We start from the raw sequence: 72,089 nt of genomic DNA, 5'->3' as shown, positions 1-72,089 counted from the left end.
GTGACTAAGCCACAACTTTCTACGTTTGCATACGTACGCACAATATACGGTGTTTCGGAAACCAAGGAAAGTGCCCCGGTCTTCGTTTTGTATGGCTCGAGAATGAGTGCATTGTATGTTCGTGAAAAGTCAGATAATCGAAAACGCAAGCAGCGCGTTCCGTCGCGGTGTGATAGCATGCGATGAAGCTGCGCAGTCGAAACCGAAACTGAGTGGCCAACTAGTTCCCAAAGTGCACCGCGTGGTATTTCGCCGCGATGGGGCGCGTCGGTTTTGGAAGAAGTCCATTGAGGTGATATGTCGTTGAAACGAAGACGTTTAATGTTAGTGGTGGCACCGTCAGTGCTGCTGGCGAAGCTAGCAGACAGCGACAACACCAGCAGCTCGGACGACGACGACGAGGGCCGTGTTTACGAAGCGATGTTTGCCGAGTTCTGTGACGCACCTTGTACGGTGCCCAAGGTCAAGGCCTATGTTTCTATAGTGCGAACCTACTCGGGCAAAGCGGTAAGAACAGAAGTACGAGAGTTTTCAAGCTGTAATGTTGTCTTTTTATAGAGTTTCGTAGGAACTTCCACTTGGCACGGCTGGCTTGCGATGACCCTTTCAGCGTACGCGTTGACGGTTGCCATTTTTCAAGGATTTACTGATGGATGGATGACTGAATACTGCTGAGCCCTTTGAACCTGAGAAGCAAAAGTTCCGCTAGTGGCGCAGGCCACCCTCTATCCGCTCGGCTTGCCGCTCTGAAAAGTTGATGAGCGTTCGGCCGGGCGCGCCGATTCTCTCGCTCCGATGCGGAGGCGATCCGGGATCTGGTAGCTCCGACTCTGATGATTGGAGCGCTCGAAAGTGACCACCCGAATATAGACCTTTCCAGCGGCAGTCTCGAACCAAGCGATTTACACCGCGCGTCCCTGGTTTTGAGAGTGTACGTCAGTGTTGCCCGACTGCGCTGAGCTGTGGAGTTTCTCGTCAGTGGGCTGTGGCAGCCTGCGTAGGCGCAATTTCGGACTCTGGTAGCGGCTGAATTGCCACGTTTTATTTTTTATTTTGTGTTCTGTGCCGAACATGATTTATAGAGGTCTTTAAAGGGACACTGACACCCCCCAAAAAATATTTTTCATTTTTTGCCAGGCGCTTCATTATGGTGTCGGAGGACTACCCAATTAATATTTTGCAACAGAGTAGCGTATTTTTTTAATAAAGCCAAAAGACGCAACTGCTCGAAACCGAAACCGAAACCCGACGGAGGTCGGAGAAGTGGAGAGAAGAGAGCGGAGTGGCGGAAGTCACGTGGCTACACCCGACCGCGTTTTTTTTTTTTTTTTTTTTTTTTTTGTCTTTTTTTTTTGTAGCAGACGACATGCGGCGTACGGGAACTGTTCGCCATGGGATTCTTTTGCAGTTATGTATGTTCCGCTCGTTGTTCTGTACTCCAAGATGAGTTGTTTTGTACATTGAGGAGTTGGAGATGAGTAATGAGTGCCCGTGGTGAATTTTGATCGGCTCCGAAAAGAATACACCCAGGATGTTGCGTGAAGAGCTGGCTCACATGTCCTGCGTCCGAAACAGAAGTGGCATTGTGCGACAGAGTTTCCGAAAGATCAACGGGATCGGGACCAATGGCTGGCTGCATTTCCTGTAGACCATTTACGGGCACCTCGGAAAGCGGACGCTAGCTGATTTATATGCTCCTTGCATTTTGTGGAAAGTGATTACATTGAGTTCGCAGGTGTCAAAAAGGAAATCCCATACCATTTAATTCAGCGACGTGTCGTCCACTACATTTGTTTTTTTTTTTTTTTTGTTCCTTCAGTAATAATTGTAAAAAAAAAAAAAAAAAAAAAAAATGTAAACATCAGAAAATATCATAAAAAAAAAAAAGATTCACGGGGGATCGAACCCGGTCCTACCGCGTGTGAAGCGGACGTTTTACCCACTGAGCTACTGGGGCATGTCGATACTGGGGGATCTGTTTCCTTAGTAACAATTCAGCCGATAAACTGTAAGTTGGAAAGTTTGCTGCCGATTTTTCTCTAGCAAAAGCACTCCAGGGTCGAAGTCGGGAAGCACCACGCTTTGGGGACATTCGCACCTAGTAAAGAAATCGTACGCGTGCATATTCAACTCGAAGTAGACACGTCGCGCTTGACGTTTGCGAGAGCGATGTCTTCAGCCACAAGAAGGGAGTGACGGCTCGGCGACGTCTTCGTGCAAATCGGCTTGGTGGTCGGGCGTGTCGTACGGCATGAATACCAATTCTTTTGAACAGTCCCAAATTTCTCTTTTAAGGGCGGACAAAATTCGCCGGTACCGCGAACGACAGTTCTGAAATAGAGGTCCCACGCCCGTCGTCCGCTGCCATCGCCGTCCCCGCGAGTCCCACGATACGCGAAACGACGCACGCACAGAATGCTTCCGGTTGTCTGTGGAACTTTTTTTTCAATCAACGTATTTGCAGGTTTTTAGAAGCCACAAAAAATGGGTTTCATATTTTTTTCTATTTTTAATATTGAGTGTGTCCCTTCAGTGACCCACGACTTTGATTAAATTTGGTGGTCGCATCGATACCTTAGAAAACGGCCCGTGACCGCGGAAAAGAGGGTGAGCGAGACTCGAACCGGCCAGTTCTTGATCGGCGGTTTTCGGGCGGAAAGAAACCGAATTTCGAGCCGCAAATTCTGTTCTGGGTAGTTGAGCTCTCATATGTCACGTACAACTAAAAACCTCGGCGAGCATAAATACCCTGTCAGTGTCCCTTTAAGGAAGCAGTGCTCTATTTTTGGGAACAAAAACAAAGAAATGAAAGCTGTTTTGGTGAGTCCGTGCGCGACAGAACAAATGCAACTGGAATGTTTGTTTCATTTTATGTTCATCGTTTTACGGCACCGTACGCTCAGCCGTGTCAATCTATATTTGACCACACAAGATATCCGCACTGCATGGATATTCCCCGCCCACAACACGAAATTCAATGAGTCTCATCAATCGAACAACATATATTGTACGTACCCCACAGTGCCGCGTTATCCGAACATGATTTGAGAAAGGTCTCAAATAACACAGCACATTCAATATACAGTGTCGACGATAGTCACTTCACGACAATCGGACGGAATCCGGCGTGTTTTGGGGAACACGTAGAAGAGAGCAGCTTTTTTGAACAGCTTCAAAGCAGATGAATGAACGTGTCTATTCTGTCCCCACACCCGACCCTATCAGCTATTTTTCGCGAAGACCCGGAACACAGCCGGGAAGGCTTTTTGGAGATTATCTGAACGGAAATAATACTCCAAGAACGTCGAACTGCCTGCGTCGCGGGCTGCTTGACGTTCGCTCTCTTCGTTCGTTTCCTGCGAAGGCCGAGCAGGCTGCGAGCCCTGGTATTTTCTGGTTCTCACAGTGGAAGATAACATACGAAGGGTAAGCATCCTAAACAGGCGAATAAAATAAAAACTTCAAAGAAAAGCCGCCGAACTCCGAATGCAAAATGCAGGTGGGGAGTCACGCTGACCGGGTTTCCACAGCTCAGGCGGGTGCCCGAAATTTCTGGCCGATAGGGGTCGCTCGATTCGCAAAATGGTGGCGGCCAGAGCGCTCTTTTTGCAAAGGTCTATACCATGAAACAAAAGCCCGCCAAGCGGGGCGCGCCAGCACTGTAGAGTGTAGGCTCGGGTGGGGCGTACTAGAAGTGGGAGGTGTGCCGACCGCGGAGACCTTTCCGTAGAAGCGGGATGTCATGTGGTGCAAATCTGTCGTAGATGCCTGGGGCGGCGCTGCTAGTCACAGCGGGACCAGGAGGCCGGTCAGGCAGCGTTTAGCGAGGATGGCTTAGGACATGTTGCTGGGACTACTTCTGTGGCTTTTTCGTCGTGTGTGACGCGATACGATATTTCGTGGCTGCTAGCTGTGCCATGGGACTCGCGACGATGTCAAATGCGGCGAATAAAAAGACGGAGCGGCGGTGTCTTCGCAGGGGTGCAACGAAACACTCCTTGTTTCCGACCCCATCGACACGTCTCTGTTCGCAGAATGCGACCGTCTGACTTTAAAGGGGCACTGACACCCCAAAGGTCGTATTTATTTTTATTGTCTAAAACGATGTAAGTTGCAGTCATAGACACGCAAAAAAAAACCGCACCGCGAAAAAAAATTTTCCCGGGCCCGCGCGCGCCTTTTTATTTTTGGCGTTTGATTTTCCCGCCTCTCGCCTCCTCGCTTCTTTTGATCGGTGACGTCAAGAATCAGGAAATTTAGAAGCTTTGTAGGCGACATCTCTATAACATTTAATTACGGCAATCCTAAAACATGTTTTTTAACGCAATTGCGAACGCACTACGGCCCTTCTTTTTGAAATACCAAAAATCGGGAGGTCGTTGTGGTGCCGTCTCCTGGATTGGTATCCTCCAACGGAAAACAGGCGACACCGCTCAAAACCGGTCCGCCGCAACGAGCCGGCGCTCGCTCCTTTCCTCCTCGCTTTGGGTCGCCATGGCAACAGCAGGGAGTGGAGAAAAAAAAGTGGACTCTCAGGTCTCACCAATTTTTGACGTCAAGGCACCGGCGCCGATCGCGCGGGAACTTCGAATTCGGCATTTGGAAATTGTTTTTTTACTTCACGAATACTGAATTCCCAAATTTAAAATTTTGAGGGTAATGTCCCGGCATCGTTTTCGATCGTTTCGGATAATAAAAAAAAATATGATTTTGATGCGTCAGTGCCCCTTTAATAAAGAAAAGGGAAACGGATGCGTAGAAAAAAAAAGAAAAAAAAAGAAGTGTAAGAAGATTGCGTGACCTATGTGACGCGTCGCAAAAAAAAAAAAAACATTTCTCCAAGTGTGAAGGCTCTGCAATAAAAACAGCCTTTGAAATTGTTCCATTTATTTTGCCAGTCTTGGTGTTTATTTTTGTTTGATGTATGCTAATTGGATAGCATCATTTCAGCCATTTTCTTATTCATAAGCATTAGCTGACAATGTGAGAGCAAAAAAAAAAAATCTCGATTTTATTATTCATAATCAACAAAAAAGATTTATTAACACCAGAACAAAACCAAAATGCTCAAAGGTGTCCCCCCCCCAAAAAAAAAAACAGCTGCCTAACGTAACATTTAAAAGATTTGTGTCACTAAAGTGGAGAGTAAAGCATCGCATATCACATAACACTCCACTTCACCTCCTTACTGGTAATATGTGAGGTGACAAACCAAGAAAAAAATCAAACAATCGAAATTGCGTAAGTAACTGGCCAAACGGCATTTTCGTTTTGAGTATAAGCTGCTGCCGCTCCTACAAGTCACGCTTTTTAGCACAAGTGTGAAAGAGGTCGACACTTACAATTTCTCACTCCCGATCACACAAAAAACTAACGAAAGATACGACAATTTCCGTGCCGAAGGAAGCATCTCAGCCGCGACCGCCAGGCTGTCCAGGCAATACCACACAGAAGACAAGGCCTGCGCATTGCGTCATTTTAAGTAGATGCCCGTCCAGCCCCAAGCGGCAAACAGGCTGAAGCTTGGCGAGAGTAGGGGCCACCTCACAACCGCGTCACATTCGCTGGCGGCCAGAGCTGTGCGCGCGACTGCTGAGCGCCAGCCGATAGGGAGCTTCCTGTTCATTTGCAACGTGCGTGCGAACATTCCCTCGGCCAGGAGCGCGAGCGAGCGCGCGCTCGTTCTGCGGAAGGACGCTTCAAAGCAGTGGCCTCGAGCTCTTGTGATGCCACCTGCATAGCTGGCGAAACGTCTGTACCCTTTGTTATTAATTTTTTATGTTAAGTCGGAGTAAAGCCTGGTTCAGACAGTTGCGTTTGACTGCGTTGCAGCAGCGAGAAACCAGGACATCTCTGCTACTTATATTGCGTGCTAAGATGATTCTTTGAATTGGATTGCACGCTTCATACGAAGCACAGCTGTGCCGGTGACTCGTTTTCGGTTCTCGACGCAACGCAGTCAAACGCACTCAAACGCAGGTGTCTGAACCGGCCTTGAACCTTTTCAATCATGAATTCACCCGTCTTTTGGAACATTTCTGCATCTTGTGTTAGTGGCGTTGACTGCGTCCCCCCCCCCCCCCCCCCCCCCCCCCCCAGGCGATTCCTTATGGTGTCGGAATACTACCCAAGTAATATTTTGCTACAGAGTCAGGTATTTTTTTTAATAAAGCCAAAAAACAAACAGAACGCAACTGCTCGGAACTGAAACCGAAACCCACGCTCCGCACGGAGAAGTGGAGAGGAGAGAGCGAGTGGCGGAAGTCACGGGGCTACACCGGACAGTGCGATCTTTTTTTTTTTTTTTTTTTTCCTTCCCGGTGCAGCAGACGAAATCCGTTCGGGATCCGTTCGCCGTGCGATTACTTTGCAGTTATGTTTGTTCCGCTCGCTGTTCTCTACTTCCAGATGAGTTGTTTTGTACATTTAAGGGTTGGCAATTAGTAGTGAGTGCCCGCGGTGAATTCCCGTGATCGGCTCCGGAAAGAATACTCTCAAGATGTTGCGTGAAGAGCTGCCTCACATCTGAAAGTGGCTTTGTGCGGCAGACGTGTCAAAAATGGAATCCCATACCATTTGGTTCAGCGACGTATTGTCTACAACAATATTTTTTATTGATAATTGTAAAAAAAAAGAGGAAAGAAATGTAAACATCGAAACATGTTTGAAAAAAAAAAAAATGGTGCGCTTACACTAGGGATCGAACCCGTGCCCGCTGTGAGTGAAGCGAACGTCTTTCCATTAAGCTTTGTTTTTTTGCCTTTTTATTGAGCTATTGAAGGAACTCTTCCGTTCGCAGTAATGCATCTGGTCGACTGTATGTCGGAAAGTTTGCTGCCGATTTACCCCCAGTATATGCACTCCCGGCTTGTAGTCGGGCAGCACCCCGCATTGGCCACATTCGCACCTCGGAAAGAAACCGTACGCGTGCGTATTCAACTCGAAGTACGCACTTCGTGCTTGACGTTTGAGCGAGCGATGTCTTCAGCCACGAGAAGGGACGACGGCTCGGCGACGTCCTCGTGCAATCGGCTTGCTGGTCGGGCGTGTCGTACGGGATGAGTATCAGTTCTTTTGATCAGTCCGAAATTTTTCTTTCGAAGGAAGACAGAATTCGCCGGTACCGTGAACAACAGTTCTGAAGTTGAGGTTCCACGCCCGTCGTCCGCTGCCACCTCGCGAGTCCCACGAAACGCGAAACGACGCCATGTTGAGAATTATGCAGTGAACGTACAGAATGCTTCCGGTTGTCAGTGCAACCTTTTCTTTTAAATCAACATATTTGCAGCTTTTTGGAAGCCACAAAAAAAATTGGTCCATACTTTTCTCTGTTTTAGTATTGACTGTGTGCCTTCAATGACCGACGACTTTGATTAAATTTGGTGGTCGTGTCAAAAGCTTAGAAAACGGTCCGTGACCACGGAAAAGGGAGCGAGCGCGGCTCCAACCGGCCAGTTTTCGATCGGCGGTTTTCGGGCGGAAAGAAACCGAATTTCGAGCCGCAAATTCTGTTCTGGGTAGTTGGGCTCTCATATGTCACGTATAACTAAAAACCTCGGCGAACATAAATACCCTGTCAGTGTCTCTGTAAGAGTGTACGGAGTATAAACAGCGCCCTCAAAAATGACGTCCAGTGTCAGCGCCCAGCGAAGGGCTTTACAGCCCTTCCCACGGCAGAGAGGCATTTTCACTCATCCATTTGACGTCCCACGTGAACGTCTAACTTCATCGTACGCCACTTGGTGTGAGCGGAGACAAACTCTCCCAATATACGCTTCTGCCGCGCTTTGACCCACAGCGCCCTCACCGGCGTGCTTGCACATCGCGAAACCACCAAGCCCTCCGGGCTGCACACCTCCCCATTCTAGTACACCCTAAGTTCCCTAACTCGGGTTCAGAAGCCACACCACTGGTGCCTTAGCCTTGGCAGATCTTTTTGTTTTTTTATTCCGCTTTGTGCCGTGTGCACAAACTTTTCTTTTGTAATGTTGGTGCGGCCGGTACTCGCCCCACCTTGCGGAGCTCTGGAGAAACTGTGATATACGCTCCTTTTGCTGGGCAGCCGATCGTTTGGCAGGGCCGGGGCGGAGCCGTTTATGTTAAGAGTTTGGCCTTATAGTATTTTGATAGCCTGGCAACCACAGCAGCGTAGTCTGACAACCGGGGGAGGAAGTCTTCCGTCCGCCATTTTGGGGCTTTGACTCATAGGAACTCTATGTGATTTCACAGGAATAAAGAAGACAAAGAAGTAACGCCGTTTTGTGTTATCGCGAAATCTGCTGGTTCTAGCGGGCAACAAGCTCCGCACATTGGCCAACCTCTCCCAGTATAAACGGCTCTAGGCCGGGGAAGAGCTTTGCACGCCAAAAAACTCAGAGGCCATGCTTGAGCTTACACTCTGGTTGCGACCGATTTAACCTCCCTTCAGGCTTTGCGATATTTTCGGCTTACCGTGCAACGAGCTAAGTAGGTTGCTTCGAAATATTTATTTTAAATGCGACTTTTCATTTTCCGAATAGTAATTCCAACTCTTCGGTGATGTGTGGTGCTGACGAAGGAACTGTGGCTCCCTGAATAGGAAAGCGAAGACGTAAAGTGCGTGAATTGACTGCACATCGATTGACTCCGTCTAACATCGCAGTGTCGACGACGAAAGAACTGATTCACTGCGCCGAAAAGCAAGTTGCCTTATCTGCGCGGGTAGGCGGCTTCGACCATCGATACAGGTCGTGAAAATCTCATGTCACGTCCTATGTGCTGCTCCTGTTGCCTCCCGAAGGCAGTGATCCGACCATCATATCGGCACTAGCGTGTGCTACTTCTGAGCTTTGTACTAGATATCCACAAACTACTATTCAGGTGTCGAAAAAACCTCCGAGAAAGAGGCTTTTCTATCGGGCTGTACCTGTCCTCTCCTCGGACCTTATTGAGTAAACCCCTACCCGTTAGACACTGAGGAAAACTGATACAGTTGCATGCGGAAGAAAGTGCGTGTCCGTTGTGTCTGCTGTTTACCGATTGATGCGGCCCGTTGTTAAGGAAATTAGAAACACCCTTCACGGTTTGTTGATGTCCAAACGATGTCATAGCGTGACAATATTGCGGCGATATCGTTCGGGCTTTCCCATGTCATTTTTTGCAGAACCTCCGTTGTCGCGATTCTAGAGTGTGTCCCAATCTTTCGTTATATCTTAACTATATGCTTGTTCGGAAGGCGAGTGTATACTTTAAATTGTGATTCCTCTTCAATGTTTTTTGTCCCGGTTCGTTTATGCAGAATGTTTCAGTCGGTATCAGATTCGATAGGGAGGTGTCCACACATGCGAATCAGTCAATAATGTGCTAGATATATATATAAAAAAGGTATTAACGGCGCGTTTTTTCTCCCTTCTAGTGGTGCCTCCCCCCCCCCCCCCCCCCCCCCCCGGCTTTTCCAAGTGAACACGAGAAGAAAGGAACGCGACCTTTTTCTTCTCCTTCCCGCAGGTGGGAGGAAAGTTCCGCCCTCCCCCTCAATATTTTTAGAGCGCAGCTCTTAGGCACCCGTTTCCGGCTTGAGCGGCGTCGCCGTCGGCGTAACCGGGGTGACCTTTCGGCACGGTGACGCTTCGGAACCATGCCAAAACTTCACGAGTGACGTCACCGGTGATTTTGGTGACGTCGCGAGGGTCGTCACCAGGGTCACGGGCGGCGTCACGAGGGCGACGTTTTGGCATCATGGGAAACGTCCCATAATGCACCGCGGCGACGTTTCGGCACGGTGACGTTTCGGTACCATGCCGAAAAGTCGGGAGAGGACGAGGGGGAGGGGACGAGGAGGGGAGAGGGAGGAGGGGGAGGGGAAGGGGAGGAGGTGGGAGGGGACGAGGATGGGAGGAGGGGGGGAGGAGGGGAGTGGAAGGGGGAGAAGGAAGGAGAGGAGGGCGAAGGGGGAGGAGGGGGAAGAGAAGGGAAGGGAGGGGGAGCGATGAGGAGGAGGAGAGAGCGGGAGGAGAGAGGATGAGAGGAGGGGAGGAGCTATATGAGAGTAGGGGAGGAGCCAGTAGTGCCGTTGATCCTTATAGTCGGTTACAAGTCAAGAAGGTAGGAGAAGCTCCTCCCACAAGCGTGATGCGCCCGTTTCAAATCTCTCCGCAGTCGAAAGAAGAGTTCACTAGAAACGCTCCTTGTTCCGCTTCAATGGATTACCAACTTGTCTCCGATCCCACTTTTTAAGAAAGCGACCTTTGTATTCATCGGAGAGGGAACCGAGCCCCTGAAAGCAGCCTTTGTATCCATCGGAGGGGGAAGCTAATCCCCGAAAGTCGTATTTGTTTCCATCGGAGGGGCAAAACTCTAATCTCCCTCTCGTGGCTTCCACAATGCTAAGTCAAAGTCGAAAGATAAAGCAAATATGTACAGAAAGGCAAGACCCTCCTCGCGCGTTGGCCGCGACGTCACGGAAACAATGGGACGCTATTGGATGCGAAGGTGGCGGAGGGATATATGATTCCCTTTGAGGGGCATTTGCCGCTACCTTCTTGACTTGTACCCGACTATAGTGAAAAACCGTCTGTGGGGTCCACTCAGATTTCTGAAATGTTTTCAAGTAAACTTTCAAAATGTTTGGGGGTTTGAGATGTTCGTGAAAGGTTTTTAAGGGGCCTGGCGTACCCGTCAAGAATTTCTAAAGGGTGTAAGAGAACCGCCATAGTTTTTTGGAGAATTCTGGGGCCTGTCCCAATCCTTTCCGCGAAAGCACAGCACCCATCAAGATCATTTTAACGGGTCTGTGGGAGAGCTCACGTGACCCATCAGGATATAAACATCGGGGAATCCGCTTAACCGTTTGTATCGGGCGACCTCAATGAGTGTCGGAAATGGAGGAGGCGTTGCCCCGTCCCTATCCTGCCGTGGACGTGGCAAATGGCCGACGACCAGACTTGAGATTCTGCAAGGCAGAAGATCCTTCACACCATGGGGGCGAAGGAAACAGGCAGCGTAGACAAGGTAGAAGGGGAGAGGAGGAAGCCAGGGAAAAGTGGAAAGCGCGAACTGGTCGTCGGTCTTTAACGCGGCCCCATTGCTCTGTGTGTGTGTCCTGCGTACGTTTCAAGGGCTGGACAAGGGACTACTAAGGACGCCAAGTCCTCGCGCAGGGGGAGAGAGGGTGCGTGGGAAAAATGGATAGGGACTTTTTGCTCTTTGTTTGAATGTAACCTGTTTTTAATCAGAAGAAATACAGCCTTCGTCAGTTGCTGGTCGCCCCGTTTTTTTCCGTCAGCGAGCGAATACTAAATTCGGAACAACTAGCAGACGTTCAGTGTTGGTTTCCCGTCCCATGCGTGGGACCTATCTTCCAGAGCAACTCGGTGTACGGATCAAGAAGGCCTCTCGGTGCCCTGTTTTTAGAGTGCAGCTCTTATGCGCCCGTTCCCGGGTTTCGCGGCGTCGGCGTCGCCGTCAGCGTAACCGTGCTTGATTTAGCGGAAAAATTGACGTCACGTGATCTGGACACCGTTTCATTTTCCCCGCTAAATTTAGCGGGAAAAATTAACTCACATGACTTGTCGTCACGTCATCAATGAACAAATTCAGTTCCTCCGCTAGATTTAGCGGGAAAATTGACATCATGTGACCTCAACAGCAATTCCATTCCCCGCTAAATTTAGCGGGAAACATGACATCACCTGACTTGGTGCCACGTCAGGTATGAACAAATTCAGTTTCTCCGCCAAGTTTGGCGGAAAATTGACGTCATGTAACCTCAGCAGCAGTTCAATTCCCTGCTAAATTTAGCGGGAAAATTGACGTCACGCGACCTCGACATCAATTGTTTCCCCTCTAAATTTAGCAGGGAAAATGACGTCACATGACTTTGTGTCACGTCACCTATGAACAAATTCAATTTATTTGCTAGATTCAGCGGGTAAATTGGCATCACGGGACCTCGACAGCAATTCCATTCCCCGGTAAATTTAGCGGGGAATGGAATTGCTGTTGAGGTGACGTCAATTTTTCAGCTAAATATAGCGGGGAAACTGTGAAAGGAAGGGAGGCTATGGAGGAGGAGGAAGAGAGGGGATGGGCAAATGGAGGAGGAGAGAAAGGAGAAAGAGGGGGAGGGGAGGAGAAGGAGTAGGTGAAAGGAGGAGGGGAGAGGAGAGGAAGGGTACACTCTTAGGGAAAAAGGGTATGGAGAGTCCTCCCTTGGGGGAGGAACGGTCTTGTAACCTATGTTCCTTTAGAAAGGGAGAAACTTTCGTCTCTGAAGCAGGGGAGCAAAGTTCCTCCGTCGCTTGCATCTCAATATGGCGGCCCCGAATCGAGCAAATCGAGCCCAATAAGGCTTGACGGGGACGCTCCGTCTCTTGTACGGGACGAGAGGAGCAGCAAATAAAAGCGTAACACGAGCTTTCGGCGAACTGTGTTTATTTCCGAAGCCAGATTCCCCCCGCAGGTACAGAAACTTGCGTTTCGAAAGCAGTTACTCAGTCTTCTCGTCGACAGCACTGCGATGTTAAACGGAGACAACCGATACCCAGTTACTTCGCGCACTTTGCGTCTTACCTTTGCTGTTCCTCGAGTCACAATTCCTTCGTCAACCACACATCACGGAGAAGGGCAAACTCAATCCGCGAAACCAAAAGCCGCTCTCGAAAGAGCAAACTTGAAGCCGCTGTGGCCGCTGTTTATCGCGTAGCGCGAAAGGTTACGTCGCTAGCCATCAGATGGCGGGGTCAAGCAGAGTAAATGCAAGTAGCTAGGCTAGGTGGCGCTAGGTACCGCCCGAATTCATGTTCTACAAAAAATAATTTGATTTTTTCAGGCCATTATTGCGCTTGGAGATCCTCTACGATACACACATTACGCTTATTACAAGCATCAGGTGAACATACACTGAGCACATACACTGCAAACATATATCAATACAACGGAACACCACACTAACCCGAACACTACACCCGTGCTCTGAGTTTGCGACTTTTATACTGGTCATTTTGAACGGACGGAATTTTTCTGTGACTGAATAAGCAATAAAATATATTCCCAGCATGTTGATTTTTTTCCAGCAATGTCATACCTCTGAGAGTATTTTGAATGGCTCAGGGGATGAATCTTTTATTAAAAAGCAAACGCTCGATCATGCCGTAATTATTTGAAAGCCAATAAATCAAGCCGCTCCAATGCGGTTCGAAGCCACGATTTTGTTTCCCCGCACGGCACGTCGTAGCCTGTATTTCTATTGTCGTGTTTGTTTTTCTATTTGTGCTGTTCGCGCAAAGCTGCAATTGCCGTCTTGAGTTACTCTCTGTAGGGCGGATATTCACTCAGTTGGAATTGATGCTTCACGGGGTGAGAAACCGCTTTTCGATCAACTTGAATGCAGTCAAAGCCGCGACCTGCGGCAGGTGTTAAGTGTACGGAGCTACGCCGTGGCGAGCCTCAAAAACTTCAAGCGCTCATCCCAGCGCGCCACTTTGAGAGCAGTTTCTCCAGGAACCGTAGTATATTTAAACTGCAAAATAAAGGGTAGCTTTTTTTTTCCTCTATTTTACCTACTATTATTTTTTAATGCTAAAATTCCACACTGTAAATATACGTACTTCCCGTTGCGATTTCGTACCGTTGTCCTTGCCCCAGAGCGCAATCGCTTTTGGGGACGAGACAACCGACAGTCACATTGGCCACTGTACGATAGGAGCTCATATACTGTTCAGACCAGCGTTCCAACATGACTATCCGCACATTGATCGATTGCACGTAACCCCTCAAGTGGTATTAAACTTTTTAATGTAAAGCGATATGTCAACCTGCGACACCCCGCCCCCTCCGATCACGGCCCTACCAGCGGCATCAATGCCCAACAGTTTACGCCATCTCATCTTGTTGTTACACCACTGACACGCGAACACACGGTCACATCGGCGATAATTCGTCTTCTGTTCACAACCCACAACACTGCCATCACGATGTTGCAGCTATGTTGCTGACACGCACAAATACAGAACCACGTTGAACGCCGGTTGCACTCGGCATCGGAAAACAGAACCGAACTCAGCACGGAAGGCACCCACGCAGCCGGCAGCAAAGCCTGCCTGTCTTGGACGCAGATCCTGCGATTTCCATAACGTCGAAAACGTCGACACAGTTCCGCGTGGTTTCGCTACTGTAGTTCCGTGCCGCGTGAGTCCCGCAATCCGGAGACGGACTTCCTACCCAGTGTACGCGGCGCAGCGCTACTGGCACTGCTCCGGAACTTCGCTGTTTCTAGCGGTTTCGTTTGCTCGTTTGATGAAATTAGGGATAAAAACGCCAATGCAACCGAAATGTTCTGCACGTTTAGACTAGAAGACGGAATTACAGGCGGCCTTCGCTGCCGCTGAAGCTCAATCAACTCCACAGCTATTTATTAAACAACGTGGGCGACCAGCTCGAAAAACGAAACCGAAAGAAGATGAGTCGGGAAGGCGAAAGCTCTCTCCGGTCTGCCTGGAGAAGGAGAAAAACGTTTCGTTCTCCCCCTTTTCTCGTGTCCGCTTGGGGGCGCGTCAGTAGAAGGGAGGAAGACGCGCCGTTGCTACTTTTTTTCCTCCATTTTTTCTTAGAGTGTAGAGGAGGAGGAAATGAAGGGAGGACGAAAAGGAGAGGAGAGGGTACCAAGGAGCAGGAAGGGCATACCCTCCTCTCCGTACCCTCCCCTCCTTCTCCTCAAGAGCTGCGCTCTAATTTCTCGTTACAGAGATTTCTAAACGTCTTTCATTTTTTTATGGGGAGTGTTAGTCGACCATTTCGATACCTTCGCTGACACTATATCTGGTACTCCGCTGGCGTATTTGCGCGTGCATAATATCGTTATCGAAAAAAAGAAAACGATCAACTAAAGCTCACTAATAGGACATCTTGGGAGATTGTATACTCTCCTCCGCTTTCCTTGCCAGCAAAGTTCCGGATCTTCTAGCGGGCTCCAAAGAGTGTTGCGACACGGCAGAAACGGTCTACGAAAACTTTATAGCTTTATAACTTTATAACCTCATTAAATACACTCGAAACTTCGCCGGCGCCTTTGCGCACACACCGTGTTGCTATTGGGTATGATTGTTGGAAAGAGCGAAACCGTTTACTGAAATTCGATATTTACGTTGGCGAAATGAAACGCCTGGAAAGGGAAGCTTACCGATTTATTTTCAGTCGCTATCGATCCTTTTATCCATAAGTACCAGAACGGCGTTCACTGACATTCAATTATTTTTAGGTTGCTACATGGTCCTTACTTTAATGATATTCCCGTATTCAAACTGTAATAACACAGCTAGAACGAAACACGACAAATTCATTATGCTCATATCGCCTTATTAAATGTACCGAAAAATGAAACTGTCCATCGACGAATGCTGGGAATAGTGCAAACGTTGTGTTTTTCTCGGTAATGTTTTTTAATACTTAAATGCGCTTTTACTTTTAACATACCGACCTACCTTGGCCATATGGCTGGACGTATGTTCAAAATAAAGCAGAATACGTAAAGAAAAACAACAACCAACAATTATTTTTATTCCACTCAGTGACCCAGAACAAAAGTGAGTGCCGTCCAAAACATTTCACCGAAACGCATTTCAGTTCGTTCGTGATAACTCGCCAACCAATCACAAACAGCCAGCGGCCCTTCATTCATAGCAGACGGCAAGCTCGTAAAAGACGCTTTTCAGAAGTAGTAGGCTCTACCTAGTTGCTGCTACGCGAATGATCGAAATCTGGCATTGTTTGGGCACGTATACTGGACGCGAGAGCTGACGTCAGCGTTCGGCGAGGACTCGGATCCAATCGCACGCTTCGTACCCCAATGGATGGATGGATCGATGTTCATGGCTATACCCTTTGTAACGGGCGGTAGCTTGCGCCACCTAGCCCAAGTCTAAAAAGACAACCATATGCTTCCTCCCGCCCTTCTAACCCAATTTTCTCCCCCAAGCAATGGCGACCCCCAATGTTGCTCGATGAGGCCTTCGAAAAAACGAACGTGTGGTAACGGCAGATCGGAAAGGGACTTCGCGCTTCTCTCGTTTACGAAACGGGAACGAGGAGAAAAGACGCATCTGTTATCCACGAAAGCCCGAGGATCCATTGAAACTTCCACGGCGGACAATATAATCGTTTAAGCCGAGAAATTAACTATGTAAAACAATCGCCTAGGCGAATTCGCTTTCATTATAGAGCCCTTTCTTCTTGTACTCCGTTTCATTTTATAGGATGAACCGCAGTGGACGCTACGACAACATCCAAGCCAATCCAGCGAGGTGACACGTCTCACGTGACTCCAGCTCCTCGCTCGCTGGTTTGTTCGCTGCGCTCCTACCGAGGGTCACGTGACAACCAAGCGCCTTGTGATTGGCTGTGACGGCTCGTGGCGTCCACTCTATAGTTCAACGTCCAGTCAGTCAGAGTATACAGCGGCTTTGAGCAAACGTCAGCTTAGAAAGAATATTATCCCGAACAATATAAGCTGCAACGGCCTATCATCACCCTTTGTCACACCTGCTGCAGTTTCTAAAAAGGGAAAAAAGAAGCTTTTGTGAGGACTTTGTGGAGAAACAGGTAATGTGTGTGACTTTCTTCGAACTCTATGGCAAATCGATAGACAATGGAAATATGTGGGAATCGCAGAAGCAGGAGAAGGTACGATTGGGTGTTGCAGCTCTCATTGTCCATGGAGGGGGGGGGGGGGGGGGGGGGGGGTTGCGTGAAAGGGAGAACAAACGGACTTGGCTTCCGGAGATTCAGTCGCAATTTGAAGCGAATCATCATACCACGCGCACCTCCACATCCTAAGATGATACCTATGGTCTTTATTACAATGGCGACGTACTTCAGCTCACTTGGAATCAGTGTCCCGTGGATTATGGGTTCTGCAAGCAAAGGGAAATCGAGCTCGATAAACTGCAACCTGTGTACGTACCAAAGAAATTTATCGTGCATAGCTCAGGTCCGTGTGCTAGGCGGAGATAAACCCCGGAAACTGACCGTCTAGCCGTTCTTATCACATTACATAACTTATCACAGTATCACATTACATTACATAAGCTTGATTATGCTCGCGAGGAGCCGGGAGTATATTGGGCGCATACCACACACATGATATGTGTGGTTTACATTAGGCCCGTTTCGGTTATATCTGCTTTAGTCGCCAACCACACTCGAAAAGTGCAGGTGGTGATTTACGAAGGTAGATTTCGTGAGTGTAACGAAGGTTTATATGTATATACAGGATGTTACGAAAAAAAATTTACAGGATTCTTTTTTACCGCAAAAACAAACTAGGCCTCGCCGAACGCTTATTCTCCGGCCAAAGGTAGCGCTAAAGGGCACAACCAGATGCCAAAGTTTCAGCCCGATCCGATAACTTTATCAAAAGTTATAAGTGATTATCTGAAACTTTCAATGGGAATATGGAGTCTATTTTTGCCAGTTTTCGGTTTCTGGGCCCCCATTGAGCCCCATGTATTCGAAAACTCCGTCGGCCGCCATTTTCCCATCGAAATTCCCAGAAAATCACCTTTAACTTTCGAATAAGTTATCAAACCGGGCTGAAACTTTGGCATCTGGTTGTGACTTCTAGCGCTACCTTAGGGCGGAGAATAAGCGTTCGGCGATGCCTAATTTATTTTTGCGATAAAAAAAGGGCAATTTTTTTTTACACTTTGTATATATACAAGGTGTCCCAAAAAGCGGTGAGGCTCTTTAAATCGACCGCAAAATTCTGTTTCTTAACGTAGCGCGCTACGATTTTGTGCAGCGTTGCCCACAGATGGTGCATCTGCTTTTGTAAAATTTTGAAAAAGCGAATATTTACCCGAGAAAAAAGTAAAAAAAGAAAGAAAAAGGCTTAACTCTTATGGAAATGCAGCGAAGCCGCCGGTCTTCAAACAATAGGGCTTTTTATTGTTTGAAGGCCGGTGGCTTCGCTGCGTTTCCATAGGAGTGAAGCTTTTCCTTTTTTTTACTTTTTCCACAGATAAGTTCGCTCTTTGCAAATTTTACAAAAAAAAGAAAAAAGAAACTATTTGTGGGCAACGCTGCCCACCGATACATATACAGGGTGTTTCAGAGAACGCAGGCCAAATCGCTCCTGCGAAAACTACTCATCGCAACGAAAAAAGGCTTGTGGCGTTTTGGTCCTGGGCCAAGGGCCCTATTAAGAAGATTATTAAAGTCCGGGATAATTAACTTTTAATTATAATGCAATTAAATGCAAAGGTGCAAGCGAGCTGGACAAGAATGACGAAAGTGATCCCTGGAGAAGGGGAACAAGAGGGACAAAGGACAAACAAATCTCCGAACACAGCTAGGTCACTGGTGAGCGACCGAAAAAATCCGCCTGGTCCGGGTATCGAACCCGGGACCTCTCCATTACAGGTGGAGCGCTCTACCAACTGAGCTAATCAGGGGTTAGACGTCAGTAAAGCAAACGAGTTTTATCAGCTGCCACCAGTCGAACACCAACAAGGGTGAAGCTTGCAATTCAAGGTTATAATTATAATGCAATTAAATGCAAAGGTGCAAGCGAGCTGGACAAGAATGACGAAAGTAATCCCTGGAGAAGGGGAACAAGAGGGATAAAGGACAAACAAATCTCCGAACACAGCTAGGTGACTGGTGAGCGACCGAAAAAATCCGCCTGGTCCGGGTATCAAACCCGGGACCTCTCCATTACAAGTGGAGCGCTCTACCAACTGAGCTAACCAGGGGTTAGACGTCAGTAGAGCAAACGGGTTTTATCAGCTCACCAGTCACCTAGCTGTGTTCGGAGATTCGTTTGTCCTTTGTCCCTCTTGTTCCCCGTCTCCAGGGATTACTTTCGTCATTCTTGTCCAGCTCGCTTGCACCTTTGCATTTAATTGCATTATAATTATAACCTTAAATTGCAAGCTTCACCCTTGTTGGTGTTCGACTGGTGGCAGCTGATAAAACCCGTTTGCTCTACTGACGTCTAACCCCTGGTTAGCTCAGTTGGTAGAGCGCTCCGCTTGGTAGAGCGCTCCACTTGTAATGGAGAGGTCCCGGGTTCGATACCCGGACCAGGCGGATCTTTTCGGTCGCTCACCAGTCACCTAGCTGTGTTCGGAGATTTGTTTTTCCTTTGTCCCTCTTGTTCCCCTTCTCCAGGGATTACTTTCGTCATAATTAACTTGTTAATTATTTTTGCCTAATTAACTTTTTTAATATTGTGTTTAAGGGCATGGTTTAAATGAGAAAATTGCACAGTATCATCGAAAACCACTAAACCAACAAATTGCAAAACGATACAAGGCACGCGAAGCATTTTACGACCTTCTGAAAAACCGCACAAATTCGACGGGTTTTTAATTTTCGGTTTGTTATCGGAGCGCATCTCGGCCCCGGCAGCACCGCGCCGCGTGGAGAGATAGTGCAACCAGACTCTGCTGCGTCGCGCGATGACAGCGCAGCAAAGGTTGGTTGCACTATCTCTTCGCGGGGCGCGGTGCCGTCGGGGCGGAGATGCGCTCCGATAACAAACCGAAACTTAAAAACCCGTCGAATTTGTGCGGTTTTTCAGAAAGCCGTAAAAAGCTTCGCGTGCATTTTTCTGATTTAAACCATGCCCTTAAACACAACATTAAAAAAGTTAATTACGCAAAAATAATTAGCAAGTTAATTATCCGGAACTTTAATAATTTTCTTAAATGGGCCCCTGGCCGAGGACCAAAACGCCACAAGCCTTTTTTTGTTGTGATAAGTAGTTTTTGCAGGAGCGATTTGGGGGGGGTGGGGGGTCTGCGTTTTCTGAAACACCCTGTATATATATTGGGACAGCATAGATGTTGTCTTTCCATCGCCACTCTATCGCGCCGTCTATAGAGATCGATGACGATTCTACGGTTTTCAAATACCCCCGCACGTATACCGTTCGGAAAAACGCGACGGAGCTTTCAATTTGTTTTCATACCGAGGTATTGCCAGCGAAGACATGGTAGGTAAAAAAAGGGTTTTTTGTTGCGTGGAATTTTTACTTTGCTCTCTGGCCAACGCCAAAAGCCCTCGAACATGTTTTTCTTTTTTTTTTTCTTTGTCCGAACGTAGAACGGCTTTGGGCGGAATCACGCTGCAAACTTTACATAGAATTATGCATTGACTGGTGTAGCGTGAAGATTCTCTGGTTCGGCAAAGGCCCAGAGATTAAATTCCGTGGAGTACTTGCACGGATTCGACTGCATGCAAAGCTGAAGTCCCGAACTGATCACCTCCTGATTCTCGAAAAAAGCTAACAAGCTTTGCGTCATTCTAAAAAGAAAAAAAAGAAAAAAAAAATCACAATTACGTGCAGTTTTATTGCTGCGACAGAACATCTGGATTTTGCGGAGTGGTCTGATTTGGCTACATGATTTAAAGCCCCTACAACGCCTCGGAATCGGACGAGATGAGCACGAGAATTACGAATAGGCCGATTTCACTAAGCGTTCGACGCACGCGTGACGCCGCTATAACTTTAGTTCACAGGAGGCAGACGGCCGTGCCTGCGAGTGCACGTCCCGTCTTGTTGTCCCCTCGTGCAGAGCTCCAGCGGGATTGTCGCACGTGCAGAAAGACTAAACTTCCCTCGATGCATTGCGGCAGCGGTGGCGTAGTCAAACTGGCTGGTGAGATCGGTCTATTCACGAAGCAGCGCTTAGCGTGCCGAAATGACACTTGCGTCACACAAGTGTCATTTCGGCACGCTAAGCGCTGCTCGTGTCCCAGCGTGTTTTAATTATGTAGAAAATACTTGTTTTCAGTAATTAAGAAAAAAAGAAAAAAAAAAGAAGCTAGACTGGCAGCAGAAACTCGCAGGGGCTCAGTTGGTATGGTATCCGTCAGACATGCACTAGGTCGCCGGTTCGATTCCCGTCGGCAATGTCCTTGTTACGTTCGTTTTAAACCAACTTTGCTTTAAGCGAATATGTAACCTCACACTTCGGGGAACGCTCAAAAGTGCCGATTCGAATCGGTCGCCGCAATCTAACAGTGTTTTGCATGGAATTCAACCGATGACGCACGTTCTGTGTGAAAGGCCGAAAAGCAGCAAGAGAAAAGAAAAAGCTCGATTAATTCGTTCTTTCTATTCAAGAAAGAGGGACCCTTCTTCTTAAGGGGAGTAACTCAAAGCAAAGCTCAGAGACACTCTCATATGGAGAGAAGAGGAGAGAGGAGTGCGAGAGGGAATAGAGAGAAGGAAACTGGGGGGGGGGGGGGGGGGTCTGGTTCTTTGCCCGACAGAAGACGATCCTTCAGGTCGGCCTTTCGACCTGATAAACGCCTTAATTGTAGTTAAAGCAAGTAGACACGCGAGCCGGTTAAGGATAGACATGCTAACCCTCGGGCGAGGGGACCCCAGGTTAGCAGCCGTACTGCACTGGCAAAATTGCCCATTTACAGTGTAAACCAATGTCGCCCCATCATGGCAGACCGGCCTTACGCTGTATAAACGCTGAACGTCCAATTTGACTTTAATTTTGGGGCGAGGGGGCAAAGGAAACCCTCTCGTCATTGCCTTCTCCATAAAATGTATTACCACTGTCCAGAACTAAAGAACGCTTTGCTCTCACCCCCCGATAAAATATCATCCCGCCTGAATAACTCTCTTTGCAATTAAATGAATTTCCGACAAATCTAACACGTTCAACGAATCATTTCTCCCATATTCCTTCACAGAATGGAACCAGTTGCCATTCTCCAACGTTAACACCACTGATGCAACAGTGTTTTACGATCTCTAACTAGCCCATTATGTATAATTTCTGCTGTTCTTATTTTTTTCTGTGTTCTATTATTGTCCTATTATTGCATCTGCCATTCTATCCATCAGTATACTGCCCCCCCCCCCCCCCCCCCCCCCCTTATGTAATGCCCTAACCGGGCCTTTAAGGTGGAAATAAATTAATTGAAATGATAAGGAACAGACTGGACACGAAGCTCCGAAGTTTCTTGTCTGTCCGTCCCCTTTTCGGTACCCTCGCTCCAGGGTTACCATGTTTAACCGAAGTGTAGCTGCTTTCCTTTAATAAGAAGGCAAGCTTCACGCAAAGAAATATTTAACGACATATTTATTTTGTGTTGACACGGAACGCAGCTCTCACTGTGCGTGAGAATTTTTTTCCTGAGCCCACAAAACCCTTAAAATAATGTTGTGTCTATCATGATACAGCCAGAAGTTAGCCCAAAATGGGCGTCTGGCGTCTCAGCTTTAGATGAGAAATCTAGGCAGTGCAGTGCAACCACTAGCCTGGTGTCTTTAACGTGCATCGCGCAGTAGTGATACACGACCGCACGCCGGTACGATGCTCATATCCGAGGTCGGAACGGGCAGGGGTGGGGATTGAAACCAAGATACCTGGGTCCTGCTGCGACAGCTTTCACTTCCCGTGATCCGAGCCTGTGTGCACTAGCCCACTCGGCCAGCCGATTCCCTACCAAAAACATACTTTTCTTCATTGTCTTATTGAAACCGGCACAATTTCAAGGTGTTGGGGTTATGCTCATGTTCTCAAAAGGCTATGGAATCCTACGCCCGTGTAGAGTTTTCTTCAAATCTTTGCGCCCCTATTTTTTTTTTAATGCCATTTGCTGTCCCATGGAACGGAGCCAGTATTCTTCGTAACCGCAAAAAACGGCAGAGAAATTCCCTCAGCGCCGGAACCACGAAGGAACGTCAAAGAAAATCCTTTTTGTTTTGTCTTACATCAAAATTAGCTTCCAAAAATATCGACTTCAAAACAAGGAATCACCACCCCCCTCACACACGCACACACAAAAAAAGAACAAAAAAAAAAAAAAAACACAACCCCCAACTTGAGTAAAAGAAGGCTCGAGGTACACCTAAGCACTTCTTATGAGTTGTGAATGCGAAAGCACACACGCCGCTCTTCGCTTCCTTCTTTAATCTGCGCCGTACAATACGCTGACCTTCGGCTTGGAACGGTGGAGCCGCTGCCTCGCGGGCACGCAGTGCCATCGGGTGAGAGATCGTTCAAACTGTCGTGTGCCTTGCGGCGCGAGGAAGGAACTAACAGCAACGCAGTTCTCAGGAGAACGAACCTTTTGGTTTATTCCATGCGCCCTATACACCAACTCAACTCTCCTACGTCACGCCGCGGTGGTGGCGCGCCGAACGCACTTCCGGTCTGGGGCGGTGGGCAGAAGTCGCCGTGCCAGACATGCATTCCTGTGTTCCTTTGGAAGAAACGAGACAAAAAACCTGCCTTCTCGTCAAAATGCTGCGACGGGGGCTTTACCAAGAGAGTCTGGAAAGGTTTGAAGATCAGTTTTCATGTGTTCTTGCACCCTCCGTTCGTCCGAGAACGTGGATAGTAGCCGTGAAAAGGGCAAACCAGACGCTGTCAAACTACGATTGCGTGTGCGGGCAACACTTTGTGGTCGCCAGATGTATTTGCTTTGTTCCACATAAACGAGAGAAAACCGCCAAGTTGTCCGGACCACCCACGGGTTCAGTGCGTCTTCAAATTCACACGGCCGCCTGATCGTTCGAACTTTCGTCTGCTTTTTCAAACTTGTCTGCTTTTTGTCGTCTGCTATTTCAAACAAAAGCGGCCCATAGACCAAACGTTGACCCGGTAATTGCAATAAGAAGTAATTGCAGGCCTCAAAAGACTTAAGTAGGCTCGATGTAAACAGTAGATACAAGATGTTGATCATTGGTACCGGTGGCCATCACCGACTTGTTTCGCTTGGTTTGTTCCCGTTTCCGATTTTCAATATCGACGTCGATCATCGCCGCTACCTTCTACACTTTTGCAGCACGAGCGACGTCACGTCCGAAAATAGCTAGAAGAATCTCACCATGGTTTTGGCGTCCATTCTGCGGCGTTCACGCGAATGAATCGCCGCACGTCAAATTATTTACGGAAAGTTTAGCGGCGTAACGAGAACCGATAATTTCGCTCAGGCGATTAAAGTGGTTAGAAAGACATTGCGATGACGACGTAGAATCGACAATTCCAACCCGAAAAAGAGTATGCAGACTCACACAAATGCCGAAAACGTGACAATCGAATGGTTTGTTGACGCGGGACGCGGTGCTTCTTGCCCGTACTCCATTGCGCATGCGTTCGAACTGTCGTCTGCTCTTTCAAACTTGGCTGCTTTTTGTCGTCATCTCGTTCAAACGACAGCGGCCCGTAAACCAAACGTTGTGAAACCAAACGTTGTGAAAGAACTAAGTGCAGGCCTCAAAACAGTTTTGAAGGTTGGTTGGGGTAAGTATAGGGCTAAGTGTAAACAGATACAAGAAGATGTTGATCATTGTTACCAGTGGCCATCACCGACTTCTAATGCCCGATCCTACTTGCGGTTTTCAGTATCGACGTCCACCATCTCAGCTACGGTCCACGCTTTTGCAGTCCGAGCGAAGTCGCGACTGAAAATAGCGAGCAGAATCTCATCGTAGGAGCCAGGTTTTAGCGCCCATTCCGCGGCGTCCACGTGAAATGAATCGCCGCACGTCACATTATCCACGCAAAGTTTTGCGTCGATAGTTTTGCTGAAGCCGCACAAGTAGTCAGACATTGTTAGGAGGACGTAGAATCAACAATTCCAACGCGAAAAAGAGCACGGGGACTCCCACCAACGCCGACAACAACGCAATTCAATGGTTTGTTTATGGGCGACGGCGAACTTCTTGCCCACCATCCACCGCGCATGCGCGGCGCCGATGGCGTCCGCTAGGGGCGCTCCGGATTGTTTGTAAACATGAGTTGGTGTATATATTGCCAAGCGCCGTACAACCGATAAGAGGCGAGCGAACGCGGTGATCAGTGATAACACAATAGTGTGATAACACAGTCAGGATGACACCACACAAACTGACACGCAGCGGTCAATGGGATCCTCGTCGACGCGCGACAGCCAATGCACCGAAGTGTAAAAGGGGCTGTAGGCTAGCTTTGCGCGTGGTTTCACTAAAGTGCCGTTTTGCATGGTTTCAAAGCTGATGACGTCGGCTCGCTTTATGAGACAGTTAATGCTTTCGCATTAATAAACCCCGAAAACCGGAAACTCTGTCCATAGCTTTACGTGATCATGGGCGACCAGGCGGACTGGCAAACATCGATGATTGTCATCTGGAAAATTCTGTATGGGTTTATGATTCTCACGTAGGCCTTTTGAAGCTCGAACAAGTATGGAGATGATTGTGCGACGAACGAGTATGCTTAAGCCTCAATCGCACTGTCTTATACATCGTACAAAAAAAAAAAAACATCTTCAGACACCGTTTGCAGAGTGTCCGCAAATAATTCTGTCCTCATACCTGCGGAGAACACCCTCTCTCTTTTGTATGAGGTACGCGAGAAGTGCGGCTCCGGTTTTAGAGAAACACCTCTACGTTCACAAAGCCGTATCCACGTTTGCCGAGAGAGTAGAACCAGAACCGGAACCAAACCATCAGGCATTAGCCGAACCGTGAGACGCAGCGCTCGCGCCCAATCTATCTGCTCCGCGTTTGCCTTATTTATTTGAGGCCGACAATGCGGTGCTCTACTTGTTTTATCTAAGAGGTGTTTTTAAGGGCCGCTTTGTCTAGGAGCTTTGGCATGGCACCAGAAGCAGTATGTGGCAATGCCAATTTCGGTACTCACAAGCGGCACAGTAACCACAACAGCAACGACTATCTTATGAGTGGTTGCTTACTTCGTTGGTGCACGTTGGTTTTAGTATACAGAGCGTGTCATGGTGACGTAAATATCGGCGTGGAATATTGAACCTAGCAGAATAAAAAAAGAAGAAAGGTGAGAACATGCAACTAATATGTAGAATCCGGGATTCAGTGCAAATAGGTTGCGCTTCAAAAATACTTCACGGATTTTTTTTTTATTTACAGGGTTTGGTTGTAAGGTCAAGCTGATTTGGCACGCCTTCCGAAATTCGCATTTTAAACGTATTTTGCACCTGAAACTGGGCCCGCCAACGCCGTTTCGCAAGAACTTTTATGCGTAATGTTTTGAGAGCTCAACTCGGATCTGGAGAAATATCAAAGATAAAGCAAAAAACTGTGTCCGTGGCACCGTGCACTTTGTATGTTCTGTACCAGCCTGTTGGCCGTCTGCTCGCCGGTTTGCAAGCGCACTCCCGGGCGCCTTGCCGAACGGAAAGACGCCGAGAATTCCTAGTAGAGGCTGGCGACGAGCAGGATTGATAATCGCGAAAATGAATACTTTTACCATAATTTACGAACGATGTCCACTTGGGAGCAAGCTCACAAACCAGTGTGCGGACGACCAACACCCAGTATAGGCGTCGAAAATGCGCCGTTTTAGCACTTTCTTTTTATATTTTACTCCCTTTGGGTTGAGCACTAAAAAAATTAATAAACGTTTCTAGGAAACGACGTTCGCGTGGCCAGTTTTAGGTATGTACGATTAGAAATTTGCAAGGCGTGCCGAATACGCCAGCCCTTACGGCCGCACTCTGTACTTTCCTATCATCAGCCGCGTGATTCACTTTACGGCAAAGTCAAGTCAAAGTAGACTTACTTAAATCTAAACGAGGAGTAGCTAGCATGACTTGAACCGTGACCTTTTGTTTCACCACGGTCGCGGTAGTATGAGGTGGTCGGTTTGGTTGCTGCATTGTACGACGTCTAGCCCGTGGAATTTAATGAACACGTTACAGAGCACACGCGTAGCTTTGTACACTTTTGTGGGCAGATTTGAATAGGCCATTCGCGTGACGATTTTTTAGGTCTGAAGAGAATTTCCTCGGGGCCGTCTTCACGTCGCGGTTTCTTTTATGGGGGATCGGTGGACATGCGTGTTAGCGCACCTCAGCCTGGAGACACTTTGGGCGGGCCAGGGTGTCCACTAATGATGACGTAATCGCGCAGGCCTTGTCTCCTTGGTGCTACCTGTTCAATCCCCTTCGTGTTGGTTTCGAAATGGACAAGCATCGTACCGGCGTGCGGTCCTGCGTCACTAGAGGTTCGCCCCCTGGTACCGCACTGGCCAAATGTCTCGTCGACAGCGGAGACACCACTTGGGCTGAATAACTTGCCATTGCCAAAACATGCACAAATCGCCATTACGTTTTAGTATTTTTTACCGATTGAGAACACGACTGGCTTTTTTTTTCAGTTATCCGGACGGCCAGTGATTGCCTTAGCAACCAGATTGAGGGAATTCCCTACACACAAAGGGCTGGGAAGTTTGGCCTCGTCCACGACGGGGTAAGAGACTCAACGATGACAAGGTTTCACAGATTAAATGAAAAAAATTAGTCTTGAAGTTCTAAGACGGGAGGTTGTATTCACTTAAACAGCGCAAATAAGGTATGAAAGGAAGAGACAACAAAAAGGAAAGAGCGCTGCTCACAAATGAGGTTTTACCGAAAAGGTAGTAAAGGAGAAGAAAGATGTAATAATAATTGGGGTTGTGTGGATATTTAGACAGCGTGTAGTTGGTCAGCCATTTCAAAGCTGCGACGAGTCAACTGCGGTAATATTAATAAAGCAATGAAGGGTGAGGCAGTAAGCTACACAAATGAACCTCACTTTTAGAGCCATTTTAAATTATTGTTTTCTTTCTTCTTTTTTCCTTCTTGTGAAAGCCCTTGGGGTCACCGCCAACTTTGTAGTTTACGTGTGAATAAATGTATATAGATATATCATCACTTGAGTTTGGTTAATAATGTAAATTGTCATTCCTTTAAAGTGGCTCTAAGAGAGAGGTTAATTTTTGTAACTTTCTTCTTCACTCTTCCTTACTTTATTAATATTACTGCACTTGACATCTTTCTTTTCTTTTACAGCCTCTTCAGTAAAACCCCAATTGTGAGCAGCGCTCTTTCCTTTCTGTTGTCTCTTCCTTCCATACCTTATTTGCGCTGGTTAAGACAATATGTCTCACCAACTGGCTCAGCAACTCATTTTGGGACGGGGGGTTGCCATACTTTCGAAATCGCTTGAACGCAAGGGCTGGTTCACTCATTCGCGCCTTAGTGTGATTGACTGCGCTGCAGCGTCTTGTAGGAGCTTGCAACGAGATAACGAACTCCGAGCCATCTATACGGGGAAAGTTTGACATTCTTAAAGAGATTTTGACAGTCTGGCAACCACAACAGCGTAGTCTGACAACCGGGGGATTGCTACTTCCGTCCGCCATTTTGGGGATCTGACTCATAGGAACTCGATGCGATTTCGGAGGAATAAAGAAGAGGAAGACGTAACGCCATATTGTGTTATCGCGAAATTCGCTGATGCTAGCTGGTAACAAGCTCCACTCATTGGCCAAACTCTCTCCGCATAAACTCAACGCACTGGCACACTGACGGCACCTGTCGGTAGTCCTGGGGCACGTCAGATCTAAGTAAACCCTTCTGAAGGTTTTGCGATATTTGACAGATCAAAACTACGTACTATCAATAAGAAATGATTAGTAGTATATATTGATGGTTCAGTGATCTTTTCTTCGTGAGGCGCCGCGGACTTCGGAACACGGGAGAACACGCTAGGAAAAAAGCCTTCAACAAAACCGGCGTTGTTACCATGTATACAGGGGTGGCTCACTGATTCAAAGAAGTTGGACAAGGACATAACATTCCGGTAGTGTTCTCGGCTCCGTTAAAATTGAACGCCTCTGTGCGAAAGCTGATAAAGGAAAATAGAATGGTCGGGCAGGTGAAATAAACCACCGAGCGAAAGACAGATTCGTTAAGTGCCGAGTAAGTGTTTTGTACCAAATATCGGTGACGTGTAAGAGGGTTTATATCGGACAAGCCAGTAGATATACTAATGAAAGGCTTATGGAACATGCCTGGCCTGTTAATGCGTCACCGAGGGGGGGGGGGATGTGGCGATTCAGTGTGAGAGATGCGGCTGCAGTACAATTTTAGAGGAAACGACGATGCTGGGTAGGCATAGAACAAAGATGACAAAATAAATTTTAGAGGCGTATTTTATTTCAAGTTGCAAGGACAGAAGCTGTATGAGTGGGCCTTCTGTAGCTTTATATGACAAGGAACTGATGTTTCTCCGGGAATTCGACACTCGTTAAAAATAGATGACGGTGTACGTTTGCGAATGGTTTGAGTATCACAACGATATTTTGCGTCTATCCAATAAAATACCAGTTGTACAGTCGGCACGGAATGAAACGCGAACATAAAGCGCATGGTTTTCGACGCACGCTGAGTCACCTAGAGATGCAACACCGAAGGTTTGGATGCACTGAGCAAGAGTCTAACACATCGAAGGAGGAGCCATCTTCTTGCAGCTCCCATCTGGTTCAGGTGGTGCAGCATCTAGCGAAAACCATGCACCCACTGTTCGCGTTTCAAACCGTGCCGACTGTAAGTCAGCGCTCTGTCTGTTTGCATCTACTCTTCTCTGGTCCATCTTCGCGCTGTTTTTAATTTTCACAAATGCAGACCCAACTCGTTCAAGTTTCAGCGATGCTGTTTGCTTCGATTTGCATACCGGAAGTCGTGTATAAACTAGCACCATTTGAACCTCTGACGTACTATCGGGGAAAAATGAAATTCGAACAGAGGAGCGCGTGGCTCGCGGTACAGGCTGCGCCGCCTGGAAGTGAGCCTAGGAGCGAGGGTACAGTGGTGCGTGGCCTACTCCGATATGTTCACGCGCCTCGCTCAGCGCTCCCCAAGCTTCGGCAGTGCGCCTCTCAGTACGCTGAAAGCTATCACCGCTATCTTTGCTGGCTCAGCGCGTGCGGTGCGCAGAAGCTCGCCGCACGCGCCGAGCGAGCAAAGATAGCGGTGATAGCTTTCAGCGCACTGAGAGGCGCACTGCCGAAGCTTGGGGAGCGCAGAGCGAAAGGCGTGAACACATCGAAGTAGGTCACGCGCCCTCGCCCCTAGGCTCACTTCCAGGTGGCGCAGCCTGTACCGCGAGCCACGCGCTCCTCTGTTCGCATTTCATTTTTCCCCGATAGTACAACATAATACATTTATGACCGAGCCTACAAAATTTTAAGTAGTGGCGCTAAATACCGAGTCTACAAAATGTTGTGTAGGATGCGCTGGCTAACCCCGCTACAGAACCTTGGTAGAGGACGTTGGCTATTGGGTCTAGGAATTTTTTTTTTTTTATGGGCGCTGGCTGGCTAAGTTTAGGAAATCTTGTGTAGCGGGCGCAAGTACCACCCAGCTTACAAAATCGTCTGTAGGGGAAATACAGAGTCTACGAAACTACAACCGTTGAACAGGCCTAACCTTGAACTAGTTTTGAAAAGTTTGAATTGATATAGGCATACGTTCTTGGCTGTGGAAGTTGACCGGCATTTGAGGGTTACTTTGCACTGGCTAGTATGGTCCTTTTCATTCTCCTTTTTTAAAAATAAAAAGTGCATTCTTGCGGCGATCAAGGTGACGACAATTTATGTGAGCAGTGTCGTTTTTGAGAACCTTTAGTAAGCAAAAACAAAAGCGCAAAAATAAATTAATATGAAAATAACAAAAACGTTCATCGCCGACGTCTAGAAATGCATCTATTTATTTATTTTATTACCCTTTGTGGTCAGAGCCATTACAAAAACGAGTGGGTAATAAAAATAAGGCTAATTGCAACAATAAAGGTGAAGCTTGGTAATTCTAAAACTGTTAGTCAACCGTTTCAGACTTTGATGTGGGAAGGAGATTTCAATGAAATGACGTGTTGGTAATGAAAGAAAAAAAAAGAAGTATTTTTGCTGGAAGTCAAAAGTTTGTCTATGGCTTTGGCATGTTGAAGTGTACTGGGTGGTGTTAGTAATCTTTGTCGGAGAGAATTGTAATGAAATATTAAGCATTAATGCTTCTTAACGCTACCTCCGAACTCCAAACGTTGCCCGTCCCTCCATTTATGTGTTTCCCGCTAAATTTAGCAGGGAAATAGATGTCAAATGATCTATACGCCAATTCAATTTCCCCGCTAATTTTGGCAGAAAAATTGTCGTCATCTGACCTAAACATCAATTCAATTTATTTAATACATTTGGTAGGAAAATTGATGTCACCTGACCTGAAGTCGCGTTACCTATAAACAATTCAGTTTAAAATCAAATAAACACATAGAAAAAGACCCCTTATATACTGCATTCATGCATTAAAGGGCTTTAAAGGGATACTGAACCGATATTTCGAGCTCTATAACGGACCGCCGTATTTTTCGAAAAGAAGAGCGCGATTGAACACAGCCGACGAGGCCGACGAGACAGATTGCGTCACGATTCTCACTCTTACCCTCCTTGCCACGTCCTGTCGAGCTGGTGAACCGAAGCGAGGAGGAGAGAAGCGAGGCCGCTTCCCCTCAATCTCCAATTTTACAAGAGGACAATGGCGTCCTAGCCCTCGCTTGATAGCGCCCTTATTTCTCAAAAATACGGCCATCCGTTTGAGATATCGACGTACGAGTGATGGTTTGGAGTTAGTAGCGTTCCGTTAAACGCTTCAGAGGCCTTAGTTTGCAAAATCCAAATTTCGGTTCAGAATCCCTCTAAAAGTAATGAAGGTTGCTGCCAATTGTTTTACGAACCAAGCACACGCTTTTATTATGAAAAAACAAGCTTTCTTTGTTGGGATAGGTTAGGTGATGCTATAGACCAGGGGTATCAAACTCATTTGAGTGCGGGGGCCAGATATTCAACCCCCGAAAGGTCGAGGGCCAATTGAAGGCGGCGGCGGCGGCGGCGGCGGTGGCGGCGGCGGCGGCAGCGGGAGGGGTAATGGAGGAGGAACTTTACGGTCTTGCTTGTCACATCTGTAGGATTTATTCGTTTTAGGGGCTACTTTAGGCCCTTACCTGATATGATAACAAGAATTAAAATGACTCTGCGTCGCCACCATGCTGCAATTTTTTATAGAACAAAATAGTAAGCACCCGTAGTTCACGTTGCTAAATTCATCGGGAATTATTCAAAATCAAGATTTTTCTATACGACAGTTTTTGCTTTCCTAGTGATTTTCATAGAAGCAGTTTGATAAAATACTTGTATTTTTTATGGTCGTGTGCCTGAAGGGCGAGAACTCTAAGCTTTTAGCTTTATCTTCGGCAATCACTGCTGGTGAGCGAGAATTCTTGCAGCTGAAGTGACAAAAAGCTGGGGAGCAAAAATTAAAACAAAACAATGTTGTAGCATTTTAAGAGCAGAGCTACGCATTCTAGCGAACCCAGGGTAGTCCTTGTTGTCGGGCTCCGCCGGAGCTAGGTACCGACCAGGACATCAGGAAGATGGACCTCGGAAGCCGGGTTACTTTTCGATAGACGCTTAATTTACATTTGTACAGTTGGTTCAAGACCAGAGAAGAGAAGACATTTGCTTGTCAAAGTTCGCTCATCTTAAACACTTGGTTCTCCCTAGGTCCCTAGGTAGGGACCCCCACATCGGAGGATAGTCGGCCAATTACAGAAAGGTGTCCAGTTCAAACACCGCCCCACATTCCATGATCACGCACACTCAGCCGCTGTAAACACTTCACAGTCGATCTAGACGGCGCCGAGAGTCTCACCAAAACACCGGCTCGTTGGAATTCACGCAGCTGGTCAAAACACCGTCCGAGGCCGAGACGTGACGTGCCGCCTTTTGACCCTTCGTGTCTACGCGTTGAATGAAGGCGTCCGGATGATCTCATCAGCCCGGGTCGTGCCCTAGTGTTTCGGCGGTGAAACCTGAGACGTTGTTTTCTCCTTTTCGGAGGCTGTATCCAGACTTGTACACGGTAAAGTCTGGATATATCACGGCGCCGTCTTGTGCGTTCGCTGGGCAGGCGTGCTTCCGAAGCGATGATGGTGCCAGGCTCGCTGAGTCAGATGACCTTGAGCCCGTGGGAGGCTTTCGACGAAGACAAACGGCCCGATGCAGACATTAGGAAATGGTCCGGGGTCAATCCATAACACCGTTCATTACAGCTCTTCCACGCACGGGAAGATCTCTGAAGGGGGGGAGTAACCGCTTCACGCCTGAAGAGATCAGCATTCTAGCGGCAAGAAGAAGCTTCACACATAGTAGACCCCGGCCGAAACAAACAAAACCAGCAAGTGTCCACACTGCAGCCTCTGAAGCCGCCAGGCCTTCCTATCTTTTCCATATTCCAGCTAAAATAACCCTGAAAGTGTGCCACGAAGCCTCAACGCAAGACTAAAGTCGGTTCCATTCTCGACGCATCTTAAATATAGCCAGATTTAAACAATATGCGTACAACAAACAAACATTATTCGCCTACACGTAAAATAGTAACCCGTGAAATGCATAGGAAAATCAAGCAACACGAGTCTAAAAAGACCTACTCAGGCCATCTACATTTCCGTTAGACTTTCCTTTCTTGTATTTTACAGTGAAATTCAGCTGCTGCAGAGCAAGGCTCCACCGCAGAAGCCGAGCATTTTTGGATGACATCTGAGTCAGCCAAGTCAGCGGGCAGTGATCGGTAACGCAGACGAACGGGGCTCCATACAGGTAGCAGGATAGCTTTTGGGTCGCCCAAATCAGGCACGCGCATTCTTTTTCGGAGGCGCTAAACGCCTCTTCTCGCGTACTGAGCTTTCTGCTAGCGTTGAGCACGGGGTGTTCTCCCCCGCGGTTATCCTCCTGGCAAAGAATGACGCCTAAAGGCTCTGTTATACTCCGACGTAACGCGCGCGCAAGCGAACACTGGCCGAAGTCGGCTACGTCACGTCAGTCACGCCGGGCGCGTCAAAAATTCGCTCTCTCTATACTCCGGCGGCCCTGGCGGCTCCCGCGGCGCGCGTCGGTGGGCCGCCCGCGCGGCGCATGCGCAGAATGTGACTACGAGGGTACTATTCCTGCGAGAGTGCGCCACTTCCGGTTCCTTTTCGTTTCGAATGGCAGACGCAACCCTACGAAAACTCTCGCGCTTCTTGAGCGCCAAGTTCGAGCGATGGCGTGGACGTACCTTGCACGACGAAAACTAGCGCTTGCACTGTTGATGCACCATCTGCGCCGTAAGCGTAGGCGGTCAATGTGCATACAGTACATCTTTGACAAGCGCCCGGCCTACGGTACTCAAGCTTCCTCGTGTCGTAGACACACGGGTGAGGACGAATTCCCTCGATCAGCTTCTCGACGACCGAGTCCGATTCTTCAAACATGACGCCACACGGGGTGGTGCTCCTGTCGTCTGCTATTGCTCGTATTCGCCGCGCTTCCCGCGCGAGGGATGCCGGGAGCCAGCGCGTGATGCATCCTGGTCCGGCGTCGCCGGCGCGGCCGGCGCGGAATACCGCATGCTCCATTTTGGCGTCGAAGCAGCCAGGCTGCGTCGAACGCCGCCGGTCGCGTCGGTTACGCCATGACGCCGGAGTATAAAGCGTCGGGTTTTCGCCGACGTGACGTCGCTGTGACGCGCTCGCACGCGCGCACGCGTTACGTCGGAGTATAACAGAGCCTTAACCCGCGATTACTCGCATCGCACTGTACAATAAAGGGACGGTTATAATCTGGCGTGCGCATCACAGGAGCGCTGCACAAAGCAGCCTTCAACCCGCGGAAGGCCCGCTCCATTTCCTCCGTCCAGGCGACCTTCTCGGGCGCGCCCTTCCTCAGAGCGTCCGTTAAAGGGCTAGCCATCTCGGCAAACCGCGGAATATAACGCTGATAATAACCTGTCAAACCGAGGAAGGCCCGAGTGCCTGTTTTTTTGACGGGTTGCGGAAATTCATTTACCGCCTCAACTTTCAGCCCATCTGGCCTGCGCCGGCCCTGGCCCACCACATGCACCAGGTAACGCACTTCCTCTTTCGCCAGCTGGCACCTTTTGGGTTTTACAGTTAGTCCGACCTCACGCAATCGACTGAACACATCCCTAAGGTGTCTGAGGTGGTCTTCCCAAGTGGCTGAGAAGATAGCCACGTCGTCTAGATACGGGAGGGCGTATGTTTCAGCGCCCCTCAACACTCGGTCCATTAATCTCGAAAAGCAAAAGGGCGCGTTTTTTAGACCGAAACTCAACACAGTCGGGCGAAACGTTCCAGAAGGAGTTACAAAAGCGGCATACTGGCTCGCCCTCTCGGTCATTGGGACCTGCCAGTACCCTCTAACATGGTCCAGGATCGAGACGAACTGAGCCCACTTACTCGTTCCACCCTCTCCTCGATGTGGGGAGTCGGGTACACTTGATCTTTAGTGATCGCCTTAAGTTTGCGATAATCGACACAGGGTCGGGGGTCCTTTCCGGGGGCCTCTACGAGGGTCATGGGCGAGATATACTCGCTCTCGCAAGGGACGATGACCCCCAACTTTAACATCCACTCGATCTCAGTCCTTAGGATATCTTGCTGTCGTGGAGCCATGCGGTAAGGTCGGCATCCGATTGGAACACCAGATGTGAGCTCTATGTCATGCGTCACCACCGAGGTCTTCCGCGGAATCTCTGAAAATAGTCACTCAAACTCTCCTAACAGTTGCCTCAGGTCCGCCACCTGAGACGCCGTCAATTGGTCGGGCTGTACCGCGAGCGCCATTATCTCATCAACTCCGAAAGACCCGTCCGAAGGTTCTCCGAATTGCGGAACTTCCAGCTCACCCTCGTCGGACCCATTCAGCGCAATGTTGACCAACTGAGGGCTACTCACGTACAGCTTCATGAAGTTGCAGTGATAAATCTGAATGGATTTTCGTTTACCTGTTCTTTCAATAGCATAGTTGGTATCCGAAAGCTTTTGGGACACCCGAAAAAGCCCTTCCCACTGCACCTCCAATTTGTTGGCCCTCGAGGGGCGTAGTAACAACACTGCATCTCCCTCGGAGTACTGCAGAAAGCGAGCGTTTTTATCGCGGGCCGCGTGTTTGAGACCCCTGCTATAACGGTTTAAGCACGCGCCGTATTGAACCGCCATTGTCGACCTTTCTTTATCTTACTGAGATGCCGAGCCACTGAAGCCGGCGTTGACAAGCCTCCCCAAAAGCCTGTGCTTTTGGGGAGGCCCTAAAGTGGCAATAACCTGTCCTGCTCTAACAATGATGAAGTAAAGCGAACGGAAAAAGAGGAAACAAGAACTGAAGGTCGGTTATGGCGGCGCCCATGCACAGCTGCCTGAAAACGTCTATAGACGATTGGCAAGACCACTGACCGCTGCCATGTTTCTGCTCGTGCGGACAAGCTTGCAAAAGCCATGTTCACGCGCAAGCTGCACGTGTTTGCACGTATGTGGGGCACTAGTCGGGGCGCCATGCTTGCAATGGTCTATACACTGTATCATTTGAAGTGCGAGCGAAGCCAAAGCTGTGAAGCGCGTGCATGTGGACCTGAAGCATGGTTGCAGTGCACAAGCGCGCGTGCTTGGCAGGGACGCTGAAAGCCTGGAGCCCGCTCTTGTAGCGTTTGCCACGCTCAAATTTAAGGTGAAACGGAGTATAGACTGATTTTCATTGCTGTCACACATTGGTCACACTGGCTGCGAGGAAAGAAAAAACAGTCATCGTCAAAACAAGACACAAACGTCTACGGTTTTTTTTTTTAGTTGCACTTGCGTTGCACTAGGTTGTTCTCTCATTACTTCGTATTAATTCATTATATGTGTTTGCACTGCGTTTCAGCCTCTTCACAGAACGAGAGAAAGCCCCGTCTGGAGAGAACGGTTGATAAAGCCAGAAAGCCGTGGGAAAAGCGCTGTAATCCCTTGCGACTTTGATGACTTCGGAAACACAGCCAGACTCTGCCGTACAGGCAAACCGGTACGCACAGTTTTTTTGTGCCAATTGTCTCTGTCTAAAATCATCTATGGCGGCTTGCACTCTCCGCTCTTCCGCAGTGCGCACGGTCAACGCCCCTTATAGTCGGTGACAGGTCAGAACTGCAGGGGAAACTCTTTCCACCTTCTTCCTCTTTAGCAGAGCGAACGCTGGAAGGGTGGCGACCTCGTCTCCATCGTACCCTCTGATAGAGTGGAAAGGCCTGGGAGGAGTTTCCCCTGAACTCCTAACTGGTCACTGACTATAGATACTAAGGACACAGTGCCACGATAATGACGCTGGCATTCGCCCGTACTTGTTGCCGGAACTTATACGGCCAACTGCCAGGATCGCGACATCCGACAACATGACGCCGGCTGCCGTGCCGTCTTTTATTGCTACTCCGGGACAACTTTCGATGTACGGGCTGGGTTGAACTGTAAACTCACCTGGGAAAGGTGGGTTTCAGGCATCGTTATTTAGGTGAACACAAACTAGCGTTTACAGCAATGATACACACAAAAAATGTTACACCCTTAAGGGTGCAAATAGGGTCTTTCAAAGATTTAAGCCCATGACTACGCTCTTTTAGCACATGTTAAGTAATATACATTTTTGATCGTAAATTTAGAGATCTGTATCTTGGATATCCTCCAACCCTCAATTTTTGAAAGGTGCAGAAAGGTTGTGGAACGATGCAGTGGTAAAGTGAGAACATCCTTCATTGTTTGAAGGATGACACCATGCAGCTTCAAAAAGCTTGTTTTAGGAACTATGATGATTAATTACTGCCTTTACCAGTGCCCATTACCTGAAGATATATCGATTGAACTTAGCTTCTTGTGAGGATAATATGGACAGCTCCGGGACAGATTAATTAAGCGACTGCTATTAGGAAAATCCGAGGTGAGATGCTCACACCAGAGGGGATCAGAGAAAGAGGAAGTGACAAAGTAAAAAGTCAAATTTGTCGTTAGTTGTTTATACAACAGGAGGTTAATCTGCCAGAACATGGCGATATTGTTACCCACTGTAGATAAGCATTTTAGCCAGTGCAGTACGACTGCTAGCCTGGGGCTTTAACGTACACCACACAGTCGTGGTACACGACCGCACGCCGATATGATGCTCATCCAGGTCGAAACGGGCAGGAGTGGGGATTGAGCCCAGGATCCCTTGGTTCTGCAGCGCGAGCTTTCGCTCCACGTGCTCCGAGCTGCTGTGCGCAAGCCCACTCGGCCACCGATCCCCCAAAGAGGAAGTGAATATAGAACAACTGAGAAGAACAGTGATGATGGGCATGATGAGGATGAAGTCGATTTTGACCCTGAGCACCCCCACAGTATAAGTTTATACGTGGAGTAGCGACGACAACAAATCAACATACCTACAGCCTTCATAAGTCAAAGACACCTGCGAATGACGGAGGAGCTATCACAGGGTCGTAATTCCTCTAGCTGTCACGTGTGATTCTTTATGCCTGTGCTTGCGATTTAGGCGAACGAGATAACTGCATATGGCACTTTTTCCGCTTGTAAACTTGCTGCTCGTAAAGAAATATCCCCAGAGTGTTGTTAAGATCGCCAATTTACTGTTATAGGGCTTTCAGCAGTGTTCTAATGATGTTTCTGTACTCTTAGGTGTTACAGAAACACTTGTGTGTTAGGTAAAATACTCTTAAATGATACAAGTGATTTTTAACCCTCCTAGGTGTTACAAAAGGGTGATCCAAGCTTGTCCTGTAGCACCCAAGGGTGTTTGTTACAAAACCCTTGGGGCTTGAAGGCCTGAGGACAAGCGCATATTCCCAATCTTAAGAGGGCACTGACACGCCAAAGGTTGTTTTGCTTTAGTCGTCATGAATGATGCAATTTGCAGTCATAGACACGCAAAAAAAAAAAAAATTACCACGGGCTTGCGATGTTTTGTTTTTGGGGGTTTTCTCTCCCGCTCCTCACCTCCTCGCTATTTTCTAATTCATGACGTAATCAATTATTAAGTATAGAATCTTTGTAAGCAACATTTCTATAATATTTAACAATGGAATTCATAAAACATCTTTTTTTAACGCAACTGCGTACGCACTACGGCTCTTCTTATTGAAATACCGAAAATCGGAGTCCGGAGTGATTTCCCCTTCCTGGCTTTCTATCCTCCGAAAAACATGGCGGCGGTCGACGCATGTAGCTCTGAGGATGATCGGCGAGTCGGAGAATTGGACGAAGTTCTCTTTTTTAGGGGCTTGACGACCTCTCAGACTTTGAAAAGGAAGTCATAAAACGGTCAAAACAACGGGGTTTGATGTGTGTGCACCGTAGTTTCGGTTGTGACTTCGCCGAGGCAGCCTTTCACGCAGAACTGGCGCGCCGTGGCCCTTCACGTCGCTCACAAAAGTCCTCTGCGCGATCTTTTCGACCTCTATGCAAAGAATTTGGGATCGCTGAAGGAGCCCTAAAAGAACTTCGAATTCGAAAGTGAAGCGTCGTCTGCTCGCAGCGATAGGCGGCACGCACGGACAGGGGCGGATCCAGGGGGGCGACGGGGGCGGCCCCCCCCCCCCCCCCTTCCGCCTTCTCGGAGGGTAATTTGACACAAGTAAACCCCCGACCCCGCCCCCCCCCCCCCCACCCCCTCCACCGGAATAAAACCGATTACCGGCCTGCCAGGTGGTACAAGGCTCGGTACTCAAGGACTAGGGTTCAAAATAGGTTAGGTCGCACCCTAGCAGGCACACTTGTGCTCTGAACGTGGAGAACCACTCCGTCAAATGGGAGAATAGCACCCTTACAAACTCCCCACCCCCTCACCCAAAACGGAGCTCTGGATCCGCCCCTGCGCACGGAGCGGTTGATTGCGGGACGCGGGCGAACACGACACGCAGGCAAGACAAAAACTCGAGTTGCAGGACGACTCAATCTTTGGCGTCACTGCACTGGCGCGGATCGCGCGAGAACTTGAAATTCGGCTTTTGGAATTTTCGTTTACTTCACAAATATTGAGTTCGCAAGTTTTAAATTTTTCTGGTAATGTCCAGCATCGTTTTGAATCGTTTCAAATAAGAAAAAAAAAATATATGCTTTTCATCTCTCAGTGCCACTTTGGGGTTGTCAGCATTTTCGGTGTGAGCGACTCTTCGTGCTGTTAATTTAATGATTATTTTAATATGCTCTAATTTTGTTTTCTAGTCTAACCCAATGGGCAAGTGCATTCGAAGCCTCTTGGAAACGAATCCAGATGTAAGTACGGAAGCACCTGACTCCATCATGACGTTCTTGGGGTTGGGAATGGGTGACCATCGCCAGACCACGTCGTTCTATTCTTCGCTGAGTTCAGATATTTATGTGCTCATTACTAAGTTTACAACGTATTTTGACTACAAATTACAAGTTTTAAATAATATAACTGATTACTTTCAGGACATTGTATTATTAAAAAAAGTTGTTGAGTGGTCAGTTCACTTGTCTTCCCTGTGCAAGTTGCAAGCGTTCGCGTAACGTCGCTATTTCGTGGCGTCAATAATTTGTTATAATCAAGTATTGTTGTTAGACCCGAAGTAAGAAATCCATAGCAGGCTTTTGTTTTATGAAAATACGATTAAATACCTTATTTTAACGAGTCCTGTAAGTACCATAGACTCGCCACTTTGTATACGTATACAAGCAACAAATTGGGATAATTCTGACTCGAGCTTATTGACGTGTGCATTTATTTCAACCACTTGCACGACTAAACCAAATACCAGAATATTTTGCTCGTTTAACCGATTTCTTGATTCGCTCGCAAATAATATCGAGCGTTTTTGTTTTTTCAAACACTTTGTTGCTGGTTTTACAATGCCATTTTTTGTTTTGCTGTTCAGTTGTGATTTTTTTGGACTGCGGCCATTTCGGAAGTTCAACATAATAGGCGTTTGATTTTTTTACTTCTTTTTCGGGACGTTGCAGTGTTTATTCAATATAATCAGATACTGCTCAAAAAGCGCAGGACGTGGCTTAATGATATTGGCGTTTATTGCTTCGTCATTGGCTCTTCGACCTTCTTATCGACTGGCGCAGCAATTTCATTGACTGCCGAACGGTAGCAAAATGCACCGAACCTTTCTCGTGCTGCGTTTATTAAGTTGTCAGTGCATAACCTCCTATATACTGAGAAAAAGCCCGGCAGATCGCCACGAGAAGCGGCCGCCGAAATTAAAAAATGTGGAGCGGCAGACAACGGATGAGAGGAAAGCCAGGTGACTGGCGCCCCGCTGCGGCGAGACGCCGAAACACACTTCTCCCGAGCGAACAAGTGTGTTTTGGGTCCTCACCGCTTCAAAAGATGTGCGTTGACTCCCATGTTCCCCGAGAAATGGCTCTTTGATGCTCTGTGCCCAGATTTTCGCCCTTCTAATCTGCGACCGCGCACTCTATGGCTCTGTCGTCGAAATGCCAGGCTTTGTGATTATAGAGGAGGCTATGGTCAGTGCCTATATTATGAAGATATCCGTGTTGGCGGTACACATTGTCAACTCCAGGAAATCTAAATGCTCGTGATATGGTTGATATATCGCGTTCAGAGGCCCGAAATTATACAGGACATTAAGAAAGGGGTCGGCAACGGGGCGCACTCGCCACAAACATTTATTAAAGAAAGAAAAAAACACAAAAAAACATGTTTTATATATTCGTGCTAAAACGCGTAATCACTCGTAAATCCGGTGCAGCCCCTTTCGCAAAAAAGAAGAGCGTATACTCTTTTTATTTATTTATTTATTTATTTATTTTCATACTCTCAATGCCCGGAGGCTCTACAGAGAGGAGTGGGTGGTACAGATGAAATCGTTGACAAGCTTCTTGAAGTATGTGACGTCCTGGATGGACACGATGGAGGCAGGGAGATGGTTCCATTCGCTAGATGTTCTTGGAATAAAAGAGTCAAAATAGATGTTCGTATGACATGTCGGCGTGCCAACCTTACACTGGTGATCGTGGCGAGGTGACACATATAACGGATGAAAAAGTAGTTGATCTTTTAGAATTGGATTAGAATAATAGACTTTATGGAAAAGACAAAGACGAAAGTATTTACGGCGTAAAGCAAGGTCAGGTAAGTCCAAAGTTGTCTTCATTGATGAAACACTAGCAGTACGAGAATAATTAGAAAGGATAAAACGAGCTGCTCGGTTCTGGACTGATTCGAGAATGTGTGATAATGTTACATGACCCGGATCCCAAACGGAACAGGCGTATTCGAGTTTTGGCCTGACTAAGGCTTTATATAATTGCAGTTTGACGGGAAGATTAGCGGAACGAAAATGGCGCCGCGGAAACCCAAGCATACGATTAGCATTATTAGAGACATAGTCGACGTGCATGTTCCAGGAAAGGTTATGAGTTATGTGAATACCAAGATACTTGTATAAAGCAACAGCATCTAATGGTATATCATTAAGGATGTATATGGCAGGGTCAGTGTTTTTAGAGAGTCGCGAAACACGCATGCTTTTACATTTAGTAACGTTAAGCTTCATTAGGGATTCAGCGCACCAAGAAGAAACTACGTCGAGGTCTGACTGTAGTATAGCACACTCTTGGGCATTAGTAATTACGCGATAAAGTACACAGTCATCCGCGAACAATTTAATAGAGGAGACAATTTGCGATGGGAGGTCGTTAATGTAGACTAAAAACAAGAGAGGCCCTAGGATAGATCCCTGTGGTACCCCGGACGTTACAGGAGTAGTAGAAGAATCATGCCCATTGACAGAAACATATTGTGAGCGGTTAGATAAAAAACATTTAATCCAGCCCAAGATGTTAGGATCGATATTAAGTTTACTCAGTTTCAAGAGAAGTAGGTCGTGCGAGACAGAATCGAAAGCCTTAGCAAAATCTAAGAAAATGCAGTCAACTATTAGCCCGGCATCAATGGCAACCATCAGGTCATTAGTAAACGATACGAGCTGTGTTTCACAAGAAAAAAATTTTCGGAACCCGTGTTGACAATTAGTAAAAAAAGAATTGGACTCGAGAAAGGCAACAAGGTGAGAGTAAATGATATGTTCAAGTAATTTACACGGCACACTAGTCAATGATATGGGCCTGTAGTTAAGTGGGGAGTGAGCAGTACCTGATTTATGCAAAGGAACCACCTTCCCTACCTTCCAATCGTTGGGTAACGTGCAACACTGCAAAGAGTGTGAAAAAATTTCGGAAAGAATCAAAGATGAATAGGAGGCGGTGCTCTTCAGGAATTTTGAGTTGATTCCGTCAATCCCAGCACACGCAGAAATTTTAAGCTTCTGGATTAAACAGTCGACACCAAATGAATCAATACTAACAGGAAACATAGGACTGTAATTAGGGCTGAAAACAATGGGGTAACAGGTAGGAGTCGTGTGGGAAAAATAAGAAGCAAACACATCATTCAGGACATTGCAACAATCGTTTAGATCTACAGGAACATTATTCGCATCACAAAGCTCAACCGCACTGGATCTACTACCGCTGACCACGCTCCAAAACTTTCGTGGGTTATCTTTTAAAAGAGAAAAAAGTGTACACTGATAAAACTCCTGCTTTGATTGTGCGACAGCTTGTTTATATTCCGTATCAGCAGCTTCGTAAGCGTCCCAGCGCTCAGCACTTTTTGTCAATTTTGCGCGCCGAAATAACCGTTTCTTTTTATTTCGCAGACGCTTAAGGCGTGCGTTAAACCAAGGTGCCTGTGAATTAGAGCGGATGCGCTTCAGAGGGATGTACTGGTCAGTTAGGTCACTCACTTTTTGCAGATATAATGGCACAGATGCGTCACTAGTACAATCTGCCTTTTTCTTTCCTTTTAAAAAAGTAGCTTTTCAGATATCTGATCGGATTCGTGTCACGAAATGAATGAGTACATGTGCAGCGGCTGCAATGTGTAGCGAGGTGTCCAGAGGGGGTATTTTGTGTAGCCGATGCGTTTTCGCATGAGCACTCATTAGAACATTTGCCCAACTCTGGCGGATGTTCGACCTTCTGACATGGGGTGATCGATTTACCACTTTCGGGGCGCATTCTGTGGACCTGTACATACGGTGTTTCGTGTTACAAGGATCGCTGACCGTACGGAGATAGTTCATTTGGCCAGCATAATCACAATAGCTTATTACGTGAAAAAACAAATTAGGGGTATTTTGCACCGATTATAGTAACCTTTTTAAGGGTTGTGAGTATGTTGTTTTTTCCGAGCCCGTTTTTTTCTTCCGCGCTTTAGAAGCTATCGCGACTAAGTCACCAAATCTACATATCCCCGGATGCTCACAGAGTTTTTTTAGCACCAAAACACCGTAACGGATTCACGCATAGCCTTCCCTATACTCAGAAAACCTGGCAGTTCGACGACGAAGCAATAAAGGGCCCGGTCGCAGATTTGGAGCGCGACGATCTGGTAGCACGAAGCACCAAAGAGCCATTTCTTGGGGAGCTTGGATGTCAGCGCACAGCTTTTGCAGCGACGAGGACCCGAAACACACTTGTTCGCTCGGGAGAAGTGTGTTTCGGCGTCTCGTCGCAGCGGGGCGCCAGTCACGTAGAGATCTCGTCTCATCTGTTGTCTGCCGCTCCACCTTTACCGTTTCGGCCGCCGTTTCCCGTGGCAATCTGCCAGGCTTTCTCAGTATATAGGAGGCTATGGTTCACATAATGCACCACGGAGGTGGTATATAACATTTCCATGTCATGCGGAAGATCGTACATCGGCCAGAGACGGGCAGGTGCTTTAGTGTGAGCGCACGCGTGCAACGGCTAAACAGAATATCCCGTCCGGAGACCTTGCAACACATTGCAGCCGCTCCACATGAACACCGTTTTTCGGTGACACGAGAATTTTAGGCTGCATATATCCCGATGAGATATCTGAGGAGCTATTCGAGGCCTTTGAAATAAGTAAAACAGGCCAGGATTGTATTAGTTACACATCATAAGTTTTTGTTACCATCTTGAGAACCTACCTCTGCTTAGGATTGAATACACGAGAGATTTAAGAGTGTACATTGACTCATCATTTCCATTCAATGAACATGTTTCCAACATCACAAATGCTGCCTATCGGACGCTAGGTGATATTTAGAGAACAATTACTTTGTCAATTTAGGAATTTGATATGTTTTTTTTCTTCTGTTACACGAATGACGCGAACGTTTTGCTTTTCCTCCGTTTTTATTAATATTTGCCTCTTGATGTATATTTAGTTTGTCCCAATACCTGCAAAAATCCCAATGGGATTGGCAGTATTTGGAAACAAATAAACAAATAAATAAAACCTGCAGGGTCTGCTTCCACACAAAGCGCATGGTGGAGCCAATTTCTGCGCTATACGAAAACAACCTCGACGAATGACGAGACTCAGATTAAATATAGACTGTTAGTGCCACAGCGCGGACATAAGCATGTGTTATATTTCATGTGTACCACAAAGAAGACCTTGAGATGTTTTGTGTGACACGTCAAACTAAAAGTTACTACAATTTAAACATCGCCATTCGGCATGGCTCCTCCGGATAGCAGCGATTGTCTGCGCCAGCTGCTTTGCAGGGGATTAGACGCACCGAATGTCTTGGAAGTGTGATCCGGGAGCTTCTTGACAACCAAGCGAGAAATTGACTGCGTTCTTTTGTTTATCGTTTCCATCTTATCCACAGCTGAATGGAAAAACACACACTCTCAATGTTCCCCTATTTCAGGTAAGCCTAAAAAAATCCCTTGGTTCTTTGTAGACTTGTCATTATATAAATCCATCATATTTCGAGCAGTTAACCAATCCAAATGGTAATAAATTGGTTTATTCGGGATCGCGATTGTGTAGGGCCAGTCAGCAATTTCAATGATAGCCACGGACGACCTTTACAAATCACAAATGGTGGCGAGTCCCGTGTCCCGCACAGCTGCAACTGGAAAAGATTAGCGTAATTGACCGAGGACCGGAGCGGCAAAATCGGGACAAGCGGCGCTATTGTTCCCGTGAAACGGTACGTTTCAAAGCGGGGTGATTGGCGGAAAGCAGCCTATTCGAAACCTGCATTTCGAAAGCTATCTTATCTCTCACTTATCGGCCGAGCGATGCGCCAACGTGGTTGCTCACCTTCGACGCAAAGCGTGATCGTACCTGGACACAAAACGCTAAAACTCCCTATGTCGTAGGTGTTCAAACGGTACGCCGCCTCGATCGAGATCACTTACGGGCACCAACGTCCCTCGTCATTGCGATCCTTGCATTTGTTGGGTCGAATGTGTTGATAAGTTTAGGGCGTCTTAAACAAGCGATGTTTTGCCCGTAACGAGCACGGTCACTCAGGGGCTAACTCAAATAATACGCGCTCCTAATCGCGCGAGACTATTAAAAAAAAAAAAAAAAGAAACAACGCTTAACACTTAACGAGCGGAAATGGATATAGAAACCGAAAGCAGCGACCGTGTTTGTTGTTCTTTTCACTCAAAAATGGATCTGTGTAGGCCCGCGCAGTGTTTACGAGCAAGCCCATGGTGGCCCACCCCAGATATGGGCACTGCGCAAGCGCAGGAACCTGATTCACGTAAAGTGAAGCATTTGCGCATGCGCCGTGCCAAGAGCAGCGTCACCGGAGCGGCGTGACGTCAGAACCGCGCTTTGGTCTATAGACCCACTCAAGTCTCTGACACGTTGTGGAAAAACGCGGTCTTGTTTGTAAACACTCTGTTGATGTATAGAATGATTGGTGGCGAGAAGAAAAAATATACACATCTTGCAACTAGCAAGCGTTCTCTTAATTTAGGCCGCTCGAACTAACCCGCTATTTGTCCGTGACAATTGTCGATGAATTGTTAGTATACTGAAACAATAGCTTGGGGTTTCACTCAATGGTACGACTTAAAGAGGTAATCGATTGTGGCCATTTTAAAGCACACGATTGGTTTACTGTGTTGCAGCTATGTAAAACGACGGAAAATCTATTTGCTAGAGACATTTAGATCTTCGCAAAAATGGCCTTTTGCACGCTGCCATCTTCGTCGGCGGGACTGTGGAACGCATTCAGAGCATGCGCTCTTGATCTGCTGTGCGGTATATCAGACCCTGCCCGTGCGTCCACAGCTGAGTGACTCAGCTTTTTTGTTCGGGTGATAAGCGATGCAAATGCCTATATACACTTAATAATAATTGCTTACCTCCCTAGACAAACTTGCTTGGACGCGGGCGCGGCATCTGATATTAGTCGGAGGAGTGCGACCGCTCGTGTACAGAACTGTTCCACAGCCCCCAAGACAGAAGGATGGCAGCGGTCCAGAAGGCGATTACTGGGATAGTCTATACTCCATACTATACACTTGTGCCGCATTCAGACTGGCGTTCCAGACCGGAGCCGCGAAGCTGACCCGCTCGTCTCCATCATCGATTGCGCGTGAAACTGCACCAAACTTCATGCAACCGTTCTTCAATTGCATATAAAACGCTCGGGACTTGTCCCGCGTTCTTTGCGCCGTTAGCGACTATACAGTCATTGTTCTGGAAGGGTTTCTTCGTTGACCGGTGTGGTTGGCTCACTTCGTGTCTGCGGGAAACTAGGTCAGCAGGCAGTGTTTTGACATCGTGCCGCATCTGATGGCGTGTTATGCACTATATAGTCAACGCATGACTTCCCCGGACATCTTATCATAGCTCGGCAGCCAATGATATGGTGGCATCGGCCAGTAGCCACCTAGACGAAAAGGTCTGAGCATGACGTCATAGTTCCTTGACGCTCGACCTGCCCCAAGCGGCGAACACGCTGAAGCTCGACAAGAGTAGCCGCCATGCGTCAGACGCGCCCGTCGCCGCGTATTAGCGTTGCACTTGTGTGGACACGCGGAACGCGGCGACGCTTCGACGGAAGCGTCTGCCGCAGTGCGGCGCTACTCTCGTCAAGCTAGGTGGCACCGCGCTGACCGACAAAGGACGCCGAATAGCGCATCCTAAGTCGAGAAATGTGAACATAATAAGTCGTGTCCTGCGATTCGGTGTCGTATAAGTATAACATTCTGGTTTCCAGAGATGCATTACTGGAAAAATGCGACGCCGTAAGAGTTTCCATGACTCTAACGGCTGGAGGCGCTACGCTGGAAGAAGCGAAAACAGGACCGAAGAATGACGAAATCAAGCCCTGCCCGACGTGGCTCAGAAATAAAGCGCTTTGAGCTTTCGTGGTATTTCATGATCCTGACTCCGTCAAAAAGAGGAAATGGCCGTACGTGATTACACGTTAGAACTTATACAGAGCTTGCACTGACGTCACTTGGTCAAACGTAACACGGGAAAGGGCGCGTGGGAGGGTATAGCTTCCGCTGCGTTAACTTCTGGCCACCAGAAAGAGGGAGGAATTGGGGGAAAAGGCGCGTGAAAGCTTCCAAAGGTTCAAATGAGTTTATTGGCTTAACTTTCATACAGCCGAGAGCCTGAGGCAGCCAAAAGGCAGAAGCCCGTACAACCAAGTACTGGCTGCCTCCACGTCTGTACGTTGCGTTAATAAGGCACTTCTGGAAAGGGCGCACTGATGTCACGTAGAATCTATGTATATAAAGCATATAACGTGGATATAAGTAGTTACATCATTTTATATGTTTTCATGTGCTTAATGAACAAAGTCATGTAAGTGTTAACACCAAGAGGTTGGCATTTATGATCCTTTCGAAGTGTTTTTAAAGCAATTAGAACGCAAAAAAAAAAAGAGGTGATAACAATACTGCGAGGACCCATTGTATGTTCCTATATTTCTATTAGATTTGTTTAAAAAAACGGAGTGATAGTTTCGCGGATAAATCGATTTATTTGCGGGACCCTCGGATCCACCCCATTCGAATTTGCCGCCATGTTCGTTGGGTCGGTGACGTCATGCGCCCAATGCGCCGCGTTTCCTTGCACGCACTCGCAGACTTTGCTCTCTCGGCGTTTCGCACATCAGCTTCCACGTTTACCTTCCGGGTTTCGAGCACAGGGTTTCAAGACGATGACGTCTACGACATTGCTCGCTTCTGTGCGGTCGTCCTGGCTGGAAAGTTTCCCCGTCCAAGGTCATGGATTCACGTGACGTCACGTAACACCCTGACATCACGTGGCATTGCGACGTCACACGTCACGGCGAAGTTGATGTGCAGTGTGATTGCGTGTGGTCCGCGTGCAGTAGAGAGCGCAGCAAACTACGTAACGCCTTGGCTGACAGCAAAATTCACATGCAAAGCGAAAAAAAATTTTGTTTTTAAATATTTTGGAAGGTAAAATTTGTCAGGACGGTTAGATAACGCGCTAGAATGTGCAGTCTTCACCAATAAGAAAGGTCCACTCGTTACAATAGACCAAGGCGGTCGTTGGTGGGGACGCGGCACGGGTTGTCAACTGTTCCATGATGCTCCAAGAGGGGCGAAACTCGACAAAGGGCTGTCCAAAGAAAACGCAATATATGCCGTGCACTCATAATAATGATATATAAAAAGTCCGTGCTGGAGGCTTGGCGTTTGAAAGTGACACTTACTTTACTTTGGTACATTGTATTTATGGTACTTTACTTCAAGTACGTTGCACCCAGTGTACTGAATACTTTACTTAAAGCACATCACGTCTCATTTATTTTGTATTGTACTTGAAGTACATTTTAGATGTACTTTACCCGACACTGTTGGTATATATATATATATATATATATATATATATATATATATATATATATATATATATTATATTATCAATGAAATACAATCAAATATAAGACTACTTGCGGACGACTGCAGTAGTTATAGAGTAATTAATGATTCGAACGAAGCAAATTTTTTACGGGCTGATATTGACAATATTTTAATGTGGTGCAAGAATGGAAAAAATAATGTGAACGTTAGAACACATGTTCACGAAGGATCGACTCGGAAGAAAAGCTCCATTAGCTCTACCCACACAATAAATAATAAAAAAAATTCAGGCTAAGTCAAGCGTAAAATACTTGGGGGTCTGTCTGTTTAGCGATTTAACGTGGAAAGCTCATGTGGAAATGATAACTCTGAAGGCTGTACACGTCCTTAATATTATACGACGAAATTTTCGACAATGTTCATGCAAGACTAAAATATCTTTGTACTTTACGTTTTTTCGCCACTGTATTGAATATGCGGGTGGGATCCCCACCACAGCAGCCTGATAGAAACATTAAAAAAAGTACAGAATCAATTTTCTAGATTTGATTTAAATGAGTACCAACCTGGGGCGAGTGTCACCACCATGATGAATAATATAAAGTGGGAATTGTACCGTATGTAAGTCTGGACACCATGGGCACCGGCTATATATATAGTGACGTGGACCAATAAAAGTCAGCCCTGCTGCTGGAGCCACACTGAGCGGTCATGTCTTGTCTCGTCTGATACATGGCGCAGCCGACATCGAACGCCGAGGGTTCGCGCAGACCAGACTCCAGCGAAACCGGCTCTTGCTCTGCGTGGAAGATGAACAGCCTCAAGCCGCCAGCGGAGCTGCGTCTCACTGGGAATCTCGAAGAGAATTGGCGCAGATTCAAGCAAAGGCTGGACATTTACCTGAAGGCCACGGGATACGCACTGAAGCCCGATGACGAAAAGGCAGCTCTGTTTCTGCACGTCGCGGGAGAGGAAGCGCTGGAGATCTACAACACCTTTGAATTCGCTGAAGACGAAGAAAGGGAAGCCTACGACACACCGGTGCAGAAATTTGAACAATACTGCATCCCAAGAAAGAACGAGACGTTCGAAAGGTATGTCTTCCGGACGCGTCAACAAACCGAAGGTGAGCCGTTTGAGCAATTTCTGCGCGACGTGAAAACTAAGGCTCAATCCTGCAATTTCGGAGCGGTCATGGACTCAATGATCAGAGACCAGATTGTCTATGGAATCCTTGACAAGAAACTTCGTGCAAGACTGCTACGGGAAGTCGACTTGACGCTAGAGAAGGCAGGTCAGATCTGCAAGGCAGCAGAAGTGGCTCAGCATCAAAACAGGACCTGGGAAGGGAATCAGAAAAGCGCAACCGTGGACGCAATGGAAAAAACGAAGTTGCGCGAGTCGACATCATCGTCAAAATGCACGCGCTGCAATCTGAAGCACGCGACCCGATCGTGTCCTGCATATGGCAAGGTATGCCTGAGGTGTGGAAAAAAAAAACACTTTGCCGTCCGCTGCCCTTTGAAAGCCACTTCGCAGGATCAGCGCAATTGTTGCGTTCACCAGCAACAAGAACAAAGTAAAGAACAAGATACAAATTCCACTCACCAGCGCAGGAAGCAGTCTGCAGCCGCGTTGCGAGCTCTTCGAAACGAAGAACAGCAAAACGTCGCCCCGCTGAACATTGGCAGCGACTCCTCCGACGACTTCGACATCCTGGATATAAGCGTCTGTTCAGCAGACACCCGCCAAGACTGGATAATCACCGCATCCGTGGTTCAAGGCACTGGACCTCGCACCACAGTCGAGCTCAAGGTGGACACCGGCTCGCAAGCAAACCTGATCCCGTTCTCGGTCTTCCGAAAGGTGGGCCAAACATCTAGCCTTCGCCCCAATGGCGCAACACTCAGAAACTACGATGGAGGTGTGATAAAGCACTGGGGCATCGCGACGTTGCGACTGAGGCTTCATGGCATGGAAAGATCAGAAATTTTCTTTGTTGTAAAGAATGGACGCCAAGCAATCCTAGGGCTACAAGCATCGGAGATGTTCGGTCTTGTCACGCGCGTTGGATCTGTAGGCATTGAGAAGCGTCTTTTCGGGAACGGGTTGCGTCAGTCGTCGTTACCACATGGTTCTCCAAGAACACGCCCAGCCAAGTGTTCAGCCGGCCCGGCGCGTGCCTCTAGCTCTACGCGAACCTTTGAAAAACGAGCTGCAACGAATGGTAAAGCATGGCATCATCGAGAAAGTCGACGCACCCACAGACTGGGTAAGTCCGTTGGTAATTGTAAAAAAGAAAGACGGGACTCTAAGGGTGTGCCTAGACCCTAGACGCATTAATTCACAATTGAAAAGAGAGCATTACCAGTTGCCTCGGCGGGAGGATATTGAAGCCGAGCTGTCAGGAGCTCAATTTTTTACAACGCTGGATGCAAAAGCTGGTTTTCACCAGATTCCGTTGGATGAGGATACATCAAAAATATGTACGTTTGGAACGCCCTTTGGAAGATACAAATTTCTTAGACTTCCCTTTGGCATTTCTTCAGCGCCAGAGGTTTTTCAAAAGACTCTAAATGAAATTTTTGATGGAGTACCGGGTGTACGAATCTACATAGACGATATTCTCATTTGGGGACGTACTAGACGGGAGCACGATGAGCGTTTGCGAATAACCTTGCAGAAAGCTGCAAGTGCGGGTTTAACATTCAACGCGGAGAAGTGCAAATTTGCCTTGCGAGAAATTACATTTCTAGGAGACATTATTAGCAGCAATGGTATCAAGCCCAATCCCAGTTTGATCAGCGGTCTGTCATCGATGACTGTGCCAGAAAACAAAAAAGCATTACAACGTTTGCTGGGAGTAATCAACTACTTCGGCAAATACCTTCCTCACCTAGCGCACAAGACAATGTGTCTCAGAAGCCTACTAAGGAAAGATGTAATTTCCGAATGGTTACCAGCCCATCAAAAAGAGTTCGATGATTTGAAGACGCTGCTTGCAAAACCACCACTCTTGGCAATCTTTGACCCGCAGAAACCTACAAAAATCTCGTCAGACGCATCCTCTACGGGACTGGGGGCAGTACTCTTGCAGCACAATCAGAATAATTGGCGACCCGTGGCCTATGCGTCAAGGGTATTAACAGATGTTGAATCGCGCTATTCTCAAATAGAGAAGGAGGCACTAGGGATAGTAATGGGCTGTGAAAAATTTCACCAGTTTGTCTATGGAATGCACATAACAATTGAAACTGATCATCAGCCACTTATCTCCATTTGCAAGAAATCCATAGGTGACATGCCCCCGCGTCTTCAGAGATTCTTTATTCGTTTGCTCAAGTACGATTTCACGATGCAGTTCGTTCCCGGAAAGAACCTGCTAGTGGCTGACATGCTCTCAAGAGCACCAGTCAATGACGGCTCCCAAGAGTCAACTGCCGACGTTGAGATTCACGCAACCGGTGTCCTGTGGGACTTGGTGTCTGCAGCTACCCTGACACGGTTGACAGCAGAAACTGCAAAAGATCTAGTACTACAACAGGTAATCAACGCAATTACCTCTAGCACACCGGTCGAAGGCGTCTTCAAGTGTTTTGAGTCGGACTTAACGGTAATAGAAGGAATTCTATTCAAAGGAAGCAGGGTTGTAGTGCCTCAAAGTATGCGTAAATAAATGTTATTGCGTCTGCATGACGGACATCAAGGAATGAACAAATGTAAGGCTAAAGCACGCAGGCTTATTTTTTGGCCCGGTTTAAACGAAGAAATAACATCGATGATAAACAGCTGCTCCGTTTGCAAGCGCTATGCCTACGCACTGCCATCTGAACCTTTTTTAATGCATGAAACACCGTAACTTCCATGGAGTCGGGTAGGAACGGATATATTTGAGTTTGCTGGGAAATCGTATTTAGTTGTCTTCGATGCATTCTCTAATTACCCGGAAGTTGAAAAGCTAGACGACCTGACAACCGCGACAGTGATCGAGAAACTGAAAGCCATATTCGCAAGGCACGGTGTACCGATGGTTGTCACTTCGGACAATGGCCCACAGTTTTCGTCTCACGAATTCAAAGCATTTGCGATGTCGTATGACTTCGAACATCTAACGTCCAGTCCCAGGTTTCCACGCTCGAATGGCCTAGCAGAAAAAGGAGTTCAGATTGTAAAACGAATTTTTAAGAAAACCAATGCGGTTGGTGAAGACAAGTGGTTGGGACTCCTAAATTATAGATCGACTCCGCTTGAAGGGGGCCTTTCGCCGAGCGAGTTGCTCATGAAAAGAATTTTAAGGTGTAGGTTGCCCAACTTTACAAGCAGAGAAAAACACAGCGTGAAGAAACACCAGCAGCAACACAAAGGAACTAATCTCGACGAACTTCACCCTGGCGATGTTGTAAGAATCAGGAATGCTGGGTCATGGGAACCAAAAGCGAAAGTAATTCGCGGTCTTTCGAGGTGTTAACAGAGGACCATCGTTCATTTCGCAGGAATAGGCAGCACCTACAAAAGACACAAGAACAGTTCCATCTGGAGGAGGCCGACGGTACTGGCAGTGAATCGGAAGAACCTCTGTACTCGAACGACAATGAAGAACCACCAACAGTGTGCCAGCCTGCCGTAGCCACAGCTCCAAGTACGCCAGAAAACCGCCTCGACGCAACTAGAGCTGCGAGCACAACAGCTGGGGGTGCCTCCCTTCAACAAGGGACCCAGCCTCGAAGATCAACCAGGCAGCGCAAGCCTCGGGCTGCACTAACATATGACGAAAACTTTCATCAAATAGTCTGATTCGTTTTTTCTTTTGGGGGGGGGGGGGGGGGGGGGGGTTTCGTTTTTGTTTTAGTGGGAGTGCGTCGTGGAGTTTTTCTTTGTTTATATTTTACTTCGTTCATTTTTATATATGACTTCTTCTCAGTGTTTATAGTTTTTTTTTTTGAAGAAAGGAAGATGTACCGTATGTAAGTCTGGACACCATGGGCACCGGCTATATATATAGTGAGGTGGACCAATAAAAGTCAGTCCTGCTGCTGGAGCCACACTGAGCGGTCATGTCTTGTCTCGTCTGATACAGGAATCACTAGTTGAACGCCGAAAAATGTTTAAATTGATATGTTTACATGATATATCAAACAGTCGCATTCTAATCAATCGTGACATGTTTTTACAGGAACCTTTTTTATATCAAGGAGAGCAGACCACCAGAACCAAATCCGACTCTACTTTTGCCGTACCGATGTTTTTGCTTTTTTTTTTTTGTTGCGAAAACAATAGAATGGAATAGGTTGGCTATTGAAGGATGCATTTGACGTGCACAGAAGCTTTTTAATATTTCGACGTCTTTGTTAGAAATTAATGTATTTCATATACTCATCCCTGCTACAATACCAAACGGCGATGCAAGCCTCTATGCAAAAAAAAAAAAAATGAAACCATGTAGATTTTTATATTTTCGAGTTTTATTTTTACCGATTAAGGAGATATAGTTTAAAATAAAATAGAGTACCGTGAATTAAACTGTAGACTTATAGTAACTGAGAACTTAAGGAACGCAGTTGGGGGGAGGGGTGATTAAGTTCACGGTCTTTGCTGTACGTGTGATCCGTTCTTCGGCGTGCTATTGGCGAGAAGATCAAACTATAGGGGGCGCTCTGACCCGTTTATTGTCCCCACACCTCGGTGCTAACTCAACACAATGCACGTGGACATGCCCACAGGCCTTGTGGGCATGTGCACGTTTTAGCGTAAAAATACTAACGAACAACGAAGTGGCGTTTCTTGTTAGTGCCGGATCTCTCCCGAAAGCAGTCGTCAGAGAACGCGAGCTTGACCCACTGCGGCTTTTCTGCTGAGCTGGGCATATGCACCGTGAATGCTGCATTGTTCGTAAGAGCCGGAGTGGTAACAGAAGAGCCCCTCCTCCCCCTAAGGTGACCAGAGAACCCGAACTCCAGCCGAACGCTGACGCGGCGTTTGGTTAAGTCAGCTGAGCGCTGAGTCATTGTTGCTTGTGGTCCCCATCCGTGTAGTTCTAAAGTTAGCCGCTTGCGGCGCCACGGTCTGACCTCCTCCACAATAGGCTAATATCACATGTGATCTTAACCCATAGTAGCCTATAATATATTACCGGCGACTTGATGGTCACGCCTTATATTTCTTAAAGGCACACTGGAATAAAATAAAAGTTATTTTCGGGGCGTCTAGTCTGGCGTCTGGCAACGCCTGATACTCGGCCGAACAGACGAGTGGCAGCCTCCGGCATCGTGTGCTATTCCACCGCCTTCTATCGTCGTCTGCAATGCCGAGACGTAGACATGAAAGCTGCGTGTGGGCTTCCGTTTTCGCCTCCGTCCGTCTGCTATTCCGCCCCCGTCTAAAAACTTCTGCCACCCTCAGAAGACGCGACCATGAAAGCGACGTTCTAGCGTTCTATCATGCACGTGAGCCACGGTCCAATAAAATGCGTATTGAACCGTGGCTCCAATACGCTATACGCTCCAATACGCTAAGATATTAACGGGCACCGAGGACTCAAAAAGTCAACAAGACGAATCTACAGTCCTGACAGATCTACTGACCTTGCTATATTTTTTTTTCACGTGGCATCCGCGAGCAAGGTGGGTGCACCCTCATGACGCACAATTAAAACGCGACCTAAAAATATTCGCTTCGGTAGGCCAGGTGCACTTGGAAGCTTAAGAGCCGCTTGCCTTTTGAAGCGAAGTGGTGGGAGCATAGCCAGACTTGATGCGAGACGAACGCCCGATTGCCTGCGGTCAAATGGCTCGTAAATTCTTACCTGTGTAGGTATCTTTTCGGTATTAAAGCATGGTTGCAATCACAAGGGTTGCACAATCGACAGAGTAGCGGGGCCGCTTTTACGGGAACAAACATTTTTATTCAGCACCAACACACGCAAAAATAGGAATCGAGCTAGATCAAGCAACATAGTTGACGTGGGACACTTAGGTGGGTCCCGCTACGAATCGAAGCACCTGCAGGGCGCTTCCGAAGGCGTAAGACGTTAGGCTTAGCTCAGTCTCGTAACGAAACCAAGAACCCGCACAGGGCTTTCAAAGGCGCGTACTTACGCCGATTGCTTGCTGCAAAGTTGGTCGGTTGAAGAGTTTTTCTTCTAAACATCTCGGTGAACGCGGAAGGACTCGCACTCGTACAAAAATTAACAAGGTCACCGAGCTATGCTCTTTGTGCACGCGGCAAACGCTGGCAGCCATGCATGAATATTATCGTTTGAAGGAGAAGCTTACTGGCAATCTCGGGATATTTGTCAGAACAATATAGACTCTACATAGATTATTTGTTTCCCACACATAAAAAAAAAAAAAAAATATCGTCCATGTAAATACTATTTCGGCACGGAGAAACAATTTTACAACGAATTTTTCACACTTCAATCATCTCTCCAACCACTGAGAGCTAAGAAAAGGTGCCTAGTTTTGTAAGCACCGGGCGGGGCCCAGAGCAGGGCTACCCCCACCGAAATTCCGTCTGAAAATTTAAATATTGCTAAAATAATATTTTAGTGGACACTTTTACAAAATATATTATAAACTCTTTAAAAAAACACACTTGTTTTTGCTTCAGTGTATTTTTAAGCTGTCAGTCCTAATAGTGCTATATAAAACTGTATGAAGATTTCACTTTAAAGGTATAATGTATCTTCGCCAAAACTGACTTTCAGATAAACCACAAGGCAACATTTTACTGGTATTAGTAGTTTGCAATAAAAATAATAGAAAGCCTCTATTGCAGTGGTTCTTAATTTGGGGTCCGCGAAGGCATTCTAGGGGCCCGCGAAGCCCTGCCTCATAAGTCAAACCCGGCAATACAAGTTGTCTTTTTTCAGGTCAAAAAGAAATATTTCAAATTTTCGGGCGAGGTTTCTCGTGTGTATGTCACTAACACAGGTCTAATTCGCATTAGCCCATAGTTATATCCATTTATTTATACATTATTATATTTGACCTATACCTTTACCATCCCCTCACCGCGAACGGGCTCCTCCATTATCTCCGCCGATTCATAAGGGGTCCGCGAAATATCGATGGTTTAGAACCTCTGCCCTATTGTAACAAATAGCGTACGCTTGTTTTGAAGTCGAGAGACAATGAACACAATTACAGAGACGAATTTTCGACGGAGTGAAACCTCGAAGACAGATATCCTGAGCAAGCACTTTCTCGTCAAGTACCATTTTTTTATATTCTAAACGCTCGGAAACACTTACAAGACGATCAAATCGTGGTTTCAAAGAGCAGAGCACAATGGAGGGATCTACATGTGGCATGTTGCATATGTTTGCTCATTATGCTCAGGGAACGATTTGTCGGTACTTGGAATCGATTCCCGTGCAGAGGGAAATAAATGAGACATAATTGCTACGAAAACACTCGCTTGCAGTTGAGAAATATACGAGGGGCTGCAGACTCGAGAACAAGAGATCATTTTCAAAAGAGCGCGCCATCTTGAAGCTGCTCCGCCAATTATATTCGAGAACGCCATTGTTCGGACACGTTCTCTGAGCATGTCTTAGGCACGACGGCAGCGTCAATATTCGGCGCGATCTCGGATCCAGTCACACGCCTCGTGCCTCAAAAATGGCGTCCGCCAATGCTGCCTGATAGGGTGTTGAAAATGGTCTATTGGAAATGAAATCACGTACCACGTGTACAACCCAAAAGTCTTGGCTAAAAAGATGTGACGTGCCTCCCCATTAGCGAGCTACAGTTTTAATGCCTTTAGCCACGTCTTTGTTTTTTATATTTCGTGCATTCTCTTTAAGGATCACCGAAATTAGACCCACGACGGCTATTTTGATGGGAACGACACGATGGCCATGTTTCTCAAAACACTCTACAATAGTTGTAATAAACAGTTTGTGGAAAAGATATTAAAACAGTTAGCTATTTCACCTGTAATAATTGTTCAGTTTGGCACATTAGAAATATTATCTTTAAAAAAATGGGGTGTGGGTATGTTTATACAGCCAGAACTTAGTCTGCTTTAACGGGCAGACTAAGTTCTCTCTCTCTCCCTCTGTCTGTCAGCTGTAGATGAGAAATTTAGCCAGTGCAGTAGAAGAGCTAGCCTGGGGTCTTTAACGTGCATCACGCAGTAGTGATACACGACCGCACGCCGGTACGACGCTCATCCAGATCGAAACGGGCAGGGATGGGGATAGAACTATATTAGTATCCTTGGGTTCTGCAGCGCCATCCTTCGCTCCACGTGCTCCTAAAGTCACTGGATCCTGGGAAGGTAGCGCCAAGCTCCCCGTACGGTCGCCATCTTGGTCCGTGAAATGAGCAATTTCTCCTTGACCCCTCCGTTCTTGGTGAGCCGATCTAAATTCGCTGGCGACGGGTAGCTTTATGGAGACGTTTCTTGTATACCGAGATTTTGCTATCCAGACACCGGCGAAACAAGCCTACATCTTCGTGCCACCACCGCATGCTTTGTCGGTGCTTGGAGACACTAAAAAATAAATTTAATGTTTTGAATTACGCAAGAAGAACGATATTATTGTAAGAGATCCGTGGAGACGGCCATGATTGAAAAGTTGATTGCATACACAGTGCCAAAGACACTTATATTGGTGAGGAACGTGTCCAGAACGATGGTTCTCCATGGTGATGATGGCGCGACTGGTTTAGAGCGACCTTTTGGAAACTTCGAAGATTTGAAGGGACAGAGATGACGATTTCCATGGCAACGAAGACAGACTAGCCAATCGCCTGGCGAGGTTTTGGTCGTCTGTATGTTAGTATATGTTTGTGTCCGGCTAGCAGGTAGGGAAGGCAATGACGCTACTTTATCAGGATTCAATGACTTTAGGTGCGCTAGTGCACTCGGCCCTTTAATATTATCTTGACTCGCTCAACAGGGTTGTGAACAATACTGCTCTTTAGGGCACGCGTGGCCCTAAAGAGCTCTCTTAAATGGGTACAGAAACAAAATTACAGCGATCATTTCCTATGTTAAATCTGTGGCATGTTCCATCACAACTTCAATAACATCAATCTTTCATTGAAAGGTAAAAAAAAAATTTAAAGCTAATTAAACGATCATTCAATGCGCACCCGGTGAATGCCTCTGAAGCTTAGTTGGGAGGTAATCTACGTTGGGAATCTTGCTACGTATTCGTGACGTAGCAGGAACCGTTAAGTAGCCGTACTAAACATAAGAGCAGCGCCGCTCTTAGGAAGTACAGTACGTTCAACTGTTGTAAGTTACCTCTGCCTGAACGCGTTTGCAAAGCGTTTGCCCGTGAGCTTTGCCCCTTTGTAAAGGAAGCCAACGAGATGTCATGATGGACTCGTTGAGGAATTTTGCCGAGTTGTTCCTGTGACATAAGCGTTATAGTTCGAAGTCATTCCGCTCTTTAACGTCGAGATGCCGCGGCGATTCTGCATAGCTGAGAACTATAGTAACGACTTGATCAACAACGATATGCCGATCAACAAGTTTCCGAACGACGATGACTTCGTGCCACGTGGATCCGGCTCGCACGTCCGTCGTTTCCGACATGGCTTCCGAGCTTCCGACGCCTGCTGCTCGCTTTCCTAAATAAATACAGAGAGGCCGGTGTCGGTTTTTCATCCTCACTTGTGTCGTTCAAGCTTGTGTTCCCAAGAAAATCGTCCTGAAGTGTCATTGTAGTGGGCCACGTGAACACGACGCGCACGATTGATCTCACACGTGAAACGCTCGTCACCCCAATAACCCATGGGCGCTTCGGACGGCACGGTTGTATCGCGTTCACGCTGTTGACGCCACCACTACGCCGACAACGCCACCAACAGCGAAGCATAACCCCGCCAGCCTTGCTACGCCACAAATGCGGGGATTCGTTTTTTTTCGCCGGATATCCCATGACGTATCGCGCTGTTCGCTTCTCCTCGAGCGCCCGCTCGAGTGCACCGTTTGGAACGAAAAATATAGCCAGTCGTTCAAGATACAAACGTGCGATTATCATTTACGGTTATTACCCGTCATGCTTGACTCATTTCTAAATGAACTTTGTATATTTTAATTTTAGTTTCTGTACCCCTTTAAGGCTGAGGCCCCATTGCGGCCATCTTGAAGAAGCTTAAGATTTGAATCTTAGATTGCGACACCGGTCTGTGTGGCCGAGAAACTGTGGTGTGGCTCTTGGCACCGATGTCAAGCCTAATCCTCTGTGCACGTTGCACGTTCCACGCGTGCTCTGGCCGGCGTCACGCGGTGCCAGCGCTGCCCAGTTTGCTCGGCTGCTGAGCAAAACAAGCTATAGTCGGATGCAACCTGAGAACAATCTTTTAGCTCCACCCACAAGCGCACTGCGCCCATCTGAAGTGCCTCCGCCGTCGGGAAAGTAGTTCGCTAGCAACGTTGCTTTTTCTTCCTCCAGGAAACGTGTCTTAAACTACTACAATATTTATTTAATTCATTCAGGACATTTAAATAAGTTAGAATACGTTTTTGTCAACGAAATAGCTGTTTAGTAAAGAAAGAAAGTCACGTCCAATGTACCGTCTTCCCAATTCATTTTCTGTCCAAGATACTCTAACACACCGTCTTCCAGCGCCTTCGATTGAGGGAAAACGAAGCACTTATAGTTCCTGCAAATAATAAATATTTAGTGATTTACTTACTTTTGTGGCCTTTGAGCACGAAATGTGTGCCATTATTTTGTTGGATGAATAGAAAACAAGAATAATTATACTTTTCGGGTTTTGAGAAATCGGCACCCTCCCAAGTCATCGACACCACCACCGCGCCCCGCTCTCTTCGTCTTCCGTCATGAATCCCACTGAGGTGACATCGGAAAGCGATTCCCCTGATTCTTCCTTGGCGAAACAGCCTGGTGCAGCCTTACCGGCGACACCAAAGCGGTTCTTCAAGAAGCACAATCCAACGAAGCAGACGACGTCCGGCGTAGCTTCTCATCTCTCAGCAGTACTAAGCCTTGCGCCCGCTTCGAAATTTTCGTTGGCGATAGCGTCTCTGGATTCTCACGTTGTCGCGCAAAAACTGCTGCAAACGCAAGCCGATACCATTAAGATTTCATGGCGTAACCTCGGGCACGTAAAACACGCTGCAAAAAAGCAGAATAATTGTCACGAGAAACTAGCGTCGCGTTGCTAAAACCAAAGGCCATGTTGAGCTTTTTTTTTTTTTTTCAAAAGGATCGCGATTGGTCCATGGAATCGTGACGTCATGAAACCGATTGGCTGGCGTTTCTCAGCGTAGGATTACACTTTCGCCTGAGAGGCATTTCCGGTTTTCTCTTAGCTTGCAACTGACTATAGCCTATAGTCGGATGCAACCTGAGATCAATCTTTTAGCTCCACCCACAAGCGCATTGCGCCCATCTGAAGTGCCTCCGCCGTCGAGAAAGTAGTTCGCTAGCAACGTTGCTTTTTCTTCCTCCAGGAAACGTGTCTTAAACTACTACAATATTTATTTAATTCATTCAGGACATTTAAATAAGTTAGAATACGTTTTTGTCAACGAAATAGCTGTTTAGTAAAGAAAGAAAGTCATGTCCAATGTACCGTCTTCCCAATTCATTTTCTGTCCAAGATACTGTCTAACATACCGTCTAACATACCTCTCAACAGTGCTAAGCCTCGCGCCCGCTTCGAAATTTTCGTTGGCGATAGCGTCGCTGGATTCTCACGTTCTCGCGCAAAAACTGCTGCAAACGCAAGCCGATACCATTAAGATTTCATGGCGTAACCTCGGGCACGTAAAACACGGTGCAAAAAAGCAGAATAATTGTCACGAGAAACTAGCGTCGCGTTGCTAAGGCCAGTAGCCATGTTGAGCTTTTTTTTTTTTCAAAAGGATCGCGATTGGTCCACGGAATCGTGACGTCATGAAAACGATTGGCTGGCGTTTCTCGGCGTAGTATTACATTTTCCTCTGAGAGGCATTTCCGGTTTTTTCTTAGCTTGCAACCGACTGGCGCCACAAGTGGTGCCCCATGCGTGGAAGCGCGTGCAACCCGCGGGTGAACGTAGCTTTGGCAAGCTCGTAATCGCAGGGGCGTGCCTGCTCGAGCAGAGACATGGCGGCGGCCAGTCGCCCAGCTTGCAATCGTCTATAGAGTGCCTCAATGTCCTTCTGTTTTGGCTGATGCCACCGTTAGTACTACCCGATGCCGACAGCACGCGCTCACAGGGAAAACACAAAGAAATCGCAGGAAACAAAATGTCGCCTTAGCATAGTCACGCCACGAGCGCGTGCAAGGACACGCTGTTACAGGCTTTCAGAAAAAAAACATAAATAAACGTTCAAAACAAAATGGTTACATCTCATCACCCCAAGCAAAGCGCACATGAAGGCACCCTAAGCTAGCCCAGCCAGTTCATCTATCGGAGGATACCAAGCTGGGTGGCTTTTATTCTCTTAATGGGCTTCTGATCCGCGATGCAGTAATTTCCACACGGGTTTGTGCAAGACATCACGAAGTGAGAGGAAGACCTTGCGGCTTGACTCGTTAATTTTCCCTAAATAATAATAAAAAAATGTGCTCGGAATAAACGTTTAGCAGGACCTCTCTTTCAAGACGCAGGTTGATGCGGTCGTCTGCTAAAAAGGTAGCGACGCTTGGCGATTGACTTATCTATCAATACGATAAAGTTCGCAAGGCGACTGGATGTTACAGAATACTGCTTCAATGAACAAAAAGTTAGGCTTCAAGCTAGTTTAGTATGGTTGAGCATATTTTGAGATAATGCCCCAAGACAGAAGAAAAAAACGATCTCGTCCTTCGTTTCTTTCCCAGTCTCGAGGTTTTTTCGTTTTTGTTTCAATACTTTTTCGCAGGAAAGCGCTGCATATTGGTTAAAGTGCCCAGATAAAATCCGTGCCTACAGACAACTGTACTCTTTGAGGTGCCGACTAAGCTAGGTAGTTTGAGGAAATCGTTCCAAAAGCTCCGATAACTACACTCAATACATCGCAGCGCCAATTGTGCTCGGATACAATATTGCTTTCAAAGTTGCGGGCATCTTCTAGCTCCGATTCTCACAAACCCTGTCTCCGGATGAATATGACACTTCAATACTTCGCTCTCGGCAAAAGGGTTTATTCACTCACTCATTGCCTTGGGGGGGTTTCGGGATCGGGGGACGGTCATCAGCGAGGCCGGGGGAGAGCCCGCTGCCACAGCAGCTTCTCCGAGTCCCAGCGGTGGTCATCCACACCGCGTCATGGGGACGTCGTCGTCCAGGGTCGCTGTCCGGTCCGCTTGTCGAGTCCGCCACTCGACGTAGTGCCCGCACTCCCTGCGCCAGCGTCCGGCGCCGTCCGAGCTCGCCTCCATGACCGGTCCCTTGTCTCGTCGGCAGCCCAAGCCCTCTTCCTTTGTCTCCGTTCCCCTTTTAAGACCTTCCCAAGCCCTTGTCCCGCCGACCGTCCAATCGGGAACCTTGCTGCGAGCCGACCCTCCGACGTCAGCGCTGGGTGAGGGGGCGCTTGCCCCGTTCCTCCCGGAGAGCTCGGACGTTCCGCGACAGGACGGCGACTGGAAACGGGAAGGTCACAGGGAACGAAGGAGCGCCCGACAATACGGCGGCGGGGACCGGCAAGGTCACGGAGCGCGGAGGAGCCAGGGAGAGGGTCCCCACACCTCCCCTCCCTCAAGGCTCGGACCCCGGGGGGCTTGAGGTTGCGTGGTCCCCAGGACCCTGGGCAGGGAGCTCGTTCAGCTGAGTGTCGCCGATGACGACGAGCACCCTCGATGATGATGATGGCATCAAACCAGGCAGGTCAGCGGTGAACGTTGATTCACTGGGAAGCTCGTGACCGATGGAGCACGGTCCACGAACTGGTCCGGAGCACCACAGCCCACAACACGGACGGGCACTCGGGCACACACAACACGCCGGCTCTTAAAGTTCGCTTCCGTCCCTAATGTAACAGACAGCGAATCGCGCAAAAACGAATACCGGCACGCTATATCAAACAGCGTGACGAAACCAAAATCTTTCGGTCGTTGGACATGCCACGAAATAAAAACAAAACTTTTCATTTCAATACTAACGGGCAGGCAATCATCAAGAACGTCAAGCTACACGTTCAAGAGGTACATAAGAGGAAAACCATTCCTTAACTAAAAAGTATGAGCACTCAATGCATACTTATATCGTACATATGCCCACTATACAACGTTTGCTCCTATCAAACTCAACCGCATTCTTTTAAAACAGTAAGCAATCTACCAGAGCGTCAGAACCGCACACCTCTGACAACAATATTAATCTCCAACACACTCGCGAAGAACGCACAAAATCTCAAAAACTAAGAATAACCTTCCGTAAAACAGAAACGGTCACAAATCCAGTCCCGTTCGCGAGGTGTGACTCGAAAAAACACGCTGCCAACAACCCATGACGGGCACTCATGCACTCGGCGTTCACGCTACCCGAGCTACAAACAGGCTACAGCCAAGCTACGCAGCACGCCTTCATCAGAAGGGGTAATCACCTTACTGAGAGGCCGTTGTTCCGTGGTACCGGCCACTTACACCAGTACAAAGGAAACAGTACCTAGATCGTGCGAACAGCAGATCTCATTGGACAGCCTATTTACACGGCTATGTCCGTAATGTCTGGGCATCTACCAGACGTTACCGCTTCACCGCTCGGAGGTGACCACCCAACAGGAGCGACGAGCGCGTAACGGCGGTCCGCACCGAACCCCGCACGGGCTCGATAACCGCGACAAGCGCATCGACGCACGTTAGAGTTCTCCCCCGGCCAAACCCCGACACCGCATAACTAAAAAAGTCTTCCAGCTGATGTCAAGGCCGGCCGGGATCAAGCAATAAAGGTACGCCGTCAACGCGTCTCGCGACTCTTCAACGTTCTCGAATCAAGCAACGTGTCCACATACAAACGCAGTAGGTTACGCACAAAGCTCGCCCCCAGCCAAGTCAACGCGCCGCATGACTGAAAAGTCTTCTTGCGACTGTGCAGACTGGCAGGGTTCGAACAATGTAAGTATCCCACACACGCACCTCTCAACTTCCGCGCAACGAGCGCGATACCAAAATGCCAAATAATCTAACCGGCCGGACTTGGAAATGGACGAGCTAATAAACTATATTTGCTCTGCATAAACAGTTTCCGCAGCGTCGAAGTGTCTACAGCATTTACCGCCGCATTCCAACACCCGCTACCCATTCGTGCAGAGGCTGCAGTTAGTACAGCGACGGGCTGACCCAACGCACAACAGTTATAGGCCGCCGACGGCCATGCCGCTGCCATAATTTCTAGGCTTCCCGGGCACGTACCCGCCGACGTGAACCGTACGTTTTCCCGGGCCAACCGCGCATCTGTACAGGATAAAACTATGAACAACTCGTCACATCCTCGCAAGACCGCCACTCCCCTCGTGCAGGTTTTCACTGCACGAGCCCAGCTCTTTCCCCACCTAGCTGTCTTTTCTCACCTAAATTTATAATTTATCTCTAATCCAGGCCTCTGCACGACCAATTATGCTCTCTACGCCCTCGCGTCTCAACGCGAACCCAAACACGGCTGAGAACCTACTGTACCCGGCGGCAGCGCAAAGCGCGCGCTAGCCGCCGCTCCTCCGGAAACGGAGAAAACGAAATTAAAGAGTAACTCCCGCCGCGAGGCTCAACCTTCGATATGGCGGTGTGAGGATCCGGAACCAACTGTGCGCACAATTAAACGGGATCAACCTCACGACTCTACAACCAGAAACGCACGGGTCATGCCCATCGCTTCAGACTGGACTCCACGGAGCATTACACACGCACAGCCACTGATAAGTGAACACGGAAACTCTGTGGCTTTCGGGATTTCGATGTCTACGCACCAGACATCGCGTATCCGGCACGATTTAGTGGGCTTAGCCCCTAAATGTAGCCTCTGGCCACAAGGTATTCGTTCAAAGCGATCTTGGTCGGAACCACAAGAGCGCATCCGTACCTTGAGACGCTGTCAACTAACGACGCTCAAAACCGCGCCGACAGCTCAAGCAAGGCCAACTGGGAGCTAGCATGCGGTCAAACCGAGACGCTAGTCTCCTCACGGACAAAATGCAATGCAGGAATAATTTCCAAACACAGTACATGCAACCGCCATCCGCAATGGGAGCGTTCTCCACCCAAAGCGATGCCTCTTTAACGCGTCCGATCAGTAACAAGCGTTACAAACCATTACATCGATACGCGAACAAAGGCGGTTAGGCGCGTCACATCCCCCGAAGCGTGAGCCGGCATCTTTCCCAGCGGACGCGGACGGCCGGAGGCGTAGGTGGGGTGACGCCCGACGCTACATGCCTCGAGGGGTGCGGTAATTTCGACGCACACAGCGCTCTTGCGTAGCAGGATCAACCTGCCAGCATCCAACGGTGCGCTGAACAGCAAACACTCAAAGCGCTTCTCTTAACGGGGGATAAGTAAATTCCTGACAGGCTGGGGAAAAGGGTTAATCCCTTAAAACAGTGGTCAAAATCCGCGCCTTCTAATCAGACAGGTGATAATGTCAGGGCCTCCGTGCGGCGCTCCCGCAACGAAACTTCGTGCGGCGCTCCCGCGACAAAGATGACCCCCAAAAAGAGCGCGAAGCAGTGCCCCAATTCAACCGGAAACAGGTTAGGAATCAGAATGCCTGCCTGATCGAAAATCAGGCCCCACGTTGCGGCGCCAGTTTATGCGGGCATCTTCTAGCTCCGATTCTCACAAACCCTGTCTCCGGATGAATATGACACTTCAATACTTCGCTATCGGCAAAAGGGTTTATTCACTCACTCATTGCCTTGGGGGGGGGTTTCGGGATCGGGGGACGGTCATCAGCGAGGCCGGGGGAGAGCCCGCTGCCACAGCAGCTTCTCCGAGTCCCAGCGGTGGTCATCCACACCGCGTCATGGGGACGTCGTCGTCCAGGGTCGCTGTCCGGTCCGCTTGTCGAGTCCGCCACTCGACGTAGTGCCCGCACTCCCTGCGCCAGCGTCCGGCGCCGTCCGAGCTCGCCTCCATGACCGGTCCCGTGTCTCGTCGGCAGCCCAAGCCCTCTTCCTTTGTCTCCGTTCCCCTTTTAAGACCTTCCCAAGCCCTTGTCCCGCCGACCGTCCAATCGGGAACCTTGCTGCGAGCCGACCCTCCGACGTCAGCGCTGGGTGAGGGGGCGCTTGCCCCGTTCCTCCCGGAGAGCTCGGACGTTCCGCGACAGGACGGCGACTGGAAACGGGAAGGTCACAGGGAACGAAGGAGCGCCCGACAATACGGCGGCGGGGACCGGCAAGGTCACGGAGCGCGGAGGAGCCAGGGAGAGGGTCCCCACAAAGTCTAAAAAGTATCTGTATGTTTTCGTCTCAATTCAATCAAATTTTAAGGTCAATATTTTAGTTTTTAAGAAACTGTATAAATTTTTTATCTATTCTTTAGATTAAAGAGAACGCAAACGGCAAGCTTGGCGAATTTTTTTTCGTTTCCATGTTATTTACCATTGAAGCGGCCGAAACCAGGGCCGACTGGCTAGAAACAGCGTCTCAGCTGAGACTGGGGGAAAGCACTGCCAAAGCCAGCGTACGAGCTGAGCGGGACTCCCGACGCGTCTCAAAGACACTGGCGAGCCCCACCCTTTGCACTGCTTTCTTTAACCCAGTCTCAGCTGATACTCTGTTCTAGCAAGCCGGCCCCGTAACGGTTCTCCCATCTGTCAAGAATCAGAAGATTGACCGCACTAGGACTATTCTCTGTCACTCGAAGATAGATTTCAATATAGCAAAGGAAATTAAAAGAAAAACTTGTGTTTTAAAATAATAGTATAAAATGCCTGACAATCTCCCGTCGGTGATTCTCGGCAAAGTTTTTCAAGTTCTTACGTGAGGACTATAGACCCTTTCCGAAATTCAGTCTGGCAACTTTGATCACTATCATCATGTGTGGAACGGCATCTAAAACAAAACAAATTAGTCGTTAGTTGTTTATACAGCAGGAGTTTAGTCTGCCAGAACATGGCGACATTGTTACCCACTGTAGATGAGCAATTTAGCCAGTGCGGTACAACCGCTAGCCTGGGGTCTTTAACGTGCACCACGCAGTAGTGATACACGACCGCACGCCGGTACGATGCTCATCCAGATCGAAACGGGCAGGGGGGGGGGCTCGAACCCAGGATCCCTGGGTTCTGCAGCGCGAGCTTTCGCTCCACGCGCGTCGAGCTGGGTGTGCGCTTCAGCCCACTCGGCCACCGATCCCCTCTGGAACGGCATCTGTGCCATACCAATGGCGGCATTCTAGTGATTGATAAAGGAAGACGTTGAAGATGCTCCTAAGCGGATCTTGCGAGGCCTTTACATTCGGGGTTCAGTACGACACGACTTAGGAATGGGACACAAGAACTACGTAAGCCTTTATTTCTAATGACTCAGATTCAGTCAATCTGTGGGCGGCACACAATCGGCCTTAAAGCACTTTGGTTTATAGAATTTTCTCTAGGCATCTGAGTGGGTTGGAGCTTTGTTCTGAATGCAGGTTCTTGGTCACCATCGAACTGAAAGTGATCGAGAAATAACTCACACTGAACAATTTTTCGCGTGCCGTTGACTTGCGAAAGTGACGGTGCCGATACAAGTTCATTTCCGCCATTGATATGGCAAACCGTAAACTGCTTTACAAACCACCAGATGGCACTAAATTTCGGAAAGGGTCTATTACCTCGATATCTCCAGAAAGCGCAAATGAAGCAAATTTTATTTGATATAATTTCGATATTAAGCTTTTATAGTGATATATCATGAAATGTAAATGAAATATATTATTTTCTGTATACAACCGGAAAAAGAGCTTGAATCTTTTGAAATAATAATAATAATTGGGTTGTGTGTATGTTTATACAGCCTAGAACTTGGTCTGCCTCACAGGGGCGACGAGTCTCCCAGCTGTAGATGAGCAATTTAGCCAGTGCGGTACAACCGCTAGCCTGGGGTCTTTAACGTGCACCACGCTGTAATGATACACAACCGCACGCCGGTACGATGCTCATCCAGATCGAAACGGGCAGGGGTGGGGCTCGAACCCAGGATCCCTGGGTTCTGCAGCGCGATCTTTCGCTCCACGTGCTCCGAGCTGGTGCGCGCTAGACCACTCGACCACCGATCCCCCCTAATCTTTTGAAATATTCATGTAAAAACAGCAAGCTTTATTGTGAATTAAACAAAGTTTTGCTTCTTATTGCGCATAATTTCAGGTATTTTAGGCATGTGTGTTAAGTATTATTTTGAAGTAATTTACCACATTAATGCCACAATATTGTAAAGAATATCACCTGTGCTAGAACGCTGTGACAGCGCGCCGCTTACGGGTTTAGAATTTCAGTTGCAGTCGTACAAAGAAGATACTATATTTTATATATATTGTTGCGGTGCTTTTGAGATGACTTATTTTCATTGAATAAAACATCGGAAGAATAAGGGTTCTTGTAGAAAAGACGTCTTCCTTGTTCCACCGATCTCGAGCTGCTTTCTCCTCTTCATATCAAGGTATCTCCTGATAAAACACAATCATACGTTGTTACTATAGTCGGTTGCAAGCTAAGAAAAAACCGGAAATGCCTCTCAGAGGGAAATGTAATCCTACGCCGAGAAACGCCAGCCAATCGTTTTTATGATGTCAGGATTCCGTAAACCAATCGCGATCCTTTTGAAAAAAAAAAAAAAAAAAAAAAAAAAAAGCTTAACATGGCTGCTGGCCTCAGCAACGCGACGCTAGTTTCTCGTGACAATTATTCTGCTTTTTTGCACCGTGTTTTACGTGCCCGAGGTTACGCCACGAAATCTTCATGGTATCGGCTTGCGTTTGCAGCAGTTGTTGCGCGACAATGTGAGAATCCAGCGACGCTATCGCCGACGAAAATTTCGAAGCGGGCGCGAGGCTTAGCACTGCTGAGTGGTGAGAAGCTACGCCGGACGTCGTCTGCTTCGTTGGATTTCTGTCGCCTCTGCCCCACGTTGCTGCTCAACATAGTACTGGCACCGCTGCTTCAATTCGCTGTGGTTTCCGCGGGGTGAGCTGAGATGGGCCGTGCTTATCAGTCGCAGGTGAGATCTGTATACCGGGAGTCCCAGCGCGCCGTTCCGTCCTAGAATGGACCGCATAAATCAGTCGGTGAACGGGGCGCGATAAAACTTTCCACGGAGGTGTACTTGGACGGTGCGTTTATCATACTGAATTTTAATGAGCCTAGGTTTCCTAAACGAAAAGCGAGAAAAGAAATGCCGTAAATCCATGCAGACTGAGACGCGGTCCGCGTCCCAGTCTGTCTGCCCATAGAGATTTACGGCTTTTCTTTTCTCGCTTTTCGTTTAGGAAACCTAGGCATGAAATTTTAGTATGATAAATGTCCTCGAAGGTGTATCCAAATACACCTTCGTGGAAAGTTTCATCAGGCTCCGTTCACCGACCGATCTATGCGGTCCATTCTACGACGGAACAGCGCGCTGGGACACCCTGTATATATACCTTGCGTGAGATGAGCATAAAAACTCCCAGCACTGAGTTGCTTCACCAGACGTCGTCCGCACTATTGGTGGTGCTACAGCAAACAAATAAACATTGCGAAAATGGGTTTGTCAGCGCTATTCATTTATATGACAAGCCTGCCGTTTTCAGTTTTCGTCGTGATCAGTCGTAAGGTAACATGATTGCCATAGCACCTTTCGTCGGAATAGCGACCTGATAAAGCCAGTGATATTTGAAACTCAAACCTTTCCCTGGTGTCATTTTGGTTATCACCGTGCAGGAGACGTTGGTCAGTGTGCGAGATATTTCAAACCCTGACTTGCACCCCTAAATCATGGGCCCCTGGGGTCAACCAACTTGAGACACTGCAACACTACCAAAAAGAGAAACAACACTGCTGCTATGCCCTCGACTGTGAAAACCAGAGCACCCAAAAACCAAAGAATACCGTTCATTCCAAGCAAAAACAGTTCCAGAAGCAAGTCAGGCACCGTATTTACTCGAAAATAAGTAATCCCCTATATATTGAACCCCATAAAAAAAAGAGAAGATAATACGAATATAAGTGGGCGTGTATAATTAGACAACAGTACAGGAGCAGCAGCAACTGGAGAACGACACGGCCAGAGAAACAGCTTAAAAATAATGATAGCAGGTCGAAGAAGGTTCGCAAAAGAAGAACAAAATGTGACGGAACTAACGAATCGACCCTCGCAGTCATGATAATGTTTTGTACTTCGCTTTTCTTTTCTGCAAGGTGGAGTCACTGTGCATGCCACTGCTGTTAGCTCTTTTCAGTTTCATGTTGTTAACCGAATTCCATTATTTTGATCTGTTTCAATATGATCGGTATGAACCGAACACACTTGAAACATGTTTACAGACGTACAGCGCATGTGTATTGATGGGCGCAAGGGCAGCCCATGATCTTTGATGACGATTACAAGTCGACATGCTTTGGTCACGTTGATCTGGGTTCCCCTCAGTCTTCGGTTGAAGTTGTTGAAGGTGTTGTTGTTAAAGGTGAAGTTGTTGAAGTTGAAGGTGTAGGCTTCACCCTTCCTCGAGCGGCTCCACACAAGACAGGTCGCTCTCAGATGTGTCGTCTTCACACAGTTCGATGACGATCGGCTCTACATGGGCACTTGTAGCACCGCCTCGTCTGTAGCCTTCAACCACTCAAACGACATGCCTCACAGCATTGCGCCAGTTGTCAGCCGTGACCTTTTCGGCTTCTTCCTTGAGCAGCCTTTCAACGTCGCT

At 47.7% G+C, this 72,089-nt stretch overlaps 1 long non-coding RNA gene across 1 annotated transcript; it reads left to right on the top strand.

Moving 5' to 3' along the window:
- Positions 1-36,553: 36,553 nt before the first annotated feature.
- LOC120849663 lies at positions 36,554-45,362 on the top strand. The gene is made up of 3 exons (XR_005717969.2): positions 36,554-36,671; positions 39,854-39,904; positions 45,331-45,362. It is a non-coding gene; the product is annotated as an uncharacterized LOC120849663 (long non-coding RNA).
- Positions 45,363-72,089: the final 26,727 nt, after the last annotated feature.

This window comes from Ixodes scapularis, unplaced genomic scaffold (genome assembly GCF_016920785.2).
Source record: "Ixodes scapularis isolate PalLabHiFi unplaced genomic scaffold, ASM1692078v2 PGA_scaffold6__148_contigs__length_123643588, whole genome shotgun sequence".
In the NCBI taxonomy this organism is placed as follows: Eukaryota; Metazoa; Arthropoda; class Arachnida; order Ixodida; family Ixodidae; genus Ixodes; species Ixodes scapularis.
Note: the sequence above shows the minus strand (reverse complement) of the source record. Positions and strands in the feature narration are given on the sequence as shown.